This window comes from Carya illinoinensis, chromosome 14 (assembly GCF_018687715.1).
Source record: "Carya illinoinensis cultivar Pawnee chromosome 14, C.illinoinensisPawnee_v1, whole genome shotgun sequence".
Taxonomy (NCBI): Eukaryota; Viridiplantae; Streptophyta; class Magnoliopsida; order Fagales; family Juglandaceae; genus Carya; species Carya illinoinensis.
Window position 1 is genome coordinate 17,650,027 of NC_056765.1, and position 72,089 is coordinate 17,722,115.

Genomic DNA, 72,089 nt, shown 5'->3' on the forward strand with positions numbered 1-72,089 from the left:
TCAACATTCATTATTTTATCTTAAGATGAAAAATATTATTTTGGGAGTAATAAAAAAAAGTTTGATTTTAAATCTAGTCTCATTTCATCTTTCCACCTATTTTGCTTAGTTTATTTTCATCCCTTTATGTGTTTAATCTCCACCCTTATATTAAAATTAGGGACCCCTTCCCTCTCTCTCTTCCCCTCTAGCCGCCCCTCTCACTACTCAATTCCCATTCTTCCTAACGCCCCTCACTGTGGCAAGCTGCTACCATCGCAGGTATGGACATACCACCTCCACCTTCACCTTACACTGGTGTAGAGTCTTCGATCAACCCCTCCTCTCTTGCAACTCCTCCCTGAGGCTTACCCCATAACCATTCCTTCTTCCTCGGCTTCTCCCCAAGAACATCGTGGTGCCGCCTTCGATCCTCCTTTGTCGCGTAGTTGCTGGTCACTTCTCATCACTGATCTTCCTCTCGCCTCCCAGAAGCCATGCCGAAGCACCCTCTCTCTCTCTCTCTCTCTCTCTCTCTCTCTCTCTCTCTCTCTCTCTCTCTCTTCGTGCCTAGTGCTGCCACTGTGCTCTTCCAGCACCACCACAAGCCACCGTCGGCCTCCTCCCAGGTGGAGCCACCACCATCCACCACTGCTCCACCCTAGCCCCGTGTCTCTCTCCTTCTCTGTTTCTCAACCCAAGGTCTCTAGCCCTTCTCACTTAGCCACCAGCCCATCACTACCATTGTTAGCCCTTTCTACCACCGCGCCATGCCATGGCCACCTGGGGTTAGTACCGTAGCCCAACCCCAACGTCTCCCTTAGCAAACCCCTCCCTATCTCTCTCCATCGTGTGCAACTAGCAAAGCCTAGTCAGCCACTGCCCCTCTTCCATGCACAACTGATAGCCACCAACCTCACGTCCAAACTCTAGAGTCACCACTACTCAGTCCCCACCTTAGACCACTAAAGCTACTACTCAGCCCCTTGCCTTGCGCTATAAATTCTATCCCTATGTCTTAAGATGTATTATGTTATGTGACGCCCCCAAATCCCTACGCCCGAACACGGGAAAATCGAGACGTCCGGATGGTGACAACCCGGGTCACCATCCTATCGACGGGTGCCGAGTGTGTGCAAGGCAACATATGTGTCCAAAGAAACACGCAGCGGATAACGAAAGTCATAACTAAGTACCAGAATTTTTCTTAACGTAATGCAAGCTGTTTAAAACATACATAAATAAAACATTACAAAAACCCAAATACAGTTTTAAATCAAATATAAAGCATAGCATCAGCAACCCGGCGGAGCCGCATCCTCGGGCTCAGCCTCCTCCTCTTCGTCCTCCAACTCTGCACCAAAAGCTATGGAACCAAAAATAGTACCGTAGGTAAGTAAAACCCAAACACTACCAGATAAAAACACATAGAACTTAAACAATATGCATGAAACATGCCCAATGCACAACACCCAAAAACATAATTTTCCACACACGCCAAAAACCCATTTGGCCCAAAAACACATCCTTTCCGAAAAACACGCCAAAAGTCACATTTGGCCTTTGTCCGACTCAAACCAGAATCCATATTAACCGTATGCACCATGACCTCCCCTAGGGGTCATCCGCACACCCTGGCTCCAGTGTCACACCGCAGAGTACCACCACGCATGTGATACCTAATGAGCGATGCCCAGTTCCGCGCCCGGCGCGTTCGTAGCCAAGCATCCCCTAGCCCTCACCAGCGAAGGGCCATGGAGTCGGTGCGTAGAGCGATGCCCGGTTTCGCGCCCGGCGCGTTCGTAGCCAAGCAACCCCTAGCCCCGCTCCCGTCGTCTAGCGACAACTCAGGGGACATCACTCAGTTTATTCCGCTCCTGAGTGACCAGAGGAGCTCCACCGGGATAATACCCCATCCCGGCTTGGGGTCGTGATACACACGCACCCGTAAGACCACTTACGCCAACACACAGGCTTTTCACACAATTTCACAAACACACGTGCATGCACCATGCAATGCCATAACAATGCACAATAAAATAATCCAACAACATAAATCAAATAAACAGGCAACTCTGTCCTCCATCCATCCAACCCCCGAACTCCTCGGACTCAGTCCGGAATCAACCAACCAGCAGCAATAAAATAAATTGAATGAGCAATATATATTTAAATCTGAAAATAGGGTTTGGAAATTACTTACAGCGCTATATGGCAATTTTAGAAAACACGAGGCGTTGCAAACGGCGGTGAAAAAGCAATGTCACAGTGAAAATTCACTGTGGCCTTGGGTTGTGAAAAACCCACTTTTGAACGGGGACAAACTAGGGCTTGGGATTGATAGGGAATGGTCTAGGGATGATTGTGAAGCTATTGGAAGTGGTGGTTGGCCGTGGGTGGCGGCGAAATCGCCGGTGGGAGGCCGGATTTCCCAAAAAGGAAAGCTAGCTCGTAGGAGCTGTTCCGGTGGTCGTTGGAGGCCGGAAATAGGTGGGTTAGGACGGAAAGGGACCGGTGATGAAGTGGTGAAGAAATTGTGGCCGGAGGTGGAGCGACGGCGGCGGATCGGAGCCAAGACCGTGCTGGCTTCAAAGGGCTTTTCCGGCCAAACGGCCGGCCGGTTGGGGGTGGAAATTGGTGGGAAGGTGCGCCGGAGGGAGGGGAACCGAACGGTGCCGGCGGTGAGCCACACGGTGGCCGGACGGCGGCGGTTCGAACGGCTAAAGGTTTCGGCGTGAGAGAGAGAGAAGAGAGAGAGGTCGGGGGGGTCGACGCGGGGAGAGAGAGAGGGAAAAAGAAAGAAAGAAAAAAAAGAAAAATAAAGGAAAAAGAAAGAAGGAAAAAGAGAAAAAGGAAAAAGGAAAGGAAAAAGGGAAAGAGATGTAGGGAAAAGACGAGGTCTAATCCTCAGTCCGGGAAAAACAACACTAAATCGCCGCGAAGATATTAAAAACCACAAAACAACTAAAAGAAATAAAACACAACATCAATTAAATTAAAAACAATTTTAAAACGCAAATAAATTAAAATAAATAACTAAAATATTAATTAAAATAAAAACAACTATCTCAGCGAAAATACACTCAGAAGCGGGTCATCACATGTTAGGTAGTTTGTATGAATGCTAATGTTGTGTAAAATTATGGACAGATTTGATATGTGTATATGATTGTGTTGATTGTTGTGGACTGAGAAGAAGCGGTATGTGGTTTCCTAATGTGAAAAATCACTTAATTAGTTATAAAATGAAGTTGGGTTTCTATATTCGTAGTTTGGGCTTAAGATTTATGGCAAGGGGTATTCTTTGAGGATTGAATGGATATTATGAATACCTAGTGGTGTGATCAGTGTATACCTAAAAGTGTAAGTTTGTACAATTAGGAATCTTATGGAGGAGTATGTAAGTAAATAGATAATGGAGGTTATTTGGACAATGTCTAGACAAAGTGGGAGATGTCTAAGTAAAGAATCAATTGGAGGTTAAAGCCATGTGGAAGAGAATGTACTAAGAGTTAGGGATAGTTTTATTAAGCAAGTTTTACATTTAATGTTCTTGTAAATGAAAAGGAAATGATGTGAGGTTGCGTATGCATGTTGGTTGCTATCTGACATGCACATGAATGGATTTGATGAAATGTGCATAGCATGGAGTCGAGATAATTATTTTTTCAAAAAAATTCTAGATAAGTATTACGTTCATACTTTTCTAGAGTTTTCTTATGTATGAAAATGAAATAGAATGTTTTTATGAGGAAAATATTCTTTTATGAAATGAAAGGAAATGGGATTTTTCTTAGAATGAAAATGCTTTATGAATCTATGCTAAGGTACAAATATTTAAGTATATGTACGTATTGGCTTTCTTTGGCAGCCCATTTTTATGTACTCCAAAGAATAGTTGTATTCATATAAATGGATGCTATACGTAGTATTTATTGTATGTACATTCTATGAAATAAATGATGAGGTTTTATACTTTACGTTATGAAAAGTTGTTATATGAAATAAAATGAACTGATTAATGAAAGGAAGGAAAGGAAAGGAAAGGTAAGGACTGACAAAGGAAATGAATGTTTTAATGTATGAAAATACATAATGGCCATGACAGATGAATGAATGATGGTATCAAAGGATTGAGAATATTGCAATGCTAGGTAAGTAGTACTGCTAGTACACCCAGTGCTGCAGCTCCCTAACGGAGAGATTCCCAACCCGTAGCCACGGGCGGAATCGGATCCAAAAGACTGCTAAGCCTAACACACGGGTCGTAATAATGTGTACCAGCTAGAGGAAAAGTGATAAGATTAATTGTAAGCATGAAAGGTTTTAGTTTTTTGAACGAAAGAATAGGGTGGAATATGTTTTAAGGAAAGAAAATATTTTTAAAAGAAAAATCCCAACTTAGAATGTTTTAAAGAAAAGAAAATATTTTATGTAAATTATGTATATGAGTAAGGAATGCATAAATGAAACTTATATATATATATATTTTCTAAGCAAGCGAGTAGACTTCATTAAGAAAGTAGAAAAGATGATACATGAGGAGGGGGTGGGGTTCCCAACAAAAGCCCCAGAACAATAACAACATTGCAAAGATGTGGATAAAAAAAATAGAAAAACGGATTTTAGCGACCAATTTTTTTTATCTTCACCCATGTCCTACCAAGAGGACGTTGTCTTAAAAGATGGTAATAAGACGTTCGCAATAAATTGCGAACAACTCCGCTAGAAGCAGTGAGTGTGGCGGGTGTACTGTTGTTTGTTATCTTGAGGTGATTTTTGGAGAGATTTGCAATCCTTTCTTCGAGATCACCGATTAGGAAAAACGAAAACATAGTAGAAAGCACGACATTGGGTGGACTGATCTGTGGCCAGTGAACATCTGCAATCTTGTACGCTTGTGATGGCGTGGGGCAGCCACGAGTGGTGGGAAGAGGATGGGGTGGCCTAGATCTGAAAGATCTCTGCGAGATGAAGCAGCTGAAACTGCTTGTGTAACTGTCGGAGGCTTTGAAGTGCAGTAGTGCGTGAAGACCATGTGCGGCAATAAGACACACGTGAGAACAACGCACCGAGAATTTTGGCATGGCTTTGCATCGTCCTAGTATATCGGCAGCTGTAGGAAGCGGTGGTGCGGCGCGTGTAGGCTGAAGGTGGCCGGAGAAGAGTAGTAGATCTGACCAAAACCGAACCATAGGAGAGAGAAGGAAAAAAACACTAATTTGAAAGTGTATACACAGTGTGGAAAAGAAACGGAAAAGGAGAAGCAGATCTAACCAAAACCGTACCATAGGAAAAGGAGAAGGAAAATGAGAGGAGTGTATACAGCTCTACCCTCCTCTCCAGCAACGGCTATCACAAGAATAGAGTTTTCTAGAGAGAAGGAGTGCGAAAAGGATTTCAGCTTTCCTTTTTCCAGCTCAAAACGACCCACAATCCAGCAGTCTCACCTTTCAGAGAACCTTTTTCCTTATATGATAATTAACGGCGCTTCAATAAATTTTAGAAGTGTCGCTGCATGCATATATCCTTACAAATTGTAACGTACGTACTTAATTTGCAAGTCAAATGGATACGACGGGTTTTTTATGATTCATATATTAATGACACGGAAAATACAATATCTTTCAAGCCAACTACGTACTTACTAAGCATCTGGACTTGCAACGTTTTATTTATTTTTATGTCTTAGTACATTTTACTAATACCATATGATCTAAAGTACCTAGTTTTAGGCCATAGACCAAGTGACATACACGATACCGAGATCCTTATTTAGTCCCAAGGCATCCCAAACAGCGCTCGACCCATCGACAATATTATTCCTGCATGGTGGCTGATTCGCATGCTCTTTATCACACCCATTGACAGAGTCGCACTCGTCTACCACCTTAGCGTTCACACTTCTTCCATTATTAGCCGTAATCCTGATTATTTTCCCACATCGAGACCCATGGTTATACCACCCAGTTGATAGTGCGACAATGGGACTACTGTTATTATGGTATTGGCCGTCGCACTCTGATGCCCCCCCGCCGTCACCGCCTCGGCTGAAATCGTTGAGTGTGAGCCGGGCACGGGTGGAGGGTGTCACTGGGGGTGAGCACTTGTACTGTTTGTGGGATTGGTCTCCACACATGAGGTTGCCTGAGGATTGGCAAGCCCCGTTGCTGGGTATGGGCTGGCCTCCACCTCCAGAGCATAGATGCGTCCCGACATCAGGGTCATCGTTGCACTTGCCATTGATGCAAATGAGTTGGCCGGCACAGTCGTTAAGGGTTCGACATGCGCCATTGCAAGAAGAGATGGCATGCGCGGCAAATGGAAGGAATGAAAAAGCACTAGTGATAGTGAGGGAAAGGCAAACAAACAAAAGTGTGTTCGCCATTAAATCGTTAACGAGTACTAAGCACTTGACAGAGGATGAGAGGCTGCATCTTCTTATATAGACGCCTTTCTTTTTTGTTTTTAACCTTCAGTATCGTCGTTCCGAGGGAACTCATGCAGCTAGAAAGTCGATATTTTTTGTTCTCTTCCATGCACTATTATGGCTGCACAACATTTTAGAGGGGTGAGTTGGAAATTTGGGGCCTATGAATAGTCCCTTCTAGTACTGTATTACGAAAAAGTCGCTAATTTAAGGTGATCGAATTTGCTGCCGCAACTAGGCTTTTCAATGCAATTAAATATTTATTGCCAATGTTTTAGGCCATGTCGAGAGAACTCCACCGCAGATGTTAATTTACGGCAAGAAAATCAACACGCCGCTAATCAAGAATTTTTGCTCCCAAATATGACGCCAACATTAATGATTTCCATTTTTATGCTTTTGAGGCCACAATTACCAATTTCGGCCAACCTAATTAACTGCATATGAATAATCTCTTCTAGTAGTAATGCCACTCTCTCTCTGGTTTAACTTACCCGGCAGTTCATTGCCTATAGTCTTCCTTCCTTATGAGTCGCAAAGGTCATCTAATAATGCTGGTCGGTCAACTCCCGTGGGTGATTTTTAGTTTCTTGGTATGCACTTGATCTATGATTGTTAAAGCAACGAGTCTGCCAAAGACCCATGCACATGCAGCACCTGACATACAGCACCTGCACATGCAGCACCTGCAACCCCTGTGCTCCTCCACTAGCTGTATCACTCAGTTGCCTGCACATGCATTACGTGCAGCACCTGCAAAGTTATTTTATTTATCTTAGCACAGGGGTTGCAGGTGCTGGACGTAATGCATGTGCAGGCAACTGAGTGATGCAGCTAGTGGAGCAGCACAGGGGTTGCAGGTGCTACATGTGCAGGTGTTGTGGCGCTGTAGTTGCAGGTGCTGCATGTGCAGGTGCTGTTTGTGCAGGTGCTGCATGTGATGTAGTTGCAGGTGCTGCATGTGCATGGGTCGTTGCTTTAACAATGATGTAAAGCAGGCAATACATTGATATTACTTTACGATCCTACTAAATTAAAGGGGCTTAATTACAAATAAAATCATGTGCTTATTCAGGTGGTACAAAATTTCTTAGGACTTGAAATGAGTGGCAGCTAACAAAGCCTACGTCGACTACATATATCTATTATATATCTATATAATTTTTGAAATATTTTCTTATTTTTCGAACCTCCTCAGCATTATTCCAAACTTGCTCCATGATTGTCGCTCTCTTTTAAATTATTACCGTGTAGTTTCTAGTCTTTTAATATTCTTTATGACTCGCAAAGGGAATCTAGCAATAGTCAGTTAAATCCATGACTAATAAGCACTCGAGAGAGGATGAGAATCTAGCAATAGTCAGTCAAATCCATGACTAGTAAGCACTTGAGAGAGGATGAGAGGCTGCATCTTCTTATATATAAGACCCCTTTCTTTCTTGTTTTTAACCTTCGATATTTTTAGTTCTCTTCCAAGCATTATATATAAATATATATATATATTAGAGGGGTGACTTGGAAATTTCGGGCCTATGAATAGTCTCTTCTAGGTCATCGTCTATGGTCTTCCTTATGAGTAGCAAAGGTCATCTAATAAGGCTGGTCAGTCAACTCTCGTGGGCGAGTTTTAGTTTCTTGCTATGCGCGCACTTCTATGACGTAAAATCCGCTTATTCAGCTGGCACAAATTTTCTTAGGACTTGAAATGAGTGGCAGCTAACAAAGCCGACGTCTACATATATCTATTATACATATAATTTTTAAAATATTTTCTAATTTTTCGAACCAGTAACTCAGCATTAAGTACAAAATATTTTATTTTTTCGAACGACCATTTTTGCCAAAACTCGAAGTCCGAATCGCCACAAATCATTAATTGCGGTGATTTCCGAGCGTCAATTTTTGGTCCATGTTCAAGTTCTCAAAATACTCTTTTGTAGAGATTTTATAAAACATGTATTACAAATATTAAACTATTACCGGAGCTTATCTTAGTGGCAATTAATCCTAAATTACGTCGCAAATAAAGCGGTAGGTGAGTCATTAATCGCTCAAGATAATCATTTTATAACGATTAAAATTACTGAAAAATACTATTACCGGCACTTTTTATTGCCGCTAAAACATTTTTGCTGCCAATTCTATTGCTGCTAACATATTTTCCTCTATTACCTTAGTAGAAACTAATCCTAAAAGGCATTGCAAATAAGGTATTAAATCGGTTAGATAATAATTTTTCAGTGATCTAAGTAGCCGCAAAATATAATTTCCAATAATTAGTCTTCGTAGCTAATAGAAAAAAAGGCAACGTCACAATATCGTTGCTAGTACTTTATTGAGGCGACTTATTTTTGTTGCAAATAAATTTGTATTTTTCGCAATCAGTTGTGGCGATTGTACATGGCCGTAAATAATATATAAATTTGTTTTTGGTTTTGGCTAATATATTTGTGCCACAATGTGGTTCGTCGTTAAATGTTACTTGGGATGACAAGAAAAAATAATATACCGGTGAGCAGTTTTCGTCGCTACTGTATTTGTGACGATAATGCTATCTAACAAATATATTTACCGGCAATGATGAGTGTGCAAAAATGTACTCTAAAACTCTATTATTGGATTAAAATATTAAAATGTGAATAGAAATATGGTATTGTGCTTGCAACTAGGTTGTATGGTGAAGTGGGACAAATTTCTAAAATTGGTTGAGTGATGGTTTGGATTAAAGTGAAGCATGAAAAATCACTTAATTAGTTATAAAATGAAGTTGGGTTTCTATATTCGTAGTTTGGGCTTAAGATTTATGGCAAGGGTTATGCTTTGAGGATTGAATGGATATTATGAATACCTAGTGGTGTGATCAGTGTATACCTAAAAGTGTAAGTTTGTACAATTAGGAATCTTATGGAGGAGTATGTAAGTAAATAGATAATGGAGGTTATTTGGACAATGTCTAGACAAAGTGGGAGATGTCTAAGTAAAGAACCAATTGGAGGTTAAAGCCATGTGGAAGAGAATGTACTAAGAGTTAGGGATAGTTTTATTAAGCAAGTTTTTCGTTTAATGTTCTTGTAAATGAAAAAGAAATGATGTGAGGTTGCGTATGCATGTTGGTTGCTATCTGACATGCACATGAATGGATTTGATGAAATGTGCATAGCATGGAGTCGAGATAATTATTTTTTAAAAAAATTCCAGATAAGTATTACGTTCATACTTTTCTAGAGTTTTCTTATGTATGAAAATGAAATAGAATGTTTTTATGAGGAAAATATTCTTTTATGAAATGAAAGGAAATGGGATTTTTCTTAGAATGAAAATGCTTTATGAATCTATGCTAAGGTACAAATATTTAAGTATATGTAAGTACTGGCCTTCTTTGGCAGCCCATTTTTATGTACCCCAAAGAATAGTTGTATTCATATAAATGGATGCTATACGTAGTATTTATTGTATGTACATTCTATGAAATAAATGATGAGGTTTTATACTTTACGTTATGAAAAGTTGTTATATGAAATGAAATGAACTGATTAATAAAAGGGCGGAAAGGAAAGGAAAGGTAAGGACTGAAAAAGGAAATGAATGTTTTAATGTATGAAAATACATAACGGCCATGACAGATGAATGAATGATGGTATCAAAGGACTAAGAATATTGCAATGCTGGGTAAAGTTTGTGATAGCTACAACAAATACCTAGGTTTGCCCACCACGGTAGGAAAATCCAAGTATAACACATTCAGAGGTCTAAAAGAAAAGATTTGGAAAAGGATCAATAGCTGGAAGACCTCCTTTCTGTCTTTTGCAGGGAAGGAAGTCATGATCAAGATTGTTCTGGAGTACTTCTTTGACGTAAACCGTGCAATACATTGATATTACTTTACGATCCTACTAAATTAATTAAAGGGGCTTACAAATAAAATCATGTGATTATTCAGGTGGCACACATTTTCTTAGGACTTATCCACTACAACAGATTTCATTTATTGTGATAGACAAAACCATTACAAAAAATTAGAAACCGTCATAGAAACTTTTTAATGATGGTTTCCAAAGGCATTACAGAAAGTATTTTGTGACGGTTTACTGTACGACCATCACTAAAGGTTTTATTTTATTTTTTTTGTGTGCGTGTGTGGGTTGGAAAGTTTGCTGTGCGATGCAACATTTGAACGTAAAGAGATTTTTGAACGTAGCAAAATAACGTTCGAATGTTTATCCGACCCATAGCATTCGAATGATAAATATCAAACGTTCGATATTTTTCATTTGAATGTACACACATTCAAATGTTTATGATATGATGTTGGAATGTTGCATTCGCACGTTATTGGGCAATTGTTTGAACGTCAAAGATTAAATGTTTAGATGGTTAATATATACGTTCAAACGTTAAGAAATTTCATTCTATCATAACATAATGAGTTCGATTATTTGAGTATATACGTTCAAACGTAATACCTTTCGTTCAAATGTATTTATCGCATGTTTGTGTAATTATGTTCGAACATTAATTCGAATGTAAAGCCATGTTTGAATGTTCTTCGTTTACATTCGAACGTACTAATTAGAACTAATATTTTCATAAGATTAAAAAACATACAAATTGTATCATATTTCACCATAAATAGTATCATCTCATGAAAATGTTTTAGAAAGTTGCCAAATTAGAGGACAAAAGTTTTGAACAATGATAGGGTTTATTTTTTCTTCTTTTCTCGCCCACCGTGATCCTGCTGTAGTGACATAACACATTCCATCTAAACTACCATCTCCCTTTGTACTTGTTCTTGAATTTCAATGCTTCTTCTTTCCTTCTGGTCTCTTTGTTGCTCTTGCAAACGCGTCTCTAAATCGAACTGTTGCATTAAGAGTGCCTCCAATTCCTATTGTCGTGACTTCATCTGCTCAATTTCTTGGCGTGCAGCGTCCAAATTCTTAGCAAGATTATTAACTTCTGAAGTCGAGACCATCGACGATGAAACAACATGCTTGAAAGTACATCCCGAACCTTTTACCAAACCAGACTTGGTATCGAGGACTTGCATAAATATGTCAATGTCAGTAGGAGAAGATTCCTTAGCGGCTGACTACAGCTCAATCATTTTTTCCTACAATAATTAGGAAGAAAAGATACAATAAGTAACATATTAAAAAAAAATAGTAAGAAAATATAATATCCATTCACATGTTGGCATAATTTATTCACACAAAATGACATCACTTACATAATTATCTTTGGCGACATGATCAATCTACTCGATGTGCACATCAGTGTGAGTAGCAGCATAGACATGAATGAGATAGAATTTTTAGGATTATCACATTTCTAACAAAGCCACAGTAGTAATTTTAGAAAATCATGTTAGTACTTAAATAAAGAATGATAAAAATGACTGAATCTTAATAAGTAATTACCATTTTATCGGCAAGGCATTGAAATGACCTTGAACTGGCGTGATGATGGATTGTCAAAGACATTCTATTCTATGCATTGATAGAACTTAAGTACTGTAGAAGAAATTAACAATGTTATCTAAAAGATCACAACACTTCCTCCAATCGCCTAATTTCATTTTTTGAAAAGGGGACTGAGCAACGTCTTCCAATGTCTTAAGTTTTTTGAAGTGGTCATGATATAGTCCGTTGTGATGCCAAAATAATGTAGCTATCAACTCATTCATAGTTTGTACTTTTTCATTATGGCCAAAATTTAGGTCAAATTCATCCTAATAAGTGGATTGCGTAAAAAATATAAAATTAAACATCTTTAAAAAAACTAAGGTATACTAACTCACCAGTAAATGACTTCGAATATGATACTTAACCTCATTCAAAACATCTTGCCAAGACCGCATATAAAATGGTGCATAAACTCGGACTAGTTTTCCAAGATAGGAGGAAAGTGATGCCGCACTATCATCCACACTCTTAGTGGAGTTATTGGGGATGTTGACCTTGATTTTCCCGTGCCTTTTATTTTTTTCTAGAGCCAAGCCACGTGTTAAGCCACAACCACGAAGTGACAAGGCATTAACTAATATATTTAAAATGGTTAAAACCAATCTTCCCAAGTATTTAAATATAATTAATTATCAACAAGAATTTTCTTATTGGTAGGTGTGGATTGGCTGTTTACCTATTGTGTATCAACTTGATTAGGAGCAGAATCCTCAGTTGGAGAGTCCTCAACTAGTTCGGGACTTGGTAGAGGAGGTGCATTTCTTCATTGTCAATTTGGTGACATCCTTAAAAAACATTATTATTTTCAATAAACTAGCTTAGAAATAATTATGAAAATTGTAATAGCCTAATCTATGTAAATAAAACATTTAGTACTTTTATTTTTCAGCTCTAGATGTATTTTCTATGCTTGTTTCAAAATCTCATTCAATAACATCTTTGTAATCTCCTTCTTCATCATCATCTTCTTCTTCATTTTATTCATTGACTTCTTCTTCTTCTTCTTCTTGTTTTGATTCATCAAAATCTTCAACTGAATGATCATTTAATACAGATGGGTCGAGATGTACAAGTGGAATGTCATCTCTACACAAGGGGATTAGTTCGAGTGCACCAAGGTCAACAAATAAATTAATTCCCTCTCCATCTTCCTGGTAGGCCTCTATAAGAGGAGTGTCATCTTGATCTCCACTATAATTGTGATCCACTACCAATACTGCATCATAAATATTTCAAGGAACAAACTTTTGTACGACTCGCCATGTTATCTCTCCACTAGGGTCATCAACCCCTTCCATTGGATCAATCAAGTAATATAATTGGGTTGCTTGACAAGCCAACATGAACGGATTATCGTCGTACCATTTCATAAGTATTGACACTTGTAAAGTGACTATCCCTATGTATTGATATCCGACCATCGCCTAGATCCCACCATTCACATTTAAATACATATTTCACATTCCTGCCTAGGCATTTCAGTTCGATAATGTCACGTATGACACCATAGTAGTCATTATCCTCTATTCCATGACTTCCTTCAACCAACACATAACCGTTTTATGTCTTTTGATTTCATTCACGGTACATAGTATAGAACCTATAACCTTGAACCGTGCATACATTGTATCGAAATGCTCTGTTTGAAGGACCACAGGTCAATGCATGCAATTCCACAGAAACTGATTCTGGATTATGAGCGCATTGTTCCAATATCTAACAAGTGAAATAGTAACAAAATTATACAAAGTTACTATAAATTAAAATGGTTATAAAATATTCTACTATATGGGATATTTAAATGCATATGCGTTGTTCAAACCATCTCGAAAATTCTTCTTCGTACCTTGCATCTATATCCTTTATGCATTCTATCTTAAGTTTATCCATGTGCTCACTATATAGAATTAAAAATAACAAAATACTTGAACATCTTTGATATAGTAGTACTTTAATAGAATATAGATTAATTAGAATTATTCTAAATATGGATCAACATAGCTGAGATAATCATCAATCTCATGAAAATTATTCAACACAAACCACCGAGCTTTTCCTAACTCTTCATCGATTAAATTGTACCCCATTTGTGCACCCAAGAGCTGTATATTCTTGAAAAACACAGATAGCTCACGAGGGTGAGGAGCAACAAAATTAACATTCCACTCTTCAAGATTAAAGCGTGTCTCATTCCGTGGAGATATAGAGAGCAAAATGTCAACCATTCATCGTGTATATAGCCTCTGCTATTGACCCCTCAGCCCGGTCTTTATTCGCAACAGTGCGCTTTAGTCTACCAAAAAATCTCTCAACTGATAAACATCCAATGAAACTGCATTAGTCCACCTAACAGTACCACTAGAGGTAAATGCATTTGTAAATGGACCATTATGTTAAAAAATGATAGTGGAAAGATCTGCTCCAATTTAGATAGTATTATTGCAACGCCGTCTTCCATTTTCTGCAACAAGTCTCGATTTACTACCTGAGAGCACAAATCCTTGAAAAACATGCATAGTTTAGTTATGGCAACATGTACATTAGAAGTCAGCTTCCCACAAATTCCTACAGGTAACAATTTTTGTAAAAATACATTTACAATTATGACTTTTCAATCCATTTATTTTGCATTCATTAGGGCTCACACATCTACCGAGATTTGAGGCATATTTGTATGGCAATTTCACACCTTCAACCATTTGAAAAAGTCCATCATCTCATCCTGTAATGCCCGTCCTTATGGTGGGACTTTTAGAAAATGATTTTTAGAAAGATGATAGGAATTACCGTTCGTTTAAAACTTTCTCATTTCCTTCCCAGGATACGAAAGACTCCATGTTTATAAAATAAAATGTGCTTATTAATGTAAAGAGGGTTACAGCGGAAAATATTAAACTTTATAATTAAACGTCTTTTATACAAAACATTGTGCCTAGGCTTCCGTGCTCTTCCCCTTGGCCGTGTCTGTCTTGACACATTTTGCTCATCTTATCCCTGGGAGGGCACACATAAAAATTCAAATAAGTTGAAGCTTCGTAAGCATTACTTCATACAGTCAACATATACTAACATAGATTTTCAGTCATGAATTCATCACTCCATACATGTTATACATAAGACATTAGTTCATTTAAAATATTTTGAGGCGGGGTTTTTCTTGGAAAGGATTTTCTTTCATAAAACATTTCTTTTATTTCGTAAAACATTTCCCTACACCTTGTGTCTTCATTTCTTAAAGAGTTTGAGCATACATACATTCTTTCTTATCATTTTTCTTTGGTTGGTACACACTATTAGGCCCCGTATGTTAGGGTTAGCAGTCTTTTAGACCTGATTTCGCCCATGGCTGCGGGTTAGAAATTCCCCAGTCAGGGGGTAGCACTGGATGCACTACTAGAACTACTTACTCAACATTGCAATTTTCCCAGTGTTTTGGTACCCATTCATTCAGTCATGGCCGTTACGTATTTTCATACATTCAAACTTTCATTCATTTAGTCCTTTCTATCATTTTAGTCCTTTTTATTCTTTTAGTTCATAAACGTCATTTAAAAGCATAGGCTTAAACCTCAACATTTAAAACATTTTTTAAGAGCATAAACATGCGCATCATCTTAAACATAAGTTTATAGCATCCTTAAACATCAGCTTATTGCATCTTTTAAAGCATCAGTTCATAGGGACATGTTAAAACACTTTCTTCGCGTCATTTAAAGTATAAGACATAAGCATTAACATTTCTTTTCATGAAAATAAAGACAATAGATACTACTTATAATTAGGGGTGAGCATCGGCCGGTCCGGACCGGCAAAACCGACCGGACCGGCACTATTTGGACCGGACCGGACCGGACCGAATTGGGTCCGGTCCGGTCCGGTCCCATTTTTAAGGGACCGAAAAGATTCGGTCCGGTCCCGGTCCGGGAGTTTTTCACCCCGGACCGGACCGGACCGGACCGAATAGAAAAAAAAAAAAATATTATTTATATATATTATTTATATAATAGTATTAGCATATTACTAATATATATAATAGTATACTATATGTATATATATTAAATATATTACAATATAATTACATAAATATTAAAAAAAATGTCATTAAATATTAGCATATTATATAAATATATAGTTATCACTATTACTATTATTACATATAGTTATTAGTTATAGTATAGTTATTATTACATATATTTATTAGTTATAGTATTATTACTAATAGACTAATAGTATTAGCATATTACTAATATATATATAATACTATATGTATATATATTAAATATATTACAATATAATTACATAAATATTAAAAAAAATGTCATTAGATAAAAAAAAAAAAAAAAAAAAAAAAAAAAAATCAACCTTGGACCGAATGGACCGACCGGACCGGACCGGACCGAATAGGACCGGACCGGACCGGTCCTGATGGAGTTCGGTCCGGTCCAGGGTTTTCTAACCCTGGACCGAATAGGTCCGGTCCGGTCCACAAAACCTCCCCGGACCGGACCGGACCGGACCGAACTCACCCCTACTTATAATCATCCATCACATGCATACACTTACTTACTTGTCGTGCATAAAAAGTGGCAGCCAAGAAGGGCTGTTACATTCATATACCTTTAAACATTATACTTAGCATTCTTTTGTAAAACATCGTTTGTGTCATTTTGTAAAGGAAAAGCATTTCATTTTCATATCTTTTAGAAAACTCTAAAAGAGTATGAACATAATACTAATCTGGACTTCATGTCATACTCATTTCATGCAGTCTATTCATGTGCGTGTCAGATGGCAACCTACATGCATACACATAACCTTAGCGTCATTCTTTATCTAGTACATGAGCAACTAACTAGAAATAGAACTACACTTCACTTGGAAACACTCTCATTCTATCCCATGCTCTTATGTGTCCCTTACTATACTAAAACATTTAGGGTCCACTTACAGTCACTATCTTTTCCAAACTCGATGTTCTACCTTGAGTGCTTATCCACTAAAGTGAATCTCCATGATTCACCTTAGAGTTAAGATACTAAGACCTTCATCTTACTCTTCCTATTAACCACATTCCAATAGATGACTCAGACTAACTAATTCACGTATCCCAATCTTAGACAATATACCTGTTACTACCTTCATGAATTCTCGACCACACTTCATCCTCATTCGCATCCATACATGCCACATTACTTTAAGCCAATCCTGAGGCTTAAACATTGTGTAACCATGCATAGGATTGATTACCCATTATATATGGTCAATCCGTTCGGCACACCTGTTTCACCGGATGCACATGTACCTTACCCCTTTATCACCTAAGATCAACATATAATCCGTTGAACACCCTCTTGTATAAACAAGCTCCATACTCTGATACCAAATTCTACTTAAACATGGTCGATAGGACTTCCCTACTTCCCTATCCTTTAAAAGTTCATTCCCACACTTAACACGACAAGACCCCATTCACACTACACTTCTGTCTTGTCACGTAGCTCAAGACTAATCCCAAGCTACATCACGACACCCGTTACTATGATAGGGTCAACTCACGATTACTCCGGGACACTGCTCTACAGTTCCTGACACTACCTACACATTCTACTGTCCTCAGCTATGCCATCCAACCCTTCTTGACACGGTATCTGGTGCATCACAACACCACATGAAGTACACTCCACGTGAACTCCCTTCCATCCACACTATGCCACACATCACTATGACACACGCCACATGGTGCATCGCTACACAACATGGAGTACACACCATGTGTACTCCCTTCCATTACGCTACACTACACACTACTACGAAGCACACCACATGGTGTGTCGTTGCACGACATAGAGTACAAGCCACATGTACTCCCTTCATAGCACTATGCCTCATCAATACTACAACACATACTTCACATCCACACTTCACAGCACACTACACAATTATTCCCAACACTTTATTACACAGCGAACCCCACAATCAACCAACTAATATCTAACATAAATAATGGGAGAGAGAGGGTTATACCATCGTCGGAATTAACCCTTGCGTTACTCGCTACCCGTCACTGTCAAAGGCGTTGGAAGGGTCGTACATGGCGACTAAACCATGTATAGTGGCTATCCACCTTGTATGGTGGTTGTCCATTGCGTAAAGTGGTGATTTAGGCTTAGGGCTAAGCTAGGGGAGGCCAAGGGAGGCTCATGGTGGCTGGGGTGGTGGACTCGTGGGTTTCAAGACATGGAAATAGAGGGAGAAGCTTGGCTAGTTGTTGTTGGCCATGGACTGGCTTAAGAGAGGTGCGGTGGAGAGGTGGAGGTAGTACGGTGGCTAGAGGGCGGCGGATCTAAGCCAAATGGGTGGAGAAACCCATGAAAGAGTGAGAGGGCGTGAGAGAGATAGAGACTTGGATGGGCACGGAGGAGCTTGGGGAGGTTGTGGTGGTCAGGGGAGGCTCGTGACGGTGGTAGGTAGCCGTGGGTGGCAGAGGTTGGCCTGGGTGATGGAGGACCCATGCTTGAAACCCATTTTTGGGTTGCGTGTGTGTGTGCGATGGAGAGGGAGATGGAGGTTGGAGCTTGTCAGCAACGCCATGGTGGTGAGGGTGACCTCGTGGTGGCTCGTGGCTGTAGGCCTGGGCTGCGGTGCAAGGGAGAAACTGTGAGAGGGAGGATCCATTTCGGGAAGAGACAAGAGAGAGAGGGAAGTTGCCATGGGTGGTTCCCGTGGCTGGGATCGTGTTCGTTGGCATGAGAGGAGTCGCTGATGGTGGCGGTGGCCAAGGGTGGCTAGCGGTGGAGCTGGGTTGGAGGAAAAGAGGTTCGGTGGAGGGGAAGGGCTACTGCCCGTGCAAGCTGAGGGAGAGGGAGGAGAGAGAGAGAAAGGGAAAAGTGAGGGGGAAAAGGCTATGTGCTTGGGTATTTAATCCAGGTCCTTCATCTAGGGGTCTCCAAAGCGATCTAACAATGTGAAATTAAAACACTGATTTGAAAATGTGTAGACATTGATTTAACTTAAAATACTGAGAGAAATTAAGATAGAATATTATTTAATTAAACTTTAGTTTATAAAATATAATCTTCATCATTAATTAAATGATGAAGTTTTGCTAATTATCTTTAAGAGAATAAAACCATTTAATTAATTTAGAGTTTTCAATATAATTTAAATCTCCTAATATTTTTAAATGATGAAAATCATTTAAATAAAACGATTTTCCACAATTATAATATTTTTGGAATTCTTTAAAAATATTATAATTGTCTTGCTTAAAATTAGGTTTGATCCAATAACACTAGAAATATCCCATATAAATATTTTCAAGACATTTAAAATATTTGAGGGCTTTAAAACACTAGACGTACTTTAGAAATCGCTTGATATGTTTAAAAGCATGCCATCAAGGTTTGGCACGTAGAACGAGACTCATGACTATAAGAGAGAGAAAGGAGTGGGATATTACACATCCATTGTCATTGTAAAACAATCATGCGGCATAACCACCCTATTGCCTTTTACCTGCAAATGAAGATTATGTTTAATTTCCATTCTCTCAAACTTTTTCCTTGTCTTAATCGCGTCCTTCATCTTTTTGTTAATGCTCATCAATGTCCTAAATATATTATCACAAATATTCTTCTCTATTTGCATTACATCCGAACTATGTTGCAACATGTATGACGCGCAATATGGCAAGTCGAAAAAAATACTTTGCTATGTCCAATTTAGTTCCGCTACGCCTTGTTTTCTCTTGTTCTTTCCTGACATTTTCCAAAATTGTTCATTCCAAGTTCAATTAATTGTTCCGCTATCTCATCCCCAGACAACTTCTTTAATGTGATTCTGTCATCCATGCTCCCATCAAATTTAGTGCATTGCCGTATGCTGGAAAATCATTTATCGTCCATAATACTGTAGCATGCATTTTAAAAGATGTCGATGTGTATACATAAAAAAATTTGGATGTTATTTTCCCATAGATCTTTCAATTCTTCAATTAACGACAGCATGAATACGTCAATATCATTTCGGGGTGATTTTGGGCCAGGGATTAGCAAAGTTAGCAGAAAGTTTGGTGCCTTCATGCACTTCCATGGTGGAAGATTATATAGAATCAACACTATAGGCTATGTGGTGTAACTTGTACTCATATTACCAAACGGATTGAATCCATCCGTTGTTTGTCCTAGATGCACATTACAAGTTTCGTTCCCAAAATCTGGGGTATTTCTTATCAAAACTTTGCCACGCAATTGAGTCAGCTAGGTGCCTCATATATTTGTCATCCTTAACTTGTTTCTCCTAGTGCCAGCTCATATCTTGAGTTGTTTTGCTCCATATATATAGCCTTTGCGATCTTGGTTTAAGCGGAAAATAATGCAAAATTTTAATCGGAATATTTTTTTTACCATTCCACCTCGACTCTTCACATACAGAACAAGCTTGTTTTCCTCCTTCTTCTTCCAAAACAACATACAATCATTTTTACATGCATGTAATGACTTGTACTCAAAGTCTAAACCCTTTCTCCATTTTTTCGCTTCATAAAATTTTTTCGACAGTGCAGAACCTTTAGAGAGAACCTCATTAAAGAAGTCTAATACCATGTTGATTGCTTTTGTCGACATTCCACATAATGACTTAATGTACAATAGCCACACAATAAATGACATTTTGCTATGTGTTGTACTGCCATGATAAAGCTCTCGCTTTGCATCTTTCCACATTTTAGAGAAATTCTCTGACTCAGTTACTTGGCCACTTGAGGCATCATCGTCAATTTCATCCATAAACATCCCAGCTCTAATGTCACCCAACATCTCCTTTATCTCATCCCACTTAATATCTTCATCCCTCTCATTATCGTCATCCAGGTACCAGATTTCAACACCATCACCAAACGAAATATCGGCAGATTGTTCATAAGGCTTACCATGCAATACCCTTCAAGTATATCCCAAATCCATACTATTCACAAATATATGACTTTATACTTTATCAGCTCCTATAGCACATAGATTTTTACACCCTCTACATGGACACTTTATGTAACCTTGACTATCGGTAGAGGCTCGAGCAAAATCAATAAAGTTTTTCACTCCACATGCATACAAAATGTAGTCTTTTCCAAGTCTATCACCAAGATGCATCGAACTTTGGTCCATTTTTAAAAAAACCTATGGATTAGTATAATGCAACTAATTTCACATGCATCACATGCTCCAATTCAATTCCCCATGTTCTTTAGATAAATGTAGTTTGGTCCTATCCGTTCGAGATTATATCAACCATATTGCAAAGTTTCGTGATCACTCTTATACTCTCCAAGTTAGTAGAAATTTCGGTAGCATTTCTCTATAGTTCTCCAAGTATACATGGTCGCAAAGAGAGATTGTCATCCTATAGACAATATACTTGAAGAAAAAATGAAGAATACATCAAAAGTCCCATCATGAACGTATAAAGAAAGAGCAATGAAAATATACAAGGTAGATAATATAATCTCAAACTGTCAACACTGGATAATTCAGGAATTAGTAGACTCCTGAGTGTACACTAATTTCCAAACGGGTCTAAAGTTATTCATGCAATGTCACACACACAAGCTATAACATATAACATATAACTATAACACACAAGCTATAACATATAACATATAACTATAACACACAAGCTATAACATATAAGTAATCTATATTTGTACTAAACTTCTTCGAAACCCTCAGTAAAGAATCCATTGTTGGGTCTTAACTGATGATTCCGAAGAAGTTTAGTATTCTTTGTCCTAAGTATAGTATGTGGAGTTAGTTATTTATTATTGTTAACATTTCCTAGAATTTTAAAGTTATCATTAATTAAATTAGAAATAATTATTTATTAATCTAAGATGTGTATTTAAATTAGATATGTAAGGTGTGTTTCATGTATATTTGATTCCAAATAAATAAGGTTATATATTTATATAATGTATATTCATATTGAACTTTTTCGAAATTCTCAATAAAGAATATATTGTTGGGTCTTAACTGAGGGATTCCAAGAAGTTTAGTATATTTTGTCTTAAGTATAGTATGTGGAGTTGGTTATTTGTTTTATTGGTTATTAATTAGTTATTTGTTTTAATCTTAGTATATATTTTTAATTAGTTATTTGTTTTAATCTTAGTATATATTATTAATTTACTTATTTGTTTTAATCTTAATGTAGATTATTAATTAGTTATTTATTTTATCTTAGTATATATTATTAATTACTTATTTTTTTAATCTTAGTTTATATTATTAATTAGTTAATTGTTTTAATCTTAGTATTATTATTAATTACTTATTTGTTTTAATCCTAGTATGTTATTCTTATTCAAAATCTTAGAAATTATGTATTCTAACTATTCAAAATCTCTTTATTTAAAATATTTGTTTATGTAATTTAATTTTGCATTCTTTGCATGCACAAGTGATAATTAGAGCTAATCACAATATAATCCCACAAATTACAATATAATCACAAAAATCACACATATGCCAATCACAATATAATTCCACAAATCACAATATAAACACAATCTAGTCACAAAAATCACAATATAATTCCACAAATCCCACAAATCACATATAATCACTAAATAAATTACAACATAAACACAATATAATTTTAAGTATACCCAAACACATAAAATTAATTGTATATTAAGGTGGTTTAGAAAATTAAGATAGTAAAAGGGCAACAAAATGAGTTTAAAGAACCAACAGAATGAAAAATGACAAAAAATAAAAAGTTTCATACAATTATTTGTTACATGCTCAAGTGAACAAAAATATAATCCACAAATTACATTATAATCACTAAAATATATTCCAACAGATCACAATATCATCACAAAAACCGCAATATAATCACCCAATTAAGCTTTGAAATATACCAAGCTAAAATTATGAACTTGTTTTCTCACAACTTTCAACAAGTTCCAACAAATATTCCTTCAAAATAAAAAAAATATTAATTAGTTAAAAGACAAACATAATGAATAAATAAACACAACAAATAATCCTTAAAAATAAACAAATCAAAATAAACACAATAAAAAACACAAGTACCTTCAATGCAAAACCTTCCAAGTACTCTCTCAAATAGGTCACTCACTCTTTCTCACAAGCCCTCTCTCTCTCTCTCTCTCTCTCTCTCTCTCTCTCTCTCTCTCTCTCTCACTCTCTCTCACAAGCTCTCTCACACAAGTGCAGTCTCTCTCTCTCTCTCGATCACTCACTCTCTCTCACAAGCTCTCTCACACAAGTGCTCTCTCTCTCTCTCTGTGACTTACTCACAAACGTTTGAAATGGGGAATAATGTTTATTCCCCATTTCTTAAACACGCTCCAGATTGGGGCGTTATGATTTTTTCTCGAAAATTTGAACCTATTGTGGCTACTTTTATCGTTGCAATAGGATAAACTAAATTAACCTTTTGCATTGACTTTTTAAATTCAAAGTCGTTGCATCGAAGTGCCGCAACGTTCGAACGTTTATAGTAAATTTCTAAATGTTTTGTAAAATTTTCAACTCCTGCTAAGTGTCTTGCCAAGTCTATTTACATAGCGTAACGTTCAAACGTAATATTGTTGACATGCGAACTTTGATGAAATTAGGTCTTCATATATGCCATAGAACTAATGTGGGAAGGTCCCTCCAATTTTTTTAACGGTCGAACATAACTATTTCATGTTTGAACGTAACACTGTTGACATGCAAACATAGATGAATATAGCTCTTTGTATATGCCATAGAATTATTGTGGGAAAGGTCCTGCCAATTTTTTTAAAAACGTTTGAATTTAACAATTTTACATTAGAATGTACAAAACTAACATTGGAATGTAGCACTACTGGCATGTGAATGTAAATGAAATTAGGTCCCGTATATGCCATAGAATTAACGTGGGAAAGTTCCTGTCACCTTTTACTTAACGTTTGAACATTTGTTATAATGTTCCAATGAAAATCCTACCATGTTAAAATGTGTATTCAATGTTGAAACGTGGTTCATATATTATAGTTATATAGTATATGTAACATAATTCTATAGTATAGTAATGCTTATAGTATATATTATATGGTTATATAGTATAGTAATCAAGTATATAGTATATATAGTAATATAGTATAGATAGTAAGTATAGTAATCTATATAGTTAGTAAGCTATAACATATAGTATCTATAGTATAGTAATGTATATAGTATATTATATGGTTATATAGTACAATAATCTAGTATATAGTATATATTAATCTATATAGATAATGTATTATATGTAGTAAGCATAGTAATCTATATAGTATATAATAATCTATATAGTTAGTAATCTGGTATATACTATAACACCCCACTTATCATGATTAATAATAAAGTAACTTTTAAGAAAATTCTTAGGAGCCGGAGTATTACTACTGAATCTTTACTTAAAAAAAAAAAAAATTCTTTTATTCTAAAGAAAGTGTCAAGTACAAAAATTCCATAAATAATATAATTATTTATTAAAATACTAAGATGATAAAAAAGAGTGCATGGAAGCATTTAAGAAAACTTCTCGAAGCCCGTGCCATAAACGTCATAACTTAAAAATCTCTGTACATGATCTAGGCCACTGTCACAACTACCTAGGCCAAGTCTTGTCTTGCATTCCCATCCTCATAAAGATTATCACCTAGGGTGGTTAAAAAAAATAAAAACATACAAAAATGAGTTGGATACTCAATAAGCAACACATCATACACTAAACATAATAAAAATAGGGTCTTCTTGAAAATATGCTTACTCATAAATATATACGTAAATAATATGAACATGAACTTATCTTTCACTTATCATAGGCCGTTACCCACTGTTGCCCCCCGTGAGTTAGGGTTAGCGAATCTAAGTAGATTTTGATTCCATCTATGGTCGCGGGTTGTGGAATCCATACATAAGGAAGACACACTGGGTGCACTACCAGCATGTACAACCTGGCAATGTAATATGCCCATAACATATGGTATTGTCTTCTTATCATAACATATGCCATTACATATCCTATCATTCATACTTCATCATAATCATGCTTGTAAACTGGTCATATCATAGATTTCAAATGAAATCACATTCTTTCATAAAATTCTGTGATACATGTTTCCTCACATAAAATTATGATTTTTCATAAATGCATAGATCTTCACATAAAATCATGCATCTTTTTACAAAATATTTTAATGCATAACTCTCACATAAAATCATGACATTTCATAATTCTTTTTATGCATAACTCCTTTCATAAAATCATGAATTTTCATAAATAATTTAATGCATAATTTTCACTTAAAAGCATGGATTTTTCATAATTTTATCATGACTTATGTATGTAAAAAGGGGCTTCCAATGAAGGGCGTACTTGCATAATATTTTTATAAAAGACATGCCGTTTATTGTACTTATGTGTTGCTTCCTAAAATTCCCGACACAAAATTAATTACAGTGTTGGATTGGGAGGTTTATGTTTTTTTTTTCCAAATAACATGGGGTATGGATATATTCATAGAGAGATTTGGGAGAGGGTGATGAGCAATTTGAGTTGGACTCGGTTAAAGAATTTTAATGTGAATATGACTTGTAAAGTTCTATCCCTGTTGGAATAGGATGCCGACAAGTTCAAGTTAAACTCGATCATGATCACTCAAGAAGAGAGTTTGATTTTAAAAACATGATCTAGAAGTTCATTCAATGTAGAATTTGCAGTGACTGAGACTGCATAGGAGACTTCAATCAGTGATGATTTTAAATTGAAATAAATTTCTAATGGCCGATCTTTAAATTCTAAAAAGAGTTTACTCATTCAATAAATAATAAATGAGATTTAACTTAGTTATTGAGCCTAATTAAAACTCCTAATCGATCTCAATAATTTATCGCTCGTGTGCTTATTCAATATGGCCCATTAAATATAATTTACGCCCATTAAAAATGATCAATATTCTAACCTTAGAGTTATTGGGTTGGGTCGTTGCATAGTATATATTGTATATATAATGTAGTAATGTATATGGTATATATTATATGGTTATATAGCATATATAGTATATGTTATATGGTTATATAGTATAATAATCTAAATAGTTACTATAGTAAATTAAATAGTATATAGTAATCAATATAGTTAGTATAGTAATCTACATAGCTAGTATAGTAAACTATATAGTATATTATAATAATCCATATAGTTAATATATGTAATATTTTATGTTCATACGGTACGGGAAAGTGACGTAACATTTGAATGTATTTCTTGTAATGTTCACACATTACTTGCATATATTTTGTGCTTCTGAACGTCGAATGACATTTTCACCCACATCCAAAATTTGAACCGTTGCACTCAGCCATCAAATCCATCGCACGCCGTAGTTAATCGCTGCCACAACCATCACATAAAAGGTTAGTATCCATTGGTGGTTTTAGGGGGTTCCGGTAGCCCATTGGTGGCCAGATTTGTAACTTGCTTTTCCTGCCCCCATGAGTGGCCATTGGCCAAAATGGCTATCATAGATAGCCTACACTTAGTGTATACTTCATTTATACAGTGGCTATTACAAGATTAACATCCTATTTGAGGAAATCAGAAATGGCTTTTTGGGTTTAAATGTTCGAACGTCCCATTGGAAACATTAGAATGAATATTTGTACTTTGAACGTATGTCAATCTATGTTCGTATGTATTGTTACATTCGAACGTTTATACACTAAAACGTTCGAATGCAATATTTATATAGTTTAATAGTTTAGGTGTACATTTGAACTTTATACATCAAACATTTGAATGTATGGTCTTGTGGGACGTTTTAGTCCTAACGTTCAAACATATACCTGCCTAAGTTTGAAAGTTAAGTTAAATATGTTCAAATGCACTCGCATGTTTGAAAGTATTTACACGAAATGTTCAAATGTAACGTTTCATGGGTCTTTTGATTTCTAACATTCGAACATCATTACCAACACGTTTGAATGTTAAGTTTTACGTTCGAACGTATTTTTGAACAAATTTAATTTGTTTCATATATGTATACTACTGTTTTTTCTTTTTTCAAAATATAACTCATCATTTGACAAATAGGAAACATGGGAGGGAAGGAACCATGACACTTCTTGGATAGGCTATAGAACTGTTATGGCCGAACATGAAGTCTATATCAACGAGTTCGATGAGCTGACATGGGAGGAGAAGAGTTTGAGGTTTGTCTTTTTTTTTTTTTTTTTTTTTTTTTTTTTCCAGAGGTTGGACCAACATCTGTACACTGAGGGGGAGTATATACCCCTCCATGGTCTACGAGTTTTATATGGAGATGTCGTCCATGCCTCAGGATGCATAGTCTCACATCGTAATTGTACGTGGTGTTCTAATTGAGGTTTCAGTGGATGTCACCATCGAGCTACTCAAGGTCCGTTGTGTATCTGAGGCATCGAGTACAGTGGATGCTCAGGCTGAGGACGCACCAAATGTAGGCCCATCTGCATCATCTACTGGCCTAGTCAAGTCAATGGCCAAAGATGTTGACCGGTCGGAGGGTGAGGATACTGATAAGCCTTAGGATGATGACCGCAATGAGGTTTTCTTCATCCTCACTGGGAGATACCACACGCCGTTCTATAAGAAAAAACACGTTCTCTCAAACATTGCTGCTCCCATTTTTCTGTATGTTGCATCTCATAGTTGCAACAAACTTGGATCCTATGGCACATAGGCCACCTTTAGTTGGACTCGTGCACAGTTCCTCATACGACTGGCACATGGAGAGCAAATGCACTCCGTTACGAGGCGAGTAGCATCTCCACTGACAACCTACTATATGGGGTGATTATTACTTGGCTATTACTGGATGAGAGAATGCCACCCGAAGTGGAGGAGTGGTTGACTAAGTATATAAGCCCCATAGATATGACCTCACACCATCGAAGCATTGGACAGAGACGAGGGCATACTCAGCATGAGCCTGGGCCTAAACCAGATCTTGTTCCTTTGACCCAGTCTGGGGCTATTGTTACTCCCACTAGTCAGCAGTGAATGGGTACATCTGTAGGGGATGCACGCCTTGCTTAGCTTGATGCAGACCCTGCTTTGGTTGATGTGATGGTCTCAGATATTACTACATACAGTGATCAACAGATCACACCAATACAACAGAGTGTCACAGATATTGGCCATCGTTTAGATATTCTAAACGAAAAGGCCAATACATTAATTGCGGAATTTCATACTTTTGTAAAAAACATGTTTCGAGATTTTTGCACTTTTCTAGTATTTTTTATTTATATTTTAATATTTTTTCATACTTTATGTAATGAACAATATCATTTAATATATCTAGTGCTTTTGTAATTCAATTCTCAATCTTTTTTAATTTAAAATTTCATTTCTAATTTTAAAATAGTTCATGTTCGAACGTGAATGACTACCATTTGAACGAATAACTTACACGTTCGCATGTAAGTGGGGTTAACGTTCGAATGTACATGAAATGTTCGAACATAACATTTCATACACATTCGCATGTACTAATTCAAAAATGACATCGTCTGAGTTATGTTTGAACAAAAAATTTTTATTGTTCGAACGGGTAACCATTTCTCGTCCACCTATAGTGACGGTTTCCTGAAACCATCACAGAAAATTATTTCTGGTGACAGTTTCAAGACTGTTATAAATTCAAAACAGTCACAACAACTAAATTGTGTTGTAGTGCGTGAATGGCAGCTAACAAAGCAAACGTCTATGTATATCTATATAATTTTTGAAATATTTTCTTATTTATCGAACCACCTCAACATTATTCCAAACTTGCTCCATGATTGTCACTCTCTTTTAAATTACCATGTAGTTTCTTATCTTGTAATCTTCCTTTTGACTCGCAAAGGGAATCTAGCACTAGTCAGTCAAATCTTGAGGGTAGTCCCATTACTAGAATTTTTTTTTGTTTTTGTTTTTGTTTCATATGTTAACTTGTTTTAAGGTTGGCTGTGAGGAACTGCCTGGCATGAAAGGGCACAAATCATTCTTGGAGTTGAGTGGAAGGCAAAAGATGAGAACTACTCCAATGATCTAAGGAAAGTGATAGTAGGAGATGCATAGTGTAGCTAGTTCAATATCTGCGTGAGCAAGAACCTTGTAGGAGGCTCGGCCGACATGTCCTAGAGCGAGGTGGAGATGAATGTGTTGACCATGGCAAGCGAATAGAAGAGTTACCTACTATGAAGGCGAGAACGAGGAACTGATGAAGAGGTTGGTGAACTCGGGTGAAGACAAGAATTACGTGCCTAAGGCGAGATAGGATTACTCGCCCAGGATTAGGAACAGTCAATGATTGACCAACCAAGATAGGGAACTTTCCGACATAACACGGAAGAGCTTGAAAGGGCAACAGTGTAGTACACAGAAGCCTACACTCTATTTGAAGGGTCACATCTAGAGTGGCTTTGCAATGAAAGGTGAAGTCTTGACGAGTCACATCATCTAACGCAGTAGTATGACTTAAGCCACACTTTAGGAAAGTCAGAGGACCAAGTGTGTGAACCATGCTTGGCAATCTGTCTCTGTCAGTTTGCAGTGTGACTAAAGGATTAAGGAAAATCCTTACCGCAGATTTGGAGTTAGAGATCCATTAGAAAGGCCATCTAACAATCCCACTCTATTTAAATGGCATAGACGTGTAATGAAATGTCTCTTTTGAGACTTCATTCACCTAAGAGCTCATGAAACTAACTGTTCGGAAAGCAAGGAGTGGGGCAACAAAAGAACTTATGATATAGGAAGGTAGATTAGCTTTTAAAACAATGCTAGGTAACATGGCGTGAATGTTGTTTATAAGAGGTATTGCATTATCTCTATAACTTCTCCACCCATTCTACAAGTAGGAATAAACATTACACAATTCTAATAGTGGCTTTGGGAGAGAAAAATGGGGGACAATTTGGTGCATTACTACTCATAATTGGCCCCTTCCTTGCGCTCAAGCCCTACGTAAAAACTCAAAAGTTATTGAACCTGTACACGAGCAGTCCACAAACAATACACATCTCGTGTAATATTTGTGTAATCTTGCCATATCTCAATTATTGGGCACAAATATGAAATATACTTTACTGGGGAGAAACAAATAATTGGTAGATAATGACATGGTCGCCAAGCATTCATGTGATATAGTGCGATAAAAGGATAAAATTATACTAAACATATTGTACAAACTTAGAGATAAAGTCTAGGAATGACAACTTACAATGAAATCTCAAAGAATCATATTTCACTAAGATCAGAATCAAGGATTAGTCCGAGCGAGATACGTACATTATGAATTACAAAATCGTGCTCATAAAAATAACATACCATATTGAGAACTATGAATCGTGCTCTTTGAAAGGGTCATATATACCATAATTGAACACCCCAAGGCTAGACTGGCATTGGCAGTCCCATTGAGCCAAGTAGGCAGACCTTGCAAGAAATGGCCAAGGGCAGTTATAACAAATAAGGAAAAAGTTACATTAGGTGATTAACAAAGTTACGTTTCGGGGCAAGGAACTTGCCAAGTTCCCCAGCTATCTTGGCGACAAATGAGTCAGAAGACTCACATGCTTCTCAGATAAATTAAGTGGATGCACCTAGGTGAAGTTAGAAGTCTCTAGATTAGGTACGGGTCCCGAGTAACTGCCTTGTTAGAAGGAGGCTCCATTAGCTCAACATGAACCTCTGATGATGCCCTACTCGGAAGAGATAGAACAGGGGAAGATGTTTACCAGTTTGGTGAAGGTGTGGCATTGTTATACTCCATAGGGTCAATGTAAGCGGCATTACCCTCACCAACTCTTGAGAAATTGTCCGAGTCAATATCAACAGCAACCAAAAGTGCACCCTCTTCAAGAGAAATTGTGAGGACCCGCTTTCGCGTGTATTTTCACTGAAGAGTTGTTTTTATTTTAATTAATATATTAGTTTATTTATTTTAATTTATTGTTTTTTAAAATTGGTTTTTTATTTAATTGATGTTGTATTTTATTTCTTTTAGTCGTTTACGGTTTTTAATCTCGTTTTGGCGGTTTAGTTTTGTTTTCCCGGAATGAGGATTAGACCTCATCTTTTTTCCTACATCTCTTTTTTCCTTTTTTTTTCCTTTTTCCTTTTTCCTTTTTCTCTTTTTTCTTTTTTCTTCTTCTTTCTTTTTCTTTTTCTTTTTCTTCTTCTTCTCCTTCCTCCCGATCGGCCCGTCTCTCTCTCTCTCTCTCTCTCTCTCTCTCTCTCTCTCTCTCTCTCTCTCTCTCTCTCTCTCTCTCCTCACCCACGCCGTGTAACAGCCCAACCCCCGACCCACCGCCGTCCGGCCGCCGTGCAGCTCACCGCCCCCAACGTTCGACTCCCCTCCCTCCGGCGCACCTCCCCACCAATTCTCAGCCCCATCCGGCCAGCCGTTTGGCCGGAAAATCCCCTTAAAGCCTCCACAGTTTTTGCTCCGATTCGCCGCCGTCGCACCACCTCCGGCCACCATTTCTTCACCACTTCATCACCAGTCCCTTGCCGTCCTAACCCACCTGTTTTCGGCCTCCAATAGTCACCGGAACAGTTCCCACGAGCTAGCTTTCCTTTTTGGGAAATCCGGCCTCTCTCCGCCGTTTCTGCCGCCACCCACGGCCAACCACCACTTCCAATAGCTTCATAATCATCCTTAGGCCATTCCCTATCAATTCCAAGCCCTGGTTTGTCCCCGTTCAAAAGTGGGTATTTTACAACCCACGGCCACAGTGAATTTTCACTGTAACGTTGCTTTTTCTTCGCCGTTTGCAATGCCGAATGTTTTCTAAAATTACCGTATAGAGCTGTAAGTATTTTCCAAACCCTATTTTTAGATTTAAATATATATTGCTCTTTCAATTATTTTATCTGTTGGTTGGCTGATTCTGGACTGAGTCCGAGGAGTTCGGGGGTCGGATGGATGGAGGACGGAGTTGCTTGTTTTATTGATATATGTTGGTTGGTTATTTTTGTGCATTGATATGGCATTACATGGTGCATGCACGTGTGTTTTTGTTTAATTGTGAAAAGCCTGTTTATTGGCGTAAGTGGACTTTCGGGTGCGTGTGTATCACGACCCCAAACTGGGATGGGGTATTATCTCGGTGGAGCTCCTCTGGTCACTCGGGAGCGGAATAAACTGAGTGATGTCCCCTGAGTTGTTGCTGGGCGACAACGGGAGTGGGGGCTAGGGGTTGCTTGGCTACGAACGCGCCGGGCACGGAACCGGGCATCGCCCTACGCACCGACTCTGTGGCCCTTCGCTGGCGAAGGCTAGAGGATGCTTGGCTATGAACACGCGGGGCGTGGAACTGGGCATCGCTCGTTAGGTGTCACATGCATGGTGGTACTCTACGGTGTGGCACTGGAGCCAGGGTGTGCGGATGACCCCTAGGGGAGGTCATGGCGCATACGGATAAAATGGATTTTGGTTTGAGACGGTTATGGAGGCCAAATGTGACTTTTGGCGTGGTTTTTGGAAAAGATGTGTTTTTGGGCCAAATGAGATTTTTGGCGTGTGTGGAAAATTATGTTTTATGGGTTTTGTGCATTGGGCATGTTTCATGCATTTTGTTTGAGTTCTATGTGTTTTTATCTGGTGGTGTTTGGATTTTACTTACCTGCGGTACCATTTTTAGTTCCGTAGCTTTTGGTGCAGGTTTTGAGGATGAGGAGGAGGAGGCTGAGCCCGAGGATGCGGGTCCACCGGGTTGCTGATGTTATGCTTTATAATTTGGTTTAAAACTATATTTGTGTTATGTAATATTTTATTTATGTATGTTTTAAACAGCTTGTATTACGTTAAGAAAGAAAAATTCTGGTACTTAGTTATATGACTTTCGTTATCCGCTGCGTGTTTCTTCATGCACATATGTTGCCTTTGCACACACTTGGCACCCGTCGTTAGGGTGGTGACCTGGGTTGTCACCATCCGGACGTCTTGATTTCCCTGTATCCGTGCGTGGGGATTTGGGAGCGTCACAGCTGGTATCAAAGCAGTTTGGCTCTGGGTAAAACCACAAGTTCCTTAGGTAGTACCAGAATGTTTTTTTTTTAAGTTGTGTTTAAAAAAAAAAAATTATGTTAAGTAAAGTTATTTGATTTGTTTTAATTGTTTTACTTGTTTTATTTGTTTGAGCTTGTTTGTTTGTTTTTATTTATTTGGTTATGTTTTTACAAGTTGGTTTCTTTTGTTTTCTGTGATGTGGTGTTGGTCTGTGGTCCTATTTTTGTTTGTTGTTGGTTTTATTTGTTTTTGTTTTCTGAAAGGGGGTCAAAGGTTGTGGTGACAGGAAAAAAATGGGGGGACCAAGGAAATCTACTCAGGAGCCACGAGACAATACCTCAAGGGATGACTCCATAGCCGAAGCAATACGGCAGATGACGGAGTTCATGTAGCAGAATATTAGGCCACAACAGACAGGGCCTTGGCCACAACAAGGAGGACCTTGACCACCACAAGGAGGGCCTTGTCCACAGCAAGGAGGGTTTTGGCCACAACCAGGAGGTCCTTGGCCACATCAGGGAGGGCCTTGGATGTACCCGGGAGGGTCCAGTAGCATGATGCAAGCCGGATGCACCTATGAGCGCTTCTTGGCACATAGAACCCCACACTTCACTGGAGAAGAGGATCCACTTCAAGCTGGAAAATGGATCAAAGATCTGGAAAGAACATTTGAGGTGTGTGGTTGCACCGAGGCACAACAGGTACTCTACGCCAGCTATCTCTTGCAAGGCACTGCGTCTGATTGGTGGGATACCAAGAGGGTGATGCTGGAATCAGAATTGAGATCTTTCGCTGCTGTGACCTGGCAGCGCTTCAAGAAGGAGTTTAATGACCGCTTCTTTCCCGCATCGGTAAGGAAGCAAAAGGCAAGAGAGTTCTCAAATCTGGTCCAAGGGGGCGCGACAGTGGAACAGTACGCCCGGAGATTCATAGAACTTGGGCGATTTGCTCCTCACCTTATCGCCACCGAGGAGATGCGAGCTGATCATTTTCAGGAGGGACTACGCCATGACATACGCCGTATGGTGGTCAGCCATCGGATATCCACTTTTCAGGAATTAGTGGATGTGGCCACCCTTGCGGAGCGAGAAAATAATCTAAGTGTGGGCTCCCCTCCAGGCCATAAGAGGCGGAGTTTTTCTAGTGAAGGAAGCAGCTCGGGTTTGCCCCAGAAATTTGTTCAGCGGACCGGAACTCGACCTCAAACGTCCTTAGGTGTTCGTATGGGAGGATAGGTACCAATTTGTGGAGCATGTAATAGAGCTCATGAGGGCGAGTGTCGGGTGAGTAGTGGACCTCAGTGTTACCGGTGCGGCCAAGGGGGACATATTGCTCGAGATTGCCCCGTCAGAGTTCAAGGAAGCCGTGGAGGTAGACACGGTGGAAGAACCAACCCGAGACAAGCAGTGCAAGCCCGGGTTTATGCTGTCACACCCGGAGAGGTGGATGATGAGGCGCCAGCGACCCATGATGCTGGAGTAATTACAGGTATAGATTAATTTAATTTTAAGTTGGATTTAATTTTTGGTGTATTTTGTTTCTTCTTTGTTTTTTGGATTTCATGGGTTGATGTGTTGGTTCAGGAAGAGTCCGTTTGTATGAGTTTTATGCTTGCACTTTGTTTGATTCCGGTGCGTTGCAGTCATTTGTATCTTCCACGTTTGCTCGGGTGTGTAATTTGGTTACGGAACCGTTGCCGAAGTCTATGGTAGTGGCTCTACCCGATGGTGAAATGGTGTGGTGTTCCAAGGTTGCTTTGGGATGCCCGTTAAATTTTGAGGGAAGGTTCTTGGATGCTGATTTGGTGGTGTTTAAGCTGTTGGGTTTTGATATCATCCTCGGGATGGATTGGCTATACCGATATTCTGCGAGTATTAATTGCAGAAGTCGGGTAATTACCTTTCAGCTTCCAGATGGTGATTGTCTAGAATTTGCAGGAAGTAAGTTAAAAGAAAAGCCTGTAATTATATCGGCAATTCAAGCAAGAAGGAAGATTGCATGGGGAGCGGATGCATTCTTGGTTCAGATGGTGTCCACGCCGTCCGAGGAGAAGTCTTTGGCAGACATTCCAGTTGTGGAAGATTTCCCCGATGTGTTTGTAGACGACTTGCCTGGACTACCCCCTGTGCGGGAAATGGAATTTGTTATAGACTTGGAACCTGGAGCGGCTCCTGTGCATAAAGCTCCTTATCGCATGGCACCGGCTGAATTAAAAGAGTTGAAGACTCAGTTGCAAGAACTGGTAGAGAAGGGATTTATTCAGCCTAGTACTTCACCGTGGGGTGCATTAGTTTTGTTTGTTAAAAAGAAAGATGGAACCCTCCGTATGTGCATAGATTATCGGGAATTGAATAAGGTGACCATCAAAAATAAATATCCTCTCCTGCGGATAGATGATTTATTTGATCAGCTTCAAGGAGCAGCCGTGTTCTCTAAAATTGATCTGAGGTCGGGATACTACCAGCTGAGGATCAGAGACAAGGATGTGCCTAAAACTGCTTTCAGGTCGAGGTATGGGCATTATGAATTTAAGGTGATGCCGTTTGGGTTAGCTAATGCCCCTGCTGCTTTCATGGATTTAATGAATCGAGTATTTTGACCTTATCTGGATTCATTTGTGGTAGCATTCATCGATGATATTCTGATTTATTCCCGAGATGTGGAAGAGCATGTATATCATCTTCGTCTGGTACTTGGGAAATTGAGAGAACACCAATTGTACGCCAAGTTCAGCAAGTGTGAATTCTGGTTGGAAGAAGTTAAATTTCTTGGGCATGTAATTTCCCGAGACGGAGTGGCTGTTGATCCTAGTAAGGTAGAAGCCATTTTGTCATGGCAGCGCCCGACTACAATGCGCCAGATCCGGAGTTTTTTGGGACTCGCCGGATACTACCGAAGATTTGTAGAGGGTTTTGCTCGCCTATCCGGACCTCTCACAGCTTTGACTCAGAAGAATACAGAATTTGTTTGGTCAGATAAGTGTGAGAGAAGCTTCCAAGAATTAAAGAACAGGTTAACTACAGTACCAGTGTTAGCGCTCCCAGAACCGCATAAGCCTTTCGTAGTCTTCAGTGATGCGTCTAAGTTTGGTTTGGGTTGTGTCCTTATGCAGGAAGGACGGGTTGTAGCCTATGCATCTCGTCAGCTAAAGGACCATGAGAAGAATTATCCGACGCACGATCTAGAATTGGTTGCGATTGTTTTTGCTCTCAAGATCTGGCGGCACTTCTTGTATGGGGAAGCTTGTGAGGTATTTACTGATCACAAGAGCTTGAAGCATTTGTTTTCCCAGAAAAATCTGAATATGAGGCAGAGGCGATGGTTAGAGCTAATCAGTGACTATCAGTGTGAGATCAAGTACCATCTGGGGAAGGCTAATATAGTTGCTGATGCTTTGAGCTGAAAGTCGCACTTAGAAGATGAAGCCGAGCCGTCAGAATTGGATTCGTTGCTTTGTGGGATGAGAAGGCTCCTTATTGACAGTTCGCAGCAAGAAGAGATTTTATCTTCAGTTCTGGATATTCGGGTAACCGATTTTGAAGAATTGAAGACTCTTCAAAGGAAGGATCCGAAGCTGCTGAATATCAGAAAAAGAGTCAGAAAATCTCGAGGGCCGTTGCATTATAGCATGGATAAAGATGGGATACTTCGGTTCTGAGATCGCAGAGTGGTCCCTAAAGATTCAGAATTCAAAGAGCGGATCATGGCAGAAGCTCATGCAGCCCCTTATTCAGTTCATCCCGGCAGTACAAAGATGTATCGGGACTTGAAGAAAAATTACTGGTGGGATGGAATGAAGAAGGATATTGCCTTATATGTTGAGAAATGCCACACATGCCGTCAAGTGAAGGCCGAGCATCAAAGACCTGCAGGTATGCTCCAACCCCTCCCTATTCCTGAGTGGAAATGGGATGACATCATAATGGACTTTGTAGTGGGTTTGCCGAGAACTCCTAGTGGAAAAAATTCTGTTTGGGTGATTGTTGACCGGTTAACGAAAAGTGCTCATTTCCTGCCTGTTAATAACACCGACTCTTTGGGTAAGTTGACCCGCTTGTATGTCAAGGAGATAGTGCGGCTGCACGGCATACCAAAGAGTATAGTGTCAGATCGAGACCCGAGGTTCACGTTGCAGTTCTAGAAGAGTTTGCAGGCAGCTTTGGGTACTAAGTTGAAGTTCAGTACTGCATATCACCCGCAGACAGACGGCCAGTCAGAGCGCACAATACATACCCTTGAAGACATGTTGCGAGCATGTGTCATGGAATTTCAAGGGAGTTGGGAAAACCATTTGCCGCTCATCGAGTTTGCGTATAATAATAGCTTCCATGCGACCATTCAGATGGCTCCCTATGAAGCTCTTTAAGGGAGAAAGTGCAGGTCGCCCTTGTGTTGGGATGAAGTCGGGGAGAGTAGGACAATTGGACCCGAATTAATTCAAGAGATGCAAAGCCATGTCCGAATCATTAGAGATAAAATGGCGGCAGCTCAGAGTTGCCAGAAAAGTTACGCTGATACCAGGAGGAGAGAGTTATCTTTTGAAGTTGGTGATTGGGTTTACCTTAAAGTCTCTCCCATGAGAGGTGTTAAGCGTTTTGGTAAGAAGAGGAAGTTGGATCCGAGGTATGTCGACCCTTTTCAGATTCTGGAGAAGGTAGGGCCCGTCGCCTATAGAGTTGATTTGCATGATGTCTTCCATGTATCATCCCTGAAGAAGAGCTTTGGACAGCAAGAGCCACGCTTCGTCGACCCAGCGGGTATTCAGTTGCAACCAGATCTCACTTATGAAGTTGTTCCGTCGCAGATCATGGATTGGAAGGAGCAACGGTTGAGGTCCAAGACGATACCTTTGGTTAAAGTGGCTTGGGGAGATCCATTAGCTCAAGACTTCTCTTGGGAGCGAGCAGCGGACATGAGGGAGCAGTACCCGTACTTGTTTGAAGGATGAAGGTATGTATCTTAATCTTGGTCACCGATGGTTTGTGCGTTTTATGTGGCTTCTTTAAGTTTGGTGGTTGATCTTCCAAATTTCGAGGACGAAATTTGTTTTTAAGGGGGGGAGGATGTGAGGACCCGCTTTCGCGTGTATTTTCACTGAAGGGTTGTTTTTATTTTAATTAATATATTAGTTTATTTATATTAATTTATTGCGTTTTAAAATTGGTTTTTTATTTAATTGATGTTGTGTTTTATTTCTTTTAGTCGTTTACGGTTTTTAATCTCGTTTCGGCGGTTTAGTTTTGTTTTCCCGGAATGAGGATTAGACCTCATCTTTTTTCCTACATCTCTTTTTTCCCTTTTTTTTTCCTTTTTCCTTTTTCCTTTTTCTCTTTTTTCTTTTTTCTTCTTCTTTCTTTTTCTTTTTCTTTTTCTTCTTCTTCTTCTTCCTCCTGATCGGCCCGTCTCTCTCTCTCTCTCCTCACCCACGCCGTGTAACAGCCCAACCCCCGACCCACCGCCCCCACCGTTCGACTCCCCTCCCTCCAGCGCACCTCCCCACCAATTCTCAACCCCATCCGGCCAGTCGTTTGGCCGGAAAATCCCCTTAAAGCCTCCACGGTTTTTGCTCTGATTCGCCGCCGTAGCACCACCTCCGGCCAACATTTTTTCACCACTTCATCACCGGTCCCTTGCCGTCCTAACCCACCTATTTTCGGCCTCCAATAGTCACCGGAACAGCTCCCACGAGCTAGCTTTCCTTTTTGGGAAATCCGGCCTCTCTCCGCCGTTTCTGCCGCCACCCACGGCCAACCACCACTTCCAATAGCTTCATAATCATCCTTAGGCCATTCCCTATCAATCCCAAGCCTTGGTTTGTCCCCGTTCAAAAGTGGGTATTTTACAACCCACGGCCATAGTGAATTTTCACTGTAACGTTGCTTTTTCTCCGCTGTTTGCAATGCTGAGTGTTTTCTAAGATTTAAATACTTACAGCGCTATAAGGTAATTTTCACTGTAACGTTGCTTTTTCTCCGCTGTTTGCAACGCCGAGTGTTTTCTAAAATTACCGTATAATGCTGTAAGTATTTTCCAAACCCTATTTTCAGATTTAAATATATATTACTCTTTCAATTATTTTATCTGTTGGTTGGCTGATTCCGGACTGAGTCTGAGGAGTTCGGGGGTCGGATGGATGGAGGACGGAGTTGCTTGTTTTATTGATATATGTTGGTTGGTTATTTTTGTGCATTGATATGGCATTACATGGTGCATGCACGTGTGTTTTTGTTTAATTGTGAAAAGCCTGTTTATTGGCGTAAGTGGACTTTTGGGTGCATGTGTATCACGACCCCAAGCCGGGATGGGGTATTATCTCGGTGGAGCTCCTCTGGTCACTCGGGAGCGGAATAAATTGAGTGATGTCCCCTGGGTTGTCGTTGGGCGACAACGGGAGCGGGGGCTAGGGGTTGCTTGGCTACGAACGCGCCGGGCGTGGAACCGGGCATCACCCTACGCACCGACTTCGTGGCCCTTCACTGGCGAAGGCTAGAGGATGATTGGCTACGAACACCCGGGGCGTGGAACTGGGCATCGCTCGTTAGGTGTCACATGCGTGGTGGTACTCTGCGGTGTGGCACTGGAGCCAGGGTGTGCGGATGACCCCTAGGGGAGGTCATGGCGCATACGGATAAAATGGATTTTGGTTTGACACGGTTATAGAGGCCAAATGTGACTTTTGGCGTGGTTTTTGGAAAAGATGTGTTTTTGGGCCAAATGTTGGCGTGTGTGGAAAATTATGTTTTATGGGTTTTGTGCATTGGGCATGTTTCATGCATTTTGTTTGAGTTCTATGTGTTTTTATCTGGTGGTGTTTGGGTTTTACTTACCTGCGGTACCATTTTTGGTTCCGTAGCTTTTGGTGCAGGTTTTGAGGATGAGGAGGAGGAGGCTGAGCCCGAGGATGTGGCTTCGCCGGGTTGCTGATGTTATGCTTTATAATTTGGTTTAAAACTATATTTGTGTTATGTAATATTTTATTTATGTATGTTTTAAACAGCTTGTATTACGTTAACAAAGAAAAATTCTGGCACTTAGTTATATGACTTTCGTTATCCGCTGCGTGTTTTTTCGTGCACATATGTTGCCTTTGCACACACTTGGCACCTGTCGTTAGGGTGGTGACCCGGGTTGTCACCATCCGGACGTCTCGATTTTCCCGTGTCCGTGTGTGAGGATTTGGGGGCGTCACAGCTGTAACCGGTCTGGTTTGGTCTGGTTTTGGACAAAATCTAGGACCAAACTGGTAACATTAGTTTTGCATTTTTTAAAACTGATTACGCACTCGTTACTCCCCTAAATGGGTACTTTTAATTTTACCGGTTTCGGTTAGTTCAATTTGGTTTTCTGGTTTTAATATATTAAGTATATTAGTATTACTAATATATTTATCAAAAGAAAGATGTTGAGAATTTATTAGGCAATAAAGTGTATTTCATATAAATATTTTATATTTAAAACATATGATCAAATAAACATTCATGTTTAAGATATAAATATTATGTTATAAATTATAATATATTATTTCATACATAATTATATATATTATATATTAAAAATTATATATAATATAAAATATATTATATATAATATTAAAAATTAATAATATTTATATAATATATGAACCGATCCAATGTTGGAAAATGTAAAACTGATTTTGGACCGGATTGACCGTTTTTTAAAATGAAGGAACCAATTCCAGATTGAACCGGTCGAAAGTCGAAACAAACCAATCGGTTCGGTCTGGTCCGGATCGATTTTTTGGTTTATTTTTACACCCCTAAGCGTAACATGTTCACCAGCCCCTTCCAAATTGGCTGTACTACTACGTGAGTCAAGAAGACTCAACCTCACTAACTTAGCAATGCCGTACCATCTCCTCACGAAGTCTAGTTCCACTTGGTGGCAGTAGTAGTTAGGGCTAAGCATAGATCAAGGTCAAAGTTGGATTCAAATTTTTTTATACTCCGACTTCAATTTAGTTGGAGTTCGATATCGATCTCTGACTCCTCATTCGACAAGTGCAAAATCTGATCCGACTCTAGCTTCGTTAAAATTTAGTGGAGTTGGATTTGGGCCACAAAGTTGGACCATACATGTTTTGAGCTTTTTTTTGTGGACTCTATTTAAAATTAGAGTTTTGCTACTTACAAGCAAAGTCTCGTACTAATCTGCGTACTAATACTGATTCTTTTATATTCAAAATTTAAATTAGCACTATTTTTAATAAAATCTAATTTTTGACCAATCATATTAGATTGGTACACATATTAGTGCACAGTTATAATTACAACTAGATTTTTCCTTAAACTTATGATCCAACTGATTTTGTAACCCTAATTTATGGGCTGATATGATGGGTTCCATACAAAAGAAAATTGAAAATAAACTAAATATTTCAATTACAAAAGAAAATGCTGAAATACTTAAAAAATTTGCATAAAAAAAAGAAAAAAGAAAAAAAAAACAACAATCTAGAAATCCAATACATAATGTGATGACCCGCTTTTGAGTGTATTTTCGCTAAAATGGTTGTTTTATTTTAATTAATATTTTAGTTATTTATTTTAATTTATTTGCGTTTTAAAAAAATTAGTTTTTTTATTTATTTGATGTTGTGTTTTATTGCCTTTAGTTGTTTTAAGGTTTTTAATCTCTTTTTGGCGGTTTAGTGTTGTTTTCTCGGACCGAGTATTAGACCTCATCTTTTTCCCTACATCTCTTTTCCTTTTTCCTTTTCTTTTTCCTTTTTCTCTTTTCCCTTCTTCCTTTTTCCTTTCTTTTTCTTTTTTCTTTCTTTCTTTTTTCCCTCTCTCCTCTCCCGCTCGAGCCCCCCCGGCCTCTCTCTCTCTTCTCTCTCCCTCACGCCGGAACGCCTTTCACCCCGATCTACCGCCGTCCGGCCACCGTGTGGCTCACCGCCGGTGCTGTTCGGTTCGTCTCCCTCCGGCGCACCTCCCCACCGATTTTCACCCCCATCCGGCCGGCCGTTTGGCCGGAAAAGCTCTCCAAAGGCTGCACGGATTTTGCTCCGATCTGCCGCCGTCGCTCCACCTCCGGCCACCATTTCTTCACCACTTCATCACCGGTCCCTTGCCGTCCTAACCCACCTATTTCCGGCCTCCAACGACCACCGAAATAGGTCCCATGAGCTAGCTTTCCTTTTTGGGAAATCAGGCCTCTTTCTGGCGATTCCGCCGCCACCCACGGCCAACCACCCCTTCCAATAGCTTCACAACCATCCCTTGACCATTCCCTATCAATCCCAAGCCCTAGTTTGTCCCCGTTCAAAAGTGGGTTTTTCACAACCCACGGCCACAGTGAATTTTCACTGTGACGTTGCTTTTTCGGCGCCGTTTGCAACGCCGCGTGTTTTCTAAAATTGCCATATAGCGCTGTAAGTATTTTCCAAACCCTATTTTCAGATTTAAATATATATTGCTCATTCAATTATTTATTGCTGCTGGTTGGTTGATTCCGGACTGAGTCCGAGGAGTTCGGGGGTCGGATGGATGGAGGACGGAGTTGCTTGATTTATTGTTTTATGGTTGGTTGTTTGTTTTGTGCATTGATAATTGCATTTGCATGGTGCATGCACGGGTATTTTATTTTATTTGAGAAACCCTGTTTTGCTGGCGTGATTGGATTTTCGGGTGCGTGTGTCTCACGAGCCCAAGCTGGGATGGGTTATTATCTCGGTGGAGCTCCTCTGGTCACTCGGGAGTGGATAATATTGAGTGACGTCCCCTGAGTTGTCGCTGGGCGACGACGGGAGCGGGGTTAGAGGATGGCCCGGCCAGGTACGCGCGGGGCACGAGTCTGGGCATCGCTCTACTCACCGACTCCGTGGCCCTTCGCTGGCGAGGGCTAGAGGATGGCCTGGCCAGGTACGCGCGGGGCGCGAGTCTGGGCATCGCTCGTTAGGTGTCACATGCGTGGTCCTTACCTGTGGTGTGGCACATAGCCAGGGTGTGCGAATGATCCCTAGGGGAGATCATGGTGCATGCATAACCAGTGTGTTTTTATGGTTATCGGATGCGGGCCATTTTCTGGGAAAATGGCGAGTTTTGGTTTTGAGGCTTTTGATCCATTTTCTAGGAAAATGGTGGTTTGGGCCATTATCTGGGATAATGGCGAGGCGTGGTTTTTAAGAATATGTTTTTATTGGGCCAATGGGTTTTTGGCGTGTGTGCAAAAATGTGGTTTTGCGGGACATGTGCATTGGCTTTCCTTGCATCCATGTTGTTTGAGTTCTATGTGTTTTTATCTGGTGGTGTTTGGGTTTTACTTACCTGCGGTACCATTTTTGGTTCCGTAGCTTCTGGTGCAGAGTTCGAGGAGGAGGAGGAGGAGGCTGAGCCCGAGGATGCGGCTCCGCCGGGTTGCTGAAGTTATGCCTTGTATTTGATATTTTATTATATGCGTGTTTTGTAATATTTTATTTATGTACGTTTTGGATTAGCTTTGTATTAAACAAGAAAAATTCTGGTACTTAATTATTGACTTGCTTATCCGCTGCATGTTTCTTTATGTACATATGTTGCCTTCGCACACACTTGGCACACGTCGTTAGGGTGGTGACCCGTGATGTCATCATCCGGACGTCTCGATTTCCCCGTGTTCGGGCGTGGGGATTTGGGGGTGTCACACATAATCCCGTTTGAATAGGGAAAATGTTTCATCTCATCATTACAACTTTATCAAATTTTCACACAAAATATAATAAACAATTCAACTTTTTCAAATTCTAAAACAATAATAATTTTAAAAAATAAAATTATAATAAAATTTTATTCAACTTTCAACTTTCATATAAAACCATCTCATCTCATCTTATCTCACTATTCAAACTGCACTTAAAAACATTAATACATTAACCACCATCTAATATGCACCATAAATATAAAAAAAAACCATTATATGAACAAAACAGAACAAACCAGCCTTGAACTACATCATCTTGGCATTCAATACATAACAAAGTAGGAATTTAAGAAAACCACATAATTTCCGTTAAGCATTAAAGGCCTAAAGCAACACAACTCCAAAAACATTGCCACACAACTCAAACCCATACAACTCCTCCCCAAAATGTTTTACAAATTCATAATAGTCTATTAATTTTATTCATAATTCCATGTATATAGAAATTGCATGGCTCCCCAAAAAAAAATATAATTTCCTTATTCCATATGCTCTCTAAAATTTTGTAAAATTTCAATATACATAAAAATGTCTCCCTTCAATTTTTGGCTATAACCCCTAGATATTGTACAATTTTGATATATTATCTATTTTCAAGGATGTGGCTCCCCTAAAATTAAATGAAAATTAAGATTAGGAGAAATAATAAACTATTAACATTAACCCCAAAGTTTTTTATTATACAATATTAATTTTCTTAATGTAGAATCCAAAGTGAAAATATAAGAAAAACCATCTATATAAAAAATAGTGATGATGTTTTATCCTCTAAACTTTATTGAGCAAGGAAAAGTTTATTTAAGGTGTCAATTATATATAGCTTTTTGTACTTAATGTGACACCAAAATAGATAGATTTTGCATGAAATTTTATAAACTTGTTTAGACATGAGAATGAAAGGTGGCATTCTAACAAATCACTTGATAGTTTTTTTGAATAAAATAATTTCTAAATATTTCATATTTATAAAAATAATAATGCATGGATATTATGCTATGAAATATTGTCGTTAACAATCTGAAACAGACATTAAGTTTTATTTTTAAAATTTTATTTCTACGCCATTTGGCAAATTATTGAGATTTAATTTTAGATACAGTTATGTTTTATGATTTTATAATATTTTTCTGTTTTACATAAACATTTCATACGGTAGAAAAGTTGGCCCTCCAAAGAAAAATTGTTGGTTCCACCACCGCTTACAATGCACACAACTCCAATATTGTTCCCAATTACTTAGAAAGCAACCAACTATAATAACACAAATGCGACAAATCATCATGTGACCAACTGCTCTTTTCTCTCAATTGGTCAAGAGTCTCACGTTAGCGTTTTAAATCTCGAATTGTTGTTTTTAAATATTGCAGATGATTTTAAATGGAGCCTAGTGTTTTAAGATAATCCAAATATGTTAAATGTCTAAAATTATTTTAAATGGGATATTTTTAGTGTTATTGAACCAAATCTAATTTTTAAAGTAAGCATTTTTATATTTTTGGAGCTCTGAAAATAATATAGTTTTAGCAAATCATTTTAATTAAATGATTTTAGTTATTTAAGAGTGTTATTGAATATTCATTATATTATTTTATGTTAAAAACTCTATTTATCAAGATGGGTTTATTTCTTTTAGAAATATTTAGTAAACTTCATTATTTTATTTTAAGATGAAAAATATTATTTTGGGAGTAATAAAAAAAAGTTTGATTTTAAATCTAGTCTCATTTCATCTTTCCACCTATTTTGCTTAGTTTATTTTCATCCCTTTATGTGTTTAATCTCCACCCTTATATTAAAATTAGGGACCACTCCCCTCTCTCTCTTCCCCTCTAGCCGCCCCTCTCACTACTCAATTCCCGTTCTTCCTAATGCCCCCCACTATGGCAAGTTGCTACCATCGCCGGTATTGACATACCACCTCCACCTTCAGCTTACGCTGGTGTAGAGTCTCCGATCAACCCCTCCTCTCTTGCAGCTCCTCCCTGAGGCTTACCCCATAACCATTCCTTCTCCCTCAGCTTCTCCCCAAGAACATCGCGGTGCCGCCTTCGATCCTCCTTTGTCACGTAGTCGCTGGTCACTCCTCATCATTGATCTTCCTCTCGCCTCCCAGAAGCCATGCCGAAGCACCCTCTCTCTCTCTCTCTCTCTCTCTCTCTCTCTCTCTCTCTCTCTCTCTCTCTCTCTCTCTCTCTCTCTCTCTCTCTCTCTCTCTCCGTGCCTAGTGCTGCCACCGTGCTCTTCCAACACCACCACGAGCCACCGTTGGCCTCCTCCCAGGTTGAGCCACCACCATCCACCACTACTCCACCCTAGCCCTGTGTCTCTCTCTTTCTCTGTTTCTCAACCCACAGTCTCCAGCCCTTCTCACTTAGCCACCAGCCCTTCGCTACCATTGTTAGCCCTTTCTACCACCGAGCCATGCCATGGCCACTTGGGGTTAGTCCCGTAGCCCAACCCCAACGTCTCCCTTAGCAAACCCCTCTCTATCTCTATCCATCGTGTGCGACTAGCAAAGCCTCGTCAGCCACTGCCCCTCTTCCCTAGACAACTGATAGCCACCAACCTCACGTCCAAACTCTAGAGTCACCACTGCTCAGTCCCCACCTTAGACCACTGAAGCTACTACTCAGCCCCTTGCCTTGAGCTATAAATTCTATCCCTATGTCTTAAGATGTATTATGTTAGGTAGTTTGTATGAATGTTAATGTTGTGTAAAATTATGGACATATTTGATATGTGTATATGATTGTGTTGATTGTTGTGGACTGAGAAGAAGCGGTATGTGGTTTCCTAATGTGATTGTGTGTTATGAAGTTGTGTTTGGATTGTGATACGACTATATGTAGTGTGAAGTGCTAGAGAATTAACGTGAAGTTGTGAATTGTGTAAGTGTTGGGATTAGGTGTGTGGTTGTGTTGTGGTGTTGGACTTCACGGATCAAGGGAGGCCATGGTTGAGATTTTTTTTTTTTTTTAAAGAGTCGGGACCACATGTCCAAGAGTGGCCCCTCCCCAATTTTATTAAGATATCCTCACTTTAGGCAAAGGAAAACCATGAAAACAACTTAAGAAAGAACAACATCATAATCAAGCAAAACAAACTACCCACAAAAGGTTCTTAATCTAAGATAAGGACAACCACCCTTATCTAAACGGAAAATGTCCCTAAGAGGCAAAGGTAAATCCGAACTTTTATTCCAAGTTTTATTGACTCCAACAGCTCCCAATCTAGTAAAACCATCAGCCAATGAATTACTCTCCCTATAAACATGTGTAATCCGAAATGTTATTCCTTGAAGAAGACTTAGCAACTAGTCTTCCAAGTACCAAAGACCACATCTCTTCTTCATAAACCAATCTATCACAAGCTTCGAATCCATCTCGATCTCTATCTTATCTAAACCCAAAAACCTGACACACCGGATTCCTTGAAGCAACCCCATAAATTCAGCAAAATTATTGGTCCGATTACCAGTGCTTATAGCAAAACCAGAAACGAAATTACCTCTAAAATCTCTAATCACTCCTCCTGCCCCCGAAGTACTCGGATTACCCATTGAACTGCCATCCACGTTCAGTTTATACCATCCTTCCTGGGGTCTCATCCATTTAATTATCTTTGTCATAACCCGTTTTGGCTTATACGGTATTTGGAAGCTACTCAGAATATTCTCATCCAGTGATGACCACTTTGTTGACGCCTTAAGATTTTCACCTACCGAGGCCACCTAATATACTATCGACTGCCAAATGGATTGGATAGATTCCTGCTGGTTCTCCATTCTAGCAGTACATCTACGATTCCATAATCTCCAAGTGATAATGCTCGGCAACATGCCAATTAATTGGCCACTCTGAGAAGAAGTTTTAGCACGCCTATACCAGGACTCCACCTTTTCTCTCCATGTTTTACCTTGTAGGCATGGCAGCTCTAGCTTTGAAGCACACATACTCCATATTTGTTCTGCAAATTCTCTGATTGCCAAAACATGATTCTGGTCTTCATAGCTCCCTTCACTACAGCAGTCGCATTTTGATGTCAACGGAATTCCTGTTCTGCGCACTCGATCGTCCACTGGAAGACAATTATGTTGAGCTTTCCACATGATAATTGACATTTTCCTTGGTAAGGCCGGATTCCACATCCACTTGGCCCAAGGTAATTTTGAAGAACTCCTTGAGCTACTCAGCCCCTTGCCTTGAGCTATAACTTCACTGGATCATTCACTCACACTGCAACAGATTGAAGAACTCCTTGAGGGGTCCAATTGCTACTGCAGCTCGGCCTCCTCCACCGCTTCGAATCTTCATCTCCATTCAATTGGATTGATCTTTTCAATTCCCTACTTGCTATTTCATTTCAGTTTTAAGTTTCTGAATTATTTTGGAGAATTTTGATTTAGACGTTTGAGTAATTTATTTGTTATTCATTTAATTCATGTTATTTATTTTTATCATTTCGTTAAGCTTTCATTTTAATAGTGATTACAATTACGGTGGTTTAATTTGAGAATTTGTGATTTGAATACAATGATGAACCCTAGAACATTGATTTTGGGGCTTTTCAATTTTTAGTGCATGTTTTGTCAATTACTTCCTAATTTAGTTTAATTCTTAATTTAGTTTTATTAATTTCTGAGTTTAATCTATTAGTCCTTTACATTCCAATCCGACAATCAAAATCTAAAAACATGAATCTAGTCCATGACTACCATTTTCCATCCATTGCACATACCATCATTTTATTTTCTCTTTGTGAAAATTTTCACGTTTTTCAACGAGTTTGATTTTTAAGTAACTTTCCCTGAGGAGACGATCTAGGAATTTATTCCTAATTATTACACGACATCCTCCTGCACTTGGGATAGCTTTAGTGCTACTCATTTTTGAGTGAGTCAAGTTTTTGGTGCCGTTGCCGGGGAAAGTATTTTAGCTTAAATTTAAACTCGTTATTTTTGTTATGCTCTTTAAACTGATGTTTCATGTCATGGGTGAGAAACAGTTCAAATAGGTTGCTTAGAGTCACATCGAGTGTTGAGAGTAGTATACACAGTTTGGAGATAGATAGCTCTTCTGTCTTTTCTATAAGTGAGTCAAGTGAGGAAATTGAAATTGAACCAGAAAACATGGCTGCACCTGCACCACGCACTCTTAAGGATTATTTGCAACCCACTCGCACCACTACACCTTCATGCATAGTTTTACCTGAAAATGCACCTCATTTCTCTATTAAGCATGGCACGATGTTAGTGATACCTTAGTTCCACGGGATGGATTCTGAGAGTCCTTACTAGCACTTGACAGATTTTGAGTTGGCTTGCACTACTTTAATCACTAGGGTTGTTACTGATGAATTTATTAGACTTCGTTTGTTTCCTTTCTCTTTAAAGGATAAAGCGAAGATTTGGTTTAATTCTTTGAGGCCTAATTCTATTTCTAGTTGGTCTGATATGCAGCGTGAATTCTTACAAAAAATTTTTCCTTTTCAGAGAACTCAGTTTTTGCAAGAGCAAATCAGCCAGTTCAATCAAAGACCTGATGAGACCTTTCAGGCCAGTTGGGAAAAATTTAAAGATTTGGTGAACATTTATCCACATCATGGTTTTGAATCTTGGAGGTTGGTGAGCTATTTTTACTCTGGTCTCACTCCAGAATGCAAGCAGTTTGTTCAGACAATGTGCAATGAGGAGTTCTTCAGCAAGGAACCTGATGAAGCACTATCATTTTTTGACTACCTTGCTGAGAGCGCACAACAGTGGAACACTCGTACTGATCGAGTTCCACTAGCAGCACAGCCACTGAGGGCTATTTCTGGAGGGGGTAGATATGCGCTTAAAGAAGACACTGATGTTCAAGCCCGAATAGCTACATTGACTAGAAGACTAGAGGTCATGGAAATGGAAAAAGTGAAGGCTGTGAAAGTAGTAGAGGCATGTTCTATATGTGCTGATTCAAACCATAAGACCCAAGACTGCCCGATTATGCCAGTATTTCAAGAAGGTGGGTCTGAGTAGATGCAATCAACTAACTGGGTTAATAGAGCACAGAATCAGCCTTTCTCCAACACATATAATCCGGGGTGGAGGAATCACCCAAATTTCTCATGGAGAAATGATCAGCCTGGTCGGTCCCCACCACCTCAGCAGCAGCCATTTAATCAGGGTGCTCCTCAGCACCAGTATCCGCCATATCAGAATCCTCAGAGCTATCCTTATGTAGCTCCTCTTGGATTTCAGCCTCATGTAGCTGCACAGAGTTCTCAGCCTTCATCATCTGCAAAGAAGACTCTAGATGACAGTATGGCTCAGATGGCCAATACACTTCAGCAATTCATGCAGATTCAGGCCACCACAAATAATCAGAACACTCAGGCCATAAATGAGTTGCGAGGCACTATTAATAAGATGAGCACAACCTTGAGCACCCTAGAGAAAGGAAAATTTCCAGCACAGCCTCACCCTAATCCTCAAGTATACAGGCAGCAACAACAACGAGTGCATAATGTCTCAAGGGATGTTATTGAGACAGCGAAAGCAGTTCTTACTTTGAGAAGTGGGAAGGAAGTTCCCCAACCAGAGATGCCTATAGACACACAGGTAGTTGGTCCTACACCTGAAGATGTAACAAAGACTGATAAAGTTGAGAAAGAATCAGAGGTAGTGAGACCAGAGCTGAAGAAGCCTGTGAGTGCAGATGTTGAGACTAGTAAGGGATACCAACCTGTGGTTCCCTATCCTCAGAGATTGGCAGCTGGCCAAAAGAACAAGTATCACACGGAGATTCAAGAGATTTTCAAGTAAGTGAAGATCAATATTCCACTCTTGGATGCCATACAACAAGTGACATATGCAAAATTTTTGAAGGACTTGTGCACAGTGAAGAGGAAGCTAAATGTGAAGAAGAAAGCTTTCCTAACGGAGCAAGTTAGTGCATTGATATTGAGCGAGACTCCTCAAAAGTTTGGAGATCCCGGCTCTCCCAACATTTCCATTATGATTGGTGAATCACGCATTGGGAGAGCTTTACTTGATTTGGGGAGTAGTGTGAACTTGCTACCGTTCTCAGTATATGAGCAGTTGGGATTTGGTGACCTGAAAAAGACCTCCATCATGCTACAGTTGGCTGACAGATCAGTTAAGGTACCGAGGGGTATTGTAGAAGACGTGTTGGTCCAGGTGGACAAATTCTATTACCCAGTAGATTTTGTGGTTCTTGATATGCAGCAGCCGGTCTCTACTATTTACCAAGCTCCTGTCATCCTAGGAAGACCATTTCTAGCTACATCAAATGCATTGATCAATTGCAGAAGTGGAGTTTTGAAGCTTAACTTTGGGAACATGGCACTTGAGTTGAACGTTTTCAACGCTTGCAAGATGCCAGCACATTTTGATGACACAAGTGATTTGAATGCTGTGGAGAGTTAGACACCAACAGATTTTATTTGCTCAACTTCTCCCTTCTCTGATGATGATTATATTTTTCAGACACCTAAATTTTTACTTGATGAGAAAATTGATCATATCAATGAAGATGACTTTGATTTTTTTGATTGTTTTGCAGATTCTTCTTTACCACTTGAAGTACAATTTGCGGGAGCAAGATGGAAACCCCAGTTTGAAGCTCTACCACCACCAGACATGCTTAAATCTTTAGAGGAAGAAGTTCCCCATTTGGAGCTGAAACCACTTGCTCAAGATTTAAAGTATGTATTTCTTGGTCCTGAAGAAGGCACTTTTCCGGTGGTGATTTCCTCAAAGCTAAATCAGAAGGATGAAGCTCAGTTGATTGAAGTATTAAGGAAGCATCAAGGCGCAATTGGTTGGACAATAGCTGACATCAAAGGCATTGATGCCGCTATATGTACCCACAGAATCCATCTTGAAGACGATGCTAGACCGGTTCATGATGCTCAACGTAGGCTCAATCCTATCATGAAGGAAGTTGTGAAAGAGGAAATGCTTAAGCTACTCGCAGTAGGTATCATTTACCCTATCTCAGACAGTAAGTGGGTAAGTCCAACTCAAGTGGTACCAAAAAAATCTGGTTTGACTGTCATAAAAAATAATAAAAATGAGTTGATTCCAACTAGAATGGTTACTGGCTGGAGAATGTGCATTGATTATAGAAAACTTAATTCAGCCAGTAGGAAGGATCATTTTCCTTTACCATTCTTGGATCAAATTTTGGAAAGAGTAGCTGGTAATGCATATTATTGTTTCTTGGATGGCTACTCTGGGTATTATCAAATTGCTACAGCACCTGAGGATCAGGAGAAAACCACTTTCACCTGTCCTTTTGGCACTTTTGCTTTTACTAGAATGCCTTTTGGTTTGTTTAATGCTCCAGCTACTTTTCAGAGATGCATGATGAGTATTTTTTCTGACATGATTGATGATATTTGTGAAATATTCATGGATGATTTCTCTGTTTTTGGAAAATCCTTTGAGAGTTGTTTGCATAATTTGGTACGTATTCTCCAGAGATGTGAGGAAAAAAATCTTTTACTTAATTGGGAGAAATGCCAATTTATGGTTAATCAGGGCATTGTATTGGGGTATATTATTTCTTCTGAGGGTATAAAGGTTGACAAGGCAAAGATTGAATTAATATCTAAACTTCCTATCCCTAGGACAGTTAGGGATATTCGTTCTTTTCTTGGTCATGCTGGCTTTTATAGGCGGTTTATTCAAGGGTTTAGTTCTATTGCAAAACCTTTGTGCACTCTTTTACAAAATGATATTGAATTTGTTTGGACTGATGAGTGCCAAAAAGCTTTTGATACCTTGAAAAAGTCGCTTACCACTGTCCCTATTGTGCAACCCCCGCAGTGGGACCTTCCCTTTGAGATTATGACAGATGCTAGTGATTATGCCTTAGGAGCTGTTTTGGGGCAGCGGGTGGATAATAGGCTATTTGTGATTTATTATGCTAGTAGAACCTTGAATGATGCCCAAAAAAATTATACCACTACTGAAAAAGAATTGCTTGCAGTGGTTTTTGCACTTGATAAATTTCGGACTTATATTCTTGGTTCTCATGTTACTATTTTCACTGACCACTCTCCTCTTAAGTATTTGTTGGCTCAGAAAGATGCAAAACCATGCTTGATTCGCTGGATTCTATTACTTCAAGAGTTCAACATCAACATTAAGGATAAGAAAGGAGTTGAAAATGTGGTAGCTGACCACCTCTCTAGATTGTCATCATCTCCTTCTTCAAATGTCAGCCTCCCTCTTGATGATAGTTTCCCGGATGAGCAGCTGTTTGTGGTTGATAGAGCTCCCTGGTATGCTGACATAGTCAATTATCTGATGACTGAGCGAATGCCTTCTGAATGGTCCACCCAAGATAAGCGTCGGTTTCTCTCTGAGGTACGACACTTTTATTTTGATGATTCATATCTTTTTAAATATTGTTCGGACCAATTGATTCGAAGATGCATTCCTGATGATGAGTTTTCTTCGGTTTTGAGATTTTGTCCTATGGGTGCATGTGGTGGTCATTTTTCAGCAAAGAAAACAGTTTCAAAAATTTTACAAAGCGGTTTTTACTGGCCTTCCATGTTTAAAGATGCTTATAATTTTTGCAAAGCTTGTGAGCCTTGTCAAAAATTGGGATCCATTAGCAAAAGAGACATGATGCCTCTTTCCCCTATTCATACTTTAGAAATTTTTGATTGTTGGGGAATAGAATTCATGGGACCTTTTCCAGTTTCTTTTGGAAACACTTATATTCTATTGGCTGTGGATTATGTTTCAAAATGGGTGGAGGCCATTGCCTGCAAAACAAATGACCATCATGTTGTCCTGAAATTTTTGCAATCTTTGTTTGCTCGTTTTGGCATGCCAAAAGTTATTATAAGTGATGGGGGTTCTCATTTTTGAAATAAACCATTTTCTACACTTGTGAAGAAATATGGTATCACACACAGAGTTTCTACCCCTTATCACCCTCAAACAAATGGGCAAGCTGAATTGGCAAACAAAGAGATAAAAATTATTTTAGAGAAAACCATCAAGCCTAATAGGAAAGATTGGTCGGTTAAACTTCTTGATGCTTTGTGGGCTTATAGGACATCTTTTAAAACAAATCTAGGGATGTCTCCTTATCGATTAGTTTACGGTAAAGCTTGTCATTTACCTGTTGATATTCAGCATCGAGCTCTTTGGGCCATAAAACATGTTAACATGTCACTTGATGAAGCTTCAAGGTTGAGAAAATTGCAGATCAATGAATTGGATGAAGCTCGTCGGAATACTTATGACAATGCTCAGCTTGCAAAGGAACGCATGAAAATTCTGCATGATCAGAAAATTCATCCAAAGCATTTCACACTTGGCCAGGAAGTTCTTCTTTACAACTCTCGCTTGCACATTTTTTCTGGAAAGTTGAAATCCCGATGGAGTGGGCCGTACATTGTAAAGACCGTTCATCCTCATGGTGCGGTAGACATTATCAATCCGAAGAATGGTAATAGCTTCACTGTCAACGGACAACGTCTAAAGTCATTTCTGAAGGTCTTTGACCCACATGAAGAGATCTTGCTTGTGCAAGACCCCAGGGAAGTGTTTTGATTTGCTTCTCCTTCTTTACAGTTTTCTTTACTTGCTTTGTTTTTATTTGTTCTTTTGCTTTGATTTTATATTTCATGTTGTTTGTTTGTTTTGCTTGTTTTTTCTTTGCACTTTGTTTTCTTTCGTTCGACTCATTGAGGACTATGTCTCTCACTAGTTGGGGGTAGCATGTGTGCATAGTTTAAAAATATATATATATATATATATAATAAAAAATAAGATTTGTGAAATTTGAGCATCTTGGTGGAGTAGTTGAGTGGGATCATTTGTGAAGATTTATTTTCAAGCTTAAACATAGAGCATGATTTTTGATGCATCATATTTTGTTGATATGTGGCTTGAAACACCGGGATGTTATGCTTATTGAGATGAAACTTGATAAAATTTTTGTAGAATGAAAGGCAAAATTTTGAAAGACATTTTGCACATGCTTACGCTTATAGTGTTCCTTATTTACCATTCATTGATTTAACAATGGAGAAGTAAACTGCAGGACTACCGAGCCATGCCAAAAGGAAAAAGAAAAAAAAAAGAAAAAAAAAAGGAAAAGGATTTGAAAAGATTAGAATGAAAAGAAAAGAAGAAAAGAAAAAAAAAGAGAAAAAAAGAAAAAGAAAAAGAGAGAAAATGAATAAAGGCGACTTAGTGAACTTTCCTAAGTAAAAAGGGCTAGAAACAGTTACCCAAGACTTTGGGGGTTGAGTGTCCAACCTTTAAAAATAGAGCTGGCGTGAAAACTGCTAGTCCCTTGGGCTTTGAGGTAGTTAGAATCAGCAATGATTAATCTTAAGGTTGAAAAATCCTATGGCAAATCATGGCTAGTAATGAGGAACACACAACCGGTCTAGCTCCACACACACATTTGAGTTTTGAGATATTTGCCTTAATTCTATGTGAAAGATTATTGAGATAGTCTTGGTGGGTATAACCTTTGGGGGTTGAGTAGTAACGTGTCACTTTTGTGAGAATTCAGAATTGTGTTTGATTGTTTTTGTTTGAATTTCGATCTTTATGCAATATTCATCTCAATTAATTTTCACTATTTTGCTCAAGGATTAGCAAAATATTAGTTGGGGGTGTGATTGAGCTGAATTATTGCATTTTTAATGCTTTTGGAACCAATATATATTAATTCTTTCATTCCTTTATCATTGGTTTTATATGGAAAAATGAATAAATAGAAGTTGTAATTTTAATTGATTAAAAGCATGAATTTCTGCTTTAATTTTATCAACTGTTGATTACTATGAATTTCTGCTTTAATTTTAATTGATTAAAAGCTGCTCGAGCGAATTCAGGCAGATTCAAACGCTCAACTGCCGCTCGACAGTGGGCTCGAGCGGGTGTGCAGGAAAGGAGATCGCTCGAGTGGAGGCATTTGGCCGCTCGAGCGAAGTCAGGCAGAGTAGAACGCTCGATGTTTGCTCGACCCTCCGCTCGAGCGAATTTAGGCAGAGTCGAATGCTCGATGTTCGCTCGACAATCTGCTCGAGCGAATATCGTATTTTACAGATTGGGGTTTATTCCGCCGTCAGAGTATATAAATGATTTTTCACATCTTATGGCCGATTTTTGGCCTGGAAAACTCGGTTTTGAGTAGAGAAATACTTAGAATTCATTATTTTCCATTGATTTTCATTCAGATTCGGAGAAGAGGATTCATACAAGCGATCATTCACGCAGCTACACAACTTTTACTGGATCATTCACTCACACTGCAGCAGATTGAAGAACTCCTTGAGGGGTCCAATTGCTACTGCAGCTCGGCCTCCTCCACCGCTTCGAATCTTCATCTCCATTCAATTGGCTTGATCTTTTCAATTCCCTACTTGCTATTTCATTTCAGTTTTAAGTTTCTGAATTATTTTGGAAAATTTTGATTTAGACATTTGAGTAATTTATTTGTTATTCATTTAATTCATGTTATTTATTTTTATCGTTTTGTTAAGCTTTCATTTTAATAGTGATTACAATTACGGTGGTTTAATTTGAGAATTTGTGATTTGAATACAATGATGAACCCTAGAACATTGATTTTGGGGCTTTTCAATTTTCAGTGCATGTTTTGTCAATTACTTCCTAATTTAGTTTAATTCTTAATTTAGTTTTATTAATTTCTGAGTTTAATCTATTAGTCCTTTACATTCCAATCCGACAATCAAAATCTAAAAACATGAATCTAGTCCATGACTACCCTTTTCTATCCATTGCACATACCATCATTTTATTTTCTCTTTGTGAAGTTTTTCACATTTTTCAACGAGTTTGATTTTTAAGTAATTTTCCCTGAGGAGATGATCTAGGAATTTATTCCTAATTATTACACGACATCCTCCTCACTTGGGATAGCTTTAGTGCTACTCATTTTTGAGTGAGTCAATGATATGGGTAGATTTCATGTATTGGGTGTATTGGGTTGGATTGCGAGAGAGTGGATGGTATGTATTTGGGCAGAGTATGTACTTTGAATGTATTATGTATGGATGGCATTTGTGGATACTTAAGTGGATTATATGTTGATCTTAGGTGATAATGGGGTATGCCATTTATATGTTTGTTGGATTGTATGGTATGCTTGGTTAGATTGTGTTATACATTTGGATGTGAGGAAGTGAATTGAGACTTGGGTTGATGTTGGATTGGTGTTGGGTTGGATTATGTATGAGGGAAGGGTATTGTTTAAGATATGGTATTGTGCTTGCACCTAGGTTGTATGGTGAAGTGGGACAAATTTCTAAAATTGGTTGAGTGATGGTTTGGATTAAAGTGAAGCATGAAAAATCACTTAATTAGTTATAAAATGAAGTTGGGTTTCTATATTCGTAGTTTGGGCTTAAGATCTATGGCAAGGGTTATGCTTTGAGGATTGAATGCATATTATGAATACCTAGTGGTGTAAGTGTATACCTAAAAGTGTAAGTTTGTACAATTAGGAATCTTATGGAGGAGTATGTAAGTAAATAGATAATGGAGGTTATTTGGACAATGTCTAGACAAAGTGGGAGATGTCTAAGTAAAGAACCAATTGGAGGTTAAAGCCATGTGGAAGAGAATGTACTAAGAGTTAGGGATAGTTTTATTAAGCAAGTTTTACGTTTAATGTTCTTGTAAATGAAAAGGAAATGATGTGAGGTTGCGTATGCATGTTGGTTGCTATCTGACATGCACATGAATGGATTTGATGAAATGTGCATAGCATGGAGTCGAGGTAATTATTTTTAAAAAAAATTCCAGATAAGTATTACGTTCATGCTTTTCTAGAGTTTTCTTATGTATGAAAATGAAATAGAATGTTTTTATGAGGAAAATATTCTTTTATGAAATGAAAGGAAATGGGATTTTTCTTAGAATGAAAATGCTTTATGAATCTATGCTAAGGTACAAATATTTAAGTATATGTACGTACTGGCCTTCTTTGGCAGTTCATTTTTATGTACCCCAAAGAATAGTTGTATTCATATAAATGGATGCTATACGTAGTATTTATTGTATGTACATTCTATGAAATAAATGATGAGGTTTTATACTTTACGTTATGAAAAGTTGTTATATGAAATGAAATGAACTGATTAATGAAAGGAAGGAAAGGAAAGGAAAGGTAAGGACTGAAAAAGGAAATGAATGTTTTAATGTATGAAAATACATAACGGCCATGATAGATGAATGAATGATGGTATCAAAGGACTAAGAATATTGCAATGCTGGGTAAGTAGTACTGTTAGTACACCCAGTGCTGCAGCTTTCTAACGGAGAGATTCCCAACCCGCAGCCACGGGCAGAATTGGGTCCAAAAGACTGCTAAGCCTAACACACGGGGCGTAATAATGTGTACTAGCCAGAGGAAAAGTGATAAGATTAATTGTAAGCATGAAAGGTTTTAGTTTTTTGAAGGAAAGAATAAGGTGGAATATGTTTTAAGGAAAGAAAATATTTTTAAAAGAAAAATCCCACCTTAGAATGTTTTAAAGAAAAGAAAATATTTTATGTAAATTATGTATATGAGTAAGGAATGCATGAATGAAACTTATGTGTATATATATATATTTTCTAAGCAAGCGAGTAGACTTCATTAAAAAAGTAGAAAAGATGATACATAAGGAGGGGGTGGGGTTCCCAAAAAAAGCCCCAGAACAATAACAACAGTGCAAAGAGGTGGATAAAAAAAAAAAAAAAAAAAAACGAATTTTAGCGACCAATGTTTTGGTCTTCACCCATGTCCTACTAAGAGGACGCTGTCTTAAAAGACGGTAATAAGACGTTCGCAATAAATTGCGAACAACTCTGCTAGAAGTAGTGAGTGTGGCGGGTGTACTGTTGTTTGTTATCTTGAGGTAATTTTTGGAGAGATCTGCAATCCTTTCTTCGAGATCACCAGTTAGGAAAAACGAAAACATAGTAGAACGTCTACAATCTTGTATGCTTGTGATGGCGTGGGGCAGCCACGGGTTGGTGGAAAGAGGATGGGGTGGCCCAGATCTGAAAGATCTCTACAAGATGAAGCAGCTGAAACGGCTTGTGTAACTGTCGGAGGCTTTGAAGTGCGGCAGTGCGTGAAGACCATGTGCGGCAATAAGACACGCGTGAGAACAACGCGCCAAGAATTTTGGCATGGCTTTGCATCGTCCTAGTATATCGGCAGCTGTAGGAAGCGGTGGTGCGGCGCGTGTAGGCTGAAGGTGGCCGGAGAGGAGTAACAGATCTGACCAAAACTGAACCATAGGAGAGAGAAGGAAAAAAACACTAATTTGAAAGTGTATACACAGTGTGGAAAAGAAAAGGAGAAGGAGAAGCAGATTTGACCAAAACCGTACCATAGGAAAAGGAGAAGGAAAATGAGAGGAGTGTATACAGTTCTACCCTCCTCTCCAGCAACGGCTATCACAAGAATAGAGTTTTCTAGAGAGAAGGAGTGTCAAAAGGATTTCAGCTTTCCTTTTTCCACCTCAAAACGACCCACAATCCAGCAGTCTCACCTTTCAGAGAACCTTTTTCCTTATATGATAATTAACGACGCGTCAACAAATTTTAGAACTGTCGCTGCATGCATATATCCTTACAAATTGTAACGTACGTACTTAATTTGCAAGTCAAATGGATACGACGGGTTTTTTATGATTCATATATTAATGACACGGAAAATACAATATCTTTCAAGCCAACTACGTACTTACTAAGCATCTGGACTTGTAATGTTTTATTTATTTTTATGTCTTAGTACATTTTACTAATACCATATGATCTAAAGTACCTAGTTTTAGGCCATAGATCAAGTGACATCCACAATACCGAGATCCTTATTTAGTCCCAAGGCATCCCAAATAGCGCTCGACCCATCGACAATATTATTCCTGCATGGTGGCTGATACGCATGCTCTTTATCACACCCATTGACAGAGTCGCACTCGTCTACCACCTTAGCGTTCACACTTCTTCCATTATTAGCCGTAATCCTGATTATTTTCCCACATCGAGACCCATGGTTATACCACCCAGTTGATAGTGCGACAATGGGACTATTGTTATTATGGTATTGGCCGTCGCACTCTGATGGCCCTCCGGCCGTCACCGCCTCGGCTGAAATCGTTGAGTGTGAGCCGGGCATGGGTGGAGGGTGTCACTGGGGGTGAGCACTTGTACTGTTTGTGGGATTGGCCTCCACACACGAGGTTGCCTGAGGATTGGCAAGCCCTGTTGCTGGGTATGGGCTAGCCTCCACCTCCAGAGCATAGATGCGTCTCGACATCAGGGTCATCGTTGCACTTGCCATTGATGCAAATGAGTTGGCCAGCACAGTCGTTAAGGGTTCGACATGCGCCATTGCAAGAAGAGATGGCATGCGCGGCAAATGGAAGGAATGAAAAAGCACTAGTGATAGTGAGGGAAAGGCAAACAAACAAAAGTGTGTTCGCCATTAAATCATTAACGAGTACTAAGCACTTAACAGAGGATGAGAGGCTGCATCTTCTTATATAGACCCCTTTCTTTTTTGTTTTTAACCTTCAGTATCGTCGTTCCAAGGGAACTCATGCAGCTAGAAAGTCTATATTTTTTGTTCTCTTCCATGCACTATTATGGCAGCACACCATTTTAGAGGGGTGACTTGGAAATTTGGGGCCTATGAATAGTCACTTCTAGTACTGTATTACAAAAAAGTCGCTAATTTAAGGTGATCGAATTTGCTGCCGCAACTAGGTTTTTCAATGCAATTAAATATTTATTGCCAATTTTTTACGCCACAAGTTTCTCGAGAGTAGTCCACCGCAGATGTTAATTTACGGCAAGAAAATCAACATGCCGCTAATCAAGAATTTTTGCTCCCAAATATCATGCCAACATTAATGATTTCCATTTTTATGCTTTTGTGGCCACAATTACCAATTTCGGCCAACCTAATTAACTGCATATGAATAGTCTCTTCTAGTAGTACTGCCACTCTCTTTGTGGTTTAACTTACCCGGCAGTTCATTGCCTATAGTCTTCCTTCCGTTTGTAGGTTAGTTTCATTTTGTCATTTCAGGTTACCATCTTTGGTGCTTAGCGAGTTACCCTGTGTCTTCTACCCTTTTTAGTTCCTCCACATTCAATTTTGATTCTTAAACATTGAGGATAATGTTTCATTTAAGTTAGGGTGTGGTGGGGTGCAAATTCAGTACTTAAAATTATGCACATATCTTTCTTTGCCACCCCTAGGGTTGATGCTACACAATAACATTGGCATGCTACACAATAACATTCGATGATTTATTGTATCATCGGAAATGAAACCCAACAACAATATCTCTTGTAGGGATTATTCCAAACTTGCTCCATGATTGTCACTCTCTTTTAAATTATCGTGTAGTTTCTAGTCTTTTAATCTTCTTTATGACTCGCAAAAGGGAATCTAGCTATAGTCAGTCAAATCTTGGGGTGGTCCCATGACTAGCATCTTTTTTGTTTGTTTCATATGTTAACTTGTTTTGAGGTTGGTTATGAGGAACCGCTTGGCGTGAAAAGGGACAAATCATTCTTGGAGTTGAGCAATACTCCAATGATCTAAGGAAAGTGACAGTAGGAGATGCATAGTCTATCTAGTTCAATATCTGCGTGAGCAAGCACTTTGTAGGAGGCTCGGTCAGCATGTCCTTAAGCGAGGTAGAGATGAGCAACGGTCAATGATTGACCAGCCAAGACATGGGAACTTTCCAAGATAACACGGAAGTCGGAAAGATGATAGTGCCATACGTAGAAGCCTATACTCCATTTGAAGGGTTACACCCAGAGTGGCTCTACAATGAAAGGTGAAGACTTGACTAGTCACATCATCTAACACAACAATATGACTTAAGCCACGCTTAAGGAAAGTCAGAAGACCAAGCGTGTGGAACATGCTTGGTAGTCTGTCTCTGTCATTCTATAGTGTGACAAAAGGATTAAGGAAAATCATTATCACAGATCTGGAGTTAGAGATCCGTCAGAAAGGACATCTGAAAACTTCATTCTATTTAAAGGGCCTAGACGTGGGACAAGATCCCACTTTTGAGACTTCATTCACCTAAAAGCTTGTGAAGCCAATTGTTTCAGAAAGTAAGGAGTGGAGAGGCAATGAAAGAACTTCCGATGTAGGAAGATAAGTTAGCTTCTAAGACAATGCTGGGTGATGTGGGGTGAATGTTGTTTGTAAGAGGTATCTTTATAACTTCTACCCCCATTCCACAAGCATGAATAAATATTACAATCATTATGTTTATATCTACATTTAAGTATTGATTTCCAATATTTTGAATGTTTGAATGTTTTTTAACTATTTTAAATACATGACCTGGAAACCCAGAGTGTGAACTCATTATCTCTATGTGAGGATATCTATCTTTGTGTGAGGAGTCAATATCGTGAATCTACACTCATGGGATGGGATGAAGAATTCCCCAAACCATTCCACGAAACTTTGCCACGTGCTTCACATGAAAAGGAGAATGTCTTGTTGAAATTGGGTTAAAATGTATTGTATTTGGCCACACCTGATAGTTGGGATGTGGGATCCCTCGGCGTATAACATGGTGTGGTCCTCAAGTTGGTTGGTTGGGTAGAAGCATCCCTGGTGCAACAAGTATCTCTAAGTGAGAAGTCTAGCGCCCCTGACCCCAGCTTGTTATTAGAGTAGCTCTACTGAGATATTACCTCAACTTAGCTTGCGGTCGTGATACTCACAAATCTCACATAAAGTCCAAACAATCATTTTATTAATGTGCATACCATGGTCTCCCCTATGGACTATCTACACACTTTGTTACACCATGGGTAATAACTATGAGTGTAACTTCATAACAAGTGATGTCCACTTTTGCGTCTAGAGCATTCATGGCCAAGCATCCTCTAGCCTTCCCTAACAGAGAGCAACGACGTTGATCCAATAATGTTACTGTCTCACTGGAGCTTATTGATGGCCAGTGACAATTAAGGGGATGTCACTCAGTTTTATGTGCTCCCAAGTAACTAGAGGCTCCCACCAAGATAATACCCCATCTTGGCTTGGGGTTGTGAAACACATGCACCCAAAAAAATGTTTTGACACCAAATTCAATAGTTTTATGAATTTCAACTTACATAAACAAAATCAGAGTTCAATGGCATGATTATCAACAACATGTATCAATTGTAATGTAGTAGTTAACACCTGAGTGATATAACAACAACAATATTTATTATGAAAAACACAATATTTTAAAATAGTACTTTCAATCTCAATGCTTGACAATGGCTCTTCACCACTGCACATAATTGTAACCAAACTACAATTTCAATCCCAATGCTTCACAGGGGCCCTTGGCCACAACACAAAAGAACAACCAACTATAATTTCAATCCCAACACTTCACATAATTACACAGATTACAATGGAGCCCAAGTCACAATTTTATAATTCTGACGACAAATATTTCAAGTATAGTCTGAGAACCACTTACCTATGTACATTGTTGACGACGGAAAAGGGTTGATTTATAGTATGGTGAGATTAAATCAAGGTTGAGCTTCACAGTGCTTGGTTGCTCCTTTCAGTGGCTCACAATTCGCACATTTGTTTGTGGATGTTCCACTACTTCAATTTGTTGTATCTTTCTTCACTGCAACAACTCTTGTGGGTAATTGAAAGGGATAAAATAGCAAGCCCAGGCCATCAAAGGGCCACCATAAGGACACTAGGGGGAAAAGACATGGAGGCAACAAGACAAAAAGAAAAAGTTGAGGAAGGAAGGAAAGTGAGACAAGCAAAAGGTGACAAGGCAAAAAGTTGATTTCCTCACCTACCTTTGGCAAGGGTACAAGAAAAGGTATTCGAGATCTGAAGGAAATGGGGACTTCCAGACTTTTGAGCAATTATTACAAGAGAACACAGAGCACCTCCTTTAACCTCTAGATGGGAAACTCCAGCTTAATCATTTCTACAATGAGCTATGAGTGTAACGCCCGTCCTTGTGGTGGGTCCTTTTTCATATCGATTTTGATAAAAACCGACGGGAATTACGATTCCTTTTCAATCTCTTTTCCATACATACCAAGATACAAAAGACTCCATGTTATAAATAAAATCTCATTTTTTTCCTTGATTAAAACTTTTAGCGGAAAACATTACATTACATAATTAAAGCTTTTAATGTGAAACATCTTGCCTAGGCCTTCGTGCTCTTCCCCTTGGGCTGTGCCTGTTCTGACCTGTCATGCTCATCTTATGCCTGGGAGGGCACACATAAAAACTAAAATGAGTCGATGACTCGTAAGCATTACTTCATACAGTCAAAATATAATAACATAGTTTTTCAGTCATGCAGTTATCATTCCATACATACATATCTTACGTAGCATGCATACGTCTTTCTTTTCGTTTGAAAACGTTTCGAGGTGGGGTTTTTATTTAAAACATGATTTCTTCTTTAAAACAGATCCCCACGCATCGCTGCCTTCGTTACTTAAAGAATCTTTTCATGCATTTATATTTCTACGTACATTCATGCATACATACGTTCATTAAATCATCTTTTCTTACTTACGTACATTCATGCATTCGGTCCATTCATTCATACCTACATACATGCATCCATTCTTAATATGCATTCATTCATTCTTATCACTTTCATGTGGCCGTTGCACACTGTTACGCCCCGTGCGCTGGGGTTAGCGGTCTTTTGGACCTGATTCCGCCCGTGGCCGCGGGTTGGGAATCCATTCAGTCAGGGTGTAGCACTGGGTGCACTACCAGTACTACTTACCCGGCATTGCAATCTGCCCATTTCTTTGATATCATTTCCAGTCCAGTCCATGTGGCCATTACGTATCTTCATACATCATACATTCAATCCGTTCATTTCTTTACAGTTCTTTCCTTTTCATTCGTATCGTTTAAAGCATAATTTTCTTTACTTTCATAAAAGTTGCTTTAAGAGAAGTTTTTTTAAGAGGAAAACTGATTTTCTTTCTTTTCCATTAAAGTTGTTTTAGAAAGAATTATTTTCTTTCTTTGTCAAACCTTACAGTCCTTAACAGTTATAACGTCGTTTAAAGCTTCATTTCGTTTCTTTTCATAAATATACATACAATACGTACTACTTATAGCATCCATTCACATGCATACACGTACATACTTTGGGTGCATAAAAGGGGCTGCCAAGGAAGGCCGCTACGTACTTATACTTGAAAACTTACGTTTCATTTTCCTTTTTACAGAAAAGCTTTCGTCTTATTCTTCATTTTTATAGAGAAAATTCTAGAAGAGTATGAACGTAACACTTACCTGGACTTCATGCCATACTCAATTCATGCAGTCCATTCATGTGCGTGTCAGATGGCAACCTACATGCATACACATAACTTTATGTCATCATCTATCTAATGCATAAGTAACTATTCTAGAAAATAGAACTATGTTTTGCTTGAAACATTCTCTATCCATCCCTGGGCTCTTACGTACTATTTACTGTGCTAAAACTTTCGAGGTCTTATTCCTTAAAGTGAACCTCTGTGATTCACCTTAGGTTAAGACACTAAGATCTCTGTCTCGTTCTTCTATTTACACAATCCAACGCATGATTCTGACATACAGAGCCATGCGTCCCAACCTTAAACTATATACTCTTCACTACTTTCACGTATCCTAGCCCACGCTACATCCTTATTTCCATCCATTCAGGCTACATGAAGTCAGCCAATTCTCTGGCTAAAATACCATGTAACCATGATCAGGACAGATTACTCATTACATATGATAAATCTATCTGATACACTTGTCTTGCCAGAGACACATGTATCTCATCCCCTTTTATCACCTAAGAGCAACTTATAATTCCAATAAACGCCTGTTTGTATAAACAAGCTCCAAACTCCAATACCAACTTGTTAAGACCCGGTCGATAGGACTTTTCCTACTTCCCGGCCCTTTATAAGTTCATCCCAACACTTAATGCGAGAGGATTGCATCCATAAATGCACCTCGGTCACGTCACGTAATTCGAGATAAATCCCGAGTCACATCACAATACCCATCATGCTTCCGCTGCACGCTCTGATACTTCTCCATCACTTCCTTATACTCTTAGTCACAAGTCAGTCTCAAGGCAATACCCGTTACCTTGGACTACAGGACACATCACTACTGCTTCGGGACACTGTTACACAGTTCCCACCACTTGACAAGAGGACTGCATCCACAAATGTGCCTCTGTCATACTATGCAGCTCAAGACAGAATCTCGAGTTACAATACGGGGCCCATTGTGCTTCTGTTGCACTCTCTGATACCTTTTCACGACTTCCATATACCTTTAGCCATAGTCAACCACAAGGTAAATCTCATCACCCCGGACTACAGGCTATGTCACCATTGTTTCGGGATACTGTTACACAGTTCCCGACACTAGACCATACACTCCACACTTCTCTACTACGTCATCCAACCCTTCGTGACACGCCATCCAGTGTATCACGACCTCGTATAGAGTACACTCACGTGAACTCTCTTCCATCCACACTATGACAACATCACTACGATACACGCCTCACGGTGCATCGCTACGCGACACGGAGTACGCGCCACACGTACTCCTTTCGTTACAACACTCATCATCACGATGCACATCACACAGTGCATCGCCATACAACACGGAGTACACTCCACGTGCACTCCCTTTCTTCTACGCCACACATCACTACAGCACACGTCACATGACGCGTCGCTGCATTACACAGAGTACGCTTCACGCATACTCTCTTCACACTACACGCCATATCACATCTGTGGCATCCATCTCACGCCCATACTTCACAACATAGTCCACAATGCTACACAATCAAGCCCAACACTTCACAACTACATTTCGCTTCACAACTACGCAGCGAACTCCACAAATACTAACTACACAGTCTACGATCCAACCAATCAACTACTTTAAACATATATAACTAGAGATAGAAGGTTATACCATCGACGGGCTAACCCGTGCGTTGCTCGCTGTGCGTCACGATTAAGCGTCGGAGGAGCGTACGTGGCAGTAACACCACGTACGGTGGCTGTCCACCACATAAAGTGGCGGTTCAGGCTTGAGGATAGCTAGGCGTGGCCTTGGAAGGCTCATGGTGGCCTCGTGGTGGTCGAAGGTGGCGGAGCACGGCGGCATCATGCCGTGAACAGTAAATCCGAATGGTGGGTGTTTGCTTGAGGTGGTGGAAGACCATAGAACTTCATGGGAAGCTAGGGAAAGGTAGAGGAACATGTGGTGGAGCTGTGGTAGCGAGGTGGTGGCCATACGGTGGCTCACGGCGGCGGATCGGCCGTTTGAAGTCATTTTCGGCCTTGGAGAGTGAGGGAGAGTGAGAGCTACACATAGCTCCGTTGGCCATGGAATTTCTTGGGGAAGTTCGTGGTGATGAGAGGAACAAGGTGGTGGTGGTGAAACACCATGGGTGGCCGTGTACGGTGGTGCACGGCGGTGCAACCGAACGTGTGTGTGTGAAGACCCATCGGAGAAAGAGTGAGAGTTAGGGAGAAAGAAGGACATGGAGAGGAAGCCCTTGACATGGTGGTTCCATTGGTGGTGCTTGGTGGCCGTTTCAACCGTGTATGGTGGTCCAAAGAGGTGAAAAAGGGTTGAAGACCCATTTCTTTGAAGGGAGATAGAGAGAGACTCAGTGGCCGGAAAAACACACCACCGGTGCAGTTGTGGTCGCCGGTGAGAGAGGGTCACGCCGGTGTGGGAGGTGAGGCACGGCGGCCTGAGGTGGCGCCGGCTGGGAGGCTTAGACCCGACGGTGGAGGAAATGCATGCATAGTGAGGAAGCACAGCTGGACGTGCACGAGGGAGAGAGAAAAGAGAGAAAGAAAAAAAAAAAGAAAAAGAGAAAAAGTGAGGAAGAAAAGATAGAGGTTTGGGTATTTAATCTCAATCCTACGTTTCGGGATCCTCAAAAGGATCTAACGATGAGTTTAAAACACTGATTTGAAAACGCGTAAGTATTTTATTTAAAATAAAACACTTTAATAAAACACTAAGAGAAATTAAGATAGAATATTATTTTATAAACTAAGGTTTATAAAATAATATTTTCTTCATCATTATATAAAATGATAAAGTATCATTAATTAATTAAAGTGCATAAAACACTTAAACAAAACACTGAGAGGAATTAAGATAGAATATTATTTTATAAACTAAAGTTTATAAAATAATATTTCTTCATCATTATATAAAATGATAATGTATCATTAATCACTCAAAGAGGATAAAACCATTTAATTTAAATAAGAGTTTTCAACGTAAAGTTAAACCTCTTAATATTTTAAAACTAAAATATCTAATATAAGATATTATCCACAATTATAATATTTTCAGAGCTCATTAAAATATTATAATTGTGCTACATTAAAACAAGCTAATCTAATAATACTGAAAATATCTTCTATAGATATTTTCTGAAAATATCTTTCATAGATATTTTCTGAAAATATCTTTCATAGATATTTTCTATAGATATCTTCCATAGATATTTTCTATAGATATTTTCATAATATTAAAATATCCATAAACTTTAAAATATCTATCTTACTTTGAAATTCGCATAATAACTTTCAGAACACACCATCGAGATACAACACGTAGGATAAGATTCAACATGTAGATCGAGGCTAGTTAGATAGACTGACTCTCGACACGTAGAGCAAGGCTCAGCACATACACCGAAGTTTGACACGTGGATCAAGGCTCGTACGTAAAGAAGAAGAAAGAATGAGTGGATATTACAATGAGAGACTGTAAAATACTTCCCATTTATAATGGATTTACACCCAAACGACCCATGGATGTAGTCATGTTATGCCAAACTATGTAAATTTGTGTGTCTTGTTCTCCATTTATAATTACTGTATTTATCTTCTATTTATTGCAATAGATGTACATACGAGCACTATACAACCACTGCGGATTGCCATCGTAAGCTCCAAAGGACATTGATTGAAGCCTGAATCATCATTGTGGGCTGGGAATGACGCATCCTCTAGTTCTGGCTTGTTGTGCGATTTTGGCATTAACACGATGATTCCATGACTTGCGCTATTTGTGGGATTAGATCTCAATTTTGAAATTAACAGTTGGCATTGGCTTGTTGTGTATTTTTGGCATTAACAGTTTATTCAAATGGAATGCACTCCCATTTCATAAAATTTAGTATTTAAAAGTAGTATTTCTTAAAAAAAAAAAAACCTAGCATATATATAGCGCACACGCGCGCGCGCACACACACACACACACACACACATATATATGATTAGTGTTATATGTACTTATAATTTTACGTACAAAACTCATATTGTTAGTTTTCTTTTGAGTTTCAGATTTCATAATTTTCAGAAGTTTTTTGTAAATTTTTCTTACATATAGTTAACATTTTTCATATATATATCAATATATATATATATATATATATATATATATATATATATATCTTAAAATTTCAAAGAACCAAAAGATCTCGCCAATATTACAATTCTAACTTCATTCCCGCAGTAAAGAGGGATTGTTCAGAAAAATCCTATAAATTTAAATCATCGTAAAATGCCATAAATGCTTGTTGAGTAACTATTTTAATTAAGAGATAATACTGATTATTATATGCATCAACCTAAAAACAAAATAAGTTGACATTTTGCAATCATGAAAGTATGAATTTGCAAGTCATGGGATCATTGTTGTTAATTCCAAAAATTACACAACAATTGAAATGGGAGAATGAGTAATTCCCAATCCACAGTGACAATTTGGGCCTCGAACGAATCATTTGGAGCCCACGATGGTGGACCGGAGTGGCGGTACATTGTTCGTACATATGTCCATTGTAGTAAATAGAATGTAAATATAGCAAATATAAATGGAGAACAAGACACCCATATTTACTTAGTTCGGCACAAGGTCTACGTTCATGGGTTGTTTAGGGTGCAAATCCACTATAAATTAGAGAATTTTACAGTCTTTCATGGTTTCTCATAGCTTACTAGAAAAATGATCAAGTTGGAGTTTTACGGCTGGAGGTTGAAGAATGTGCTATGTGTTCTCTTGTAATCGTTGCTCAGAAGTCTAGAAGTCCCCCCTTCCTTCAGATCTTAGATCCCTTTTAATGTGTCCTTGTTAGAGATGGGTGAGAAAATCAGCTTTATGTCACTTCTACCTTGCGTGTGTCACTTTCCTTTTTTCCTCAGATTTTTCTTTTTGTCTTTTCACCTCCTTGTATCTTCCCTCTAGCTTTTTTATGGTGGCCCTTTGATGGGTTGGGCCTAACATATATAGGCCTGCTATTTTTACCCATTTAGTTGTCTGCGACACTTAAGGTCGATTTACTCAACAAGAAGACCTTGAGAATCTTTGAGTCAACATTGATAGAGACAATTTGTGGAAAATTGTAGATAAACAAATTCTAGGAGCTAGTCCCTGGTCTTCTATTTGTGTTAACTGATGAAGATTTTCGAGCATGGACTGCACCAGTGGAAGCACAAAGCTCAGCTTGGAGTGCTAGGTGTGAGCACAGAGCTTAGCTTGAACAACTTGGTGGGAGATGTACTCAACCGTGCTATGTGGGAGCGTGGAGCTTGAATTGGAAAGCTAGGCGGGAGATGCACTTGACCTCGCTAGGTGGGAGTATGGAGCTTGATTTGGAAAGCTAGGCAGGAGATGCACTCGACCACGCTAGGTGAGAGCGTGGAGCTTGGGTTGGACAACTAGGTGGTAGATGTACTCGATTGTGCTAGCTGGGAGTGTGGGGCTTAGCTTGGAGAGCTAGTAAGGAGAGGTACTCGACCGTGCTATGCGTGAGAGCAGAGCTTGGCTTGGAGAGTTAGGCGGGAGATGTACTCGACTACACTAGGTGCAAGTGCTGAGCTTAGCTTTCTCATTTGCACAAGGGTTGGGCAATCAAAAGAATATCATGCATGTTTCATGGTGTGTCCAGTGATTGGAGTTTTTTTTTTTTTTTTTTTTTTTCCGTTGTTCATAGCGAGTCCAATGACTTAGCTTTACTCAACTTGTGAGTGAGGGTCAAAGCAGTCAAGGGACTGTCACCACCGTCATTCGTTACGAGTCAAGAGACTCAGCTTTAAGTTTGTTTGTATGAGCGTTTGTCTTATAGGTTACATGATAGTGTTTATCGTTAGCAAATAGTGTATATTCTCTTTCGATCGTTTTTGTTTTTGATTGCGTTGGTGAATTTTTGCACCTTTATGTGAATTGCTATTGGTGTTTCCATTTTTTTCTTCATGTTTTGTTTGTTTATAGTAACCCGCTCTAAGTGATAAAGGAGCCAATTTACCCCCTTGGTCCATATCAAGCAGTCATCGAGCCCATTGACTCGTTTATGAAGATAATCTGCATGAGGTGGCTGTGGAGATTGGAGGTTCATTCCCAGAAGTAGCCCATTGGTGGTGATTGTGGCACAAGTATAAACACTCGGTATTTGTTGGAGAAGATGTGGTGTTGGTGTTGTTGTCTAGATGCAAGTGCAAGGGCACACAACTTTTGTTCGTGCGAGGGTCGAGTGGTTAAGGGACTGTCACCTTTCATTGTCCGCAGTGAGTCTAATGACTCAACTTTTATGTGTGTAAGGGTGGGCAGTCAAGAGATTGTCATTGCTCGATTCGCGGCGAGTCCTTTGACTCGGCTGATGTGTGTGCAAGGGTCGGGTAATCAATGGACCATCACCGTGCAATGTTCATGGTGAGTCCAATGACTTTTATCTACTTGGGTTCGATTCCTTCTGCAACTATTTAAAACCTAGTTGTAGAATGATGATTTTCTGGCCTGCAAATTCATCTCCAAAGGAATAGATGATTTTTCCCTCAGATAAGTATTCTTAGCTTTTCACCTCTTATTTTTATTTCATTAGTAACACTATTACAAAAATTGGGCGGAGGAAGCTTTCCTTGCAAATGTTGTTTAGAGCACTGAGCCCTTAAGTGTATAGTGCATAAAAAACTTCAATTTCCAGCTTTTAACTCCTTGGAAGAAAGTTCCTCGGCCATAAAAAATTAAGTGAACTGTGCATTTAAGTGCACCAATATCATGCCATCCATAGTGCACTTACATGCATTGTGTGTGGAAGTAGGGGTATGTAGCGAGGCCCTGCATCCGATTGCCTCGCCTAATCATGGGTGGGGCAGACTTTGATTGAGCTGTATAATTGCATATTTTATACATCTAAAATTAATATATTTTAATTATACCATTACATTATTATTGGTTTTAGATGAAAAATGGTTAAGATGCATAAATCTGAGTTGTGATTTAAATTGATTAATAGTATGGTTTATGCTTAATTTTATAAGTTGTGTTTAATTGGGCAATAGTTTTTT

The 72,089-nt window shown here is 39.0% G+C and overlaps 1 protein-coding gene and 1 pseudogene across 1 annotated transcript; both read right to left on the reverse strand.

Moving 5' to 3' along the window:
* Positions 1 to 5,548: 5,548 nt before the first annotated feature.
* Positions 5,549 to 6,488, reverse strand: LOC122293432 (kiwellin-like). The gene has a single exon (XM_043102006.1). It carries the CDS (start codon positions 6,365 to 6,367, stop codon positions 5,711 to 5,713), a length of 657 nt encoding a protein of 218 aa, XP_042957940.1. The 5' UTR covers positions 6,368 to 6,488; the 3' UTR covers positions 5,549 to 5,710.
* Positions 6,489 to 59,309: 52,821 nt separating this feature from the next.
* LOC122294838 lies at positions 59,310 to 60,184 on the reverse strand (annotated as a pseudogene).
* Between the last annotated feature and the right edge of the window lie 11,905 nt (positions 60,185 to 72,089).

Coding starts and splice junctions, on each gene's coding strand:
- LOC122293432 (XM_043102006.1), bottom strand. CDS start 6,367: ATGGCGAACACACTTTTGTTTGTTTGCCTTTCCCTCACTATCACTAGT.